This window comes from Lolium rigidum, chromosome 4, assembly GCF_022539505.1.
Source record: "Lolium rigidum isolate FL_2022 chromosome 4, APGP_CSIRO_Lrig_0.1, whole genome shotgun sequence".
NCBI classification, from domain to species: domain Eukaryota; kingdom Viridiplantae; phylum Streptophyta; class Magnoliopsida; order Poales; family Poaceae; genus Lolium; species Lolium rigidum.
Window position 1 is genome coordinate 145,343,167 of NC_061511.1, and position 72,089 is coordinate 145,415,255.

At 45.9% G+C, this 72,089-nt stretch overlaps 1 protein-coding gene, 1 long non-coding RNA gene and 1 other non-coding gene across 4 annotated transcripts; all 3 read right to left on the bottom strand.

Annotated features, from left to right (window-relative positions):
- Positions 1-4,968: 4,968 nt before the first annotated feature.
- On the bottom strand, positions 4,969-10,701 carry LOC124708583 (aquaporin NIP3-1-like). Its single transcript, XM_047240262.1, has 4 exons — positions 10,478-10,701; positions 5,772-6,197; positions 5,629-5,690; positions 4,969-5,547 (listed from the first exon to the last, which is right to left on the bottom strand). The coding sequence occupies exons 1-4, from the start codon at positions 10,691-10,693 to the stop codon at positions 5,352-5,354; spliced, it is 900 nt and encodes a 299-aa protein (XP_047096218.1). The 5' UTR covers positions 10,694-10,701; the 3' UTR covers positions 4,969-5,351.
- Positions 6,392-6,610, bottom strand: LOC124650794. The gene has a single exon (XR_006987208.1). It is a non-coding gene; the product is annotated as a small nucleolar RNA U3 (small nucleolar RNA).
- A 28,725-nt stretch (positions 10,702-39,426) lies between the features above and the next one.
- Positions 39,427-43,235, bottom strand: LOC124705897. Of its 2 annotated transcripts, none has more exons than XR_007004189.1 (3): positions 42,977-43,235; positions 41,182-42,319; positions 39,427-40,258 (listed from the first exon to the last, which is right to left on the bottom strand). It is a non-coding gene; the product is annotated as an uncharacterized LOC124705897 (long non-coding RNA). The 2 variants fall into 2 exon arrangements; XR_007004190.1 differs by lacking the exon at positions 42,977-43,235 and having other exon boundaries at positions 41,182-41,668; positions 42,110-42,474.
- Between the last annotated feature and the right edge of the window lie 28,854 nt (positions 43,236-72,089).

Below are 72,089 nucleotides of genomic sequence, written 5' to 3' on the forward strand. Positions count from 1 at the left end.
TGTTCTGCTCCCGGGAGATCTAGCGCCTCACGAGCCGGGCGGGGGCCCGGGCCCCTTCTGAGCCTAGATCCAGCCCTGATTTGGACGGGGTCTCCGATTCGGTGGGCATGTACATGGGTCGGGTGCTGTGCGCTGCCTTGGAGGCAAGCTTGGCCGGCGGCGGGTTGCCTGCCGGTGTTCGTGTGCTGGCTTGCTTACGGGCAGGGGCCTGGTGCCATGTGAATCCATTGCCTTCCGTCCCACGATCTGGTGTTGTTGGTAGCCATGGGGGCTGTTGGTCAACGATCCTCGGGAGGTGCTCTCTCCAGTCAGGTTTGATGCTTCCAGGCCCGGGGTACTCGATGCGAAGGTTCTACTCGTTCCCATCATCTTCTCCGTTGAGCACTGACTTGGGACGCCGGCCCTGGAAGGTGGGAGTCATGTTGGTCGGCAGGCGAGCTAGTGACTCTGGTGCTGGCCGGTGACCACGGCCGTGAGGGCGGCGTGGTGGTCGGCGAGTTGAGTGTTGTGGGGTGTAGATGGCGGTGATTTTGCCAAAGGGAAACCTTTGCCCCTTGGGCCACGGTGGCGACGTCCGCGGACGGTGTTCCCTTGTTGAAGGCGTCGTGAGGCTAATCTTCGTCCCTCTACTTCCTTCGGGTGAAATCCCAAGATCCTCGGATCGGGCGGTGGCGGCACTCCGGTGTCGTGCTCTTCTTGAAGACATCATCTTGGGAGCCCACAGCACGAGGCTCTCCGATGGTTGTGGCGGAGGTCATTCTTCAGCGACCTTCGGCAAGACTTGCTCCGTGCCATTCCCTTGTCGAGCTACCTTGGTGCTGCATTTTGGTATGTGCGCAACGTGGGTTGGTCCCCGGTGGTGGTCGGCTTCCGGTGGTGTTTCTGTGATGGAGGGGTTCTGTCGCGGCTCGCGTGTTCGATGGCTCGCTCTTGAGTGAGCTCCGGCCTGACACTGTAGCTTCCAGCTCTGCTCCGAGTCCTCGTAGGCGTTTTTGCTGAGTCTGTTGGTCGCGCTTCCGATTGTAGCTTCTTTGGTAGTTCGTGTGGGTGTGTGGTTCGATCTGTAAGCTAGGTTCAACACTTTGTTCGTTTTCGTTATTGGTGGCTTTATTAATCCAAAGTTGGGCACTTACGTGCCTTTTATCTAAAAAAGTAGGCATCCACCAACATTCAGTGTAGGCATCGACCAACATCGACCTGATCATATCGTCGTAGGTAGTACGAACCTAGTACTAGTTGCTACTCGCCGGTGAGTAGGCATCGACCACCATTCAGCAGCCAACCGGCCACGCGGATCAGAGTTGTGTGTGCGCATCGATCAACGTCGGAAGCTGCGCTGCGGGCGCGGGGTCTCGCCGTTGGCGTCCCTGAACTTGACCGCCGTATACACGCCGGCGCCGGCCACCACGCCCAGCGTCGGCGCCACCAGGTATATCCACAGCTGGCCCCAGCGTCCTCACCGGGTTCATGGACCCTCCCGTTGTCGGCCTGCAAGACAAGCACACACGCGTCAGGATGGGGGCTACCTCGGAAACTCAGTTCTCTTTTTTGTTTATCTATTTGGCCAACCAAAAACGCTGATAATGTCTATTTTAGTATATTCACAATTATCCTAAAATCAAACAGTACAATCAAGAATTCTAGAATGTATCTCTTTTAACATTAGAGATCTAGGTGCCATGATATTTAAAGATACCATAAATAGACGTAAACACATGCGTATTCTTCGAATTTAACTAGATGACGTAACAAAGAACTATGTATAAATGTTTCGAAAAAAAGATTTATGTCATAAATACACCCCCAAGATAGCATAAACAACACCTTAACAATAGCATGAACAACACCTTAACAATAACATTGCCAACAAATTCATGTTCACAATAGAATAAACAACACCTTCATAGTAAGCTGCAACAAACTAATGCAACACAAATCTCTACATAAACAGCACATTCGCAATAACATGAACAAAGCAATGACAATAATCTAATCGGGACAATGAGGCAAACTTAAGCAGAATATATAAATTGGTACAATAGCTCTAACCATGAAGACTTTGTTTGTCGGCATGACGGTTGTTCACACAAAGATTTATACCTTCGATTCGCTGGGAGTTACTATATAGAGGCATGTACATCAAGTTGCGTCAATATACACATAATCATGTACTCTACTATGAAAATTTTATCTACATAGCAAGTAAACATGATTTTGGATTGTTGCAATAACACTTAATCATAATATAATATCCTATCCATCTCATTAAAGCCACAAATATTTTTTATTGTTCATATTTTCAACATTTTTTTGTTAACAACTAAATATGTGTTTGTAGACCGAACGCATTTGTGTTCAACAATAAGAGCTCTATGTTTGTTAGTTTATTTACATTTTTTGTTCAAATTACATTATAAAAATACATATATTTTTATTAGACATGTGTCTTAGAATTCAGAAAATTATTCCCAAGCATTTTCTACAAAATCAAAATTGCTCGGTGATGTCTTCAAAAATTTCCGCAGAGACACGGGGGATGATTTTCTAGTATATAGTAGAAACCTAGTAGATCACGATCATGATTTATCCATGTTCGCTGAGGATTCCTTAACTTGCTAAGAATTATGGGCAAGTAATTGGTGGATATGAAGAGGAGGTGCCATCTATGAGAGGGACTCAGACAAAAATAACCTATTCCAAATGATTCACGGATCCACCCAAAAAATAAAACTAGATCTACCAACCCCCTTTGATATCTTCACCCTCCAAGATCAAACATAATGATTCCCCTCACTCTTCTCTTCACCGATGACATAAATATCAACACCGGGGCCAACAATTTAACAAATACGATATAGTTTAGTACATTGATAATTATCCAAAACCAAGAACTCTAGAAATCTCTTTTTAACGGTTAGAGATCTATGTGCCATGATATTTGAAGATACTACAAATACACATAAATGCAAACATATTTACTAAATTTATCTAAATGACACAAATTAAATTGTAGACTTTTTTAATTCTTCTACTTTTTCCGGTACCACCAACGCTAATGTTTATGGAAATGGTTTTCCCAAAATGAGCATTACAATTATATAAAAAATATTATATATTAATACTTAATTAAATTTTATGTGGTTTATTTTGGAACATAATGCATTATAATACCCCTCCATACAGAAAGGGTGTCGCAACTTTCTCTAGATACGTATGTATCTAGATGTGTTTTAATGTGTAGATACAAGTGATGTTAGATAAAATTAAGGCATTATTTTTCAAACAAAGGGAGTAATTAAATCTGTATGACAAGAGAGAGATTTATTAAAAATAAAAATGTTTAGTATAAATAATGAAAACTTAGAGAATATGGTGCTACAAGTGAGGCGGTGTTGCTGCACGGGTAGAGACAATGGGTGCTACAAGTGAGTAATTAAATTTGTATGTCAAGAATCCTGGATGCTTAAAACGATGTGTGGCGGTGTTGGTGCAATGGTGAACAATAGAGGTTCATCGATGGCCGTGGTCATAGAACAAAGGAGCTCATGCCAGGAAAACTTATCCCCTGCACCTGGAAAATATATGGACCTGGCAAATATATGGACCGGCTGCCCCTATGATTCCTAGACCATCAGATGTAGAAGGTATAGTCAAGATTAGTTCAACGGTATCATAGTTATAAGAAGTACCTTGTTGTTCATTAGAATCAATAAGTGCTCCAGCTTATTGGGATTTGACTACAAAACATGTTTTGTATACAAAACTAAGTTCCACAAATTATGGTTGCAAAGTCATCCTGTTTCAACAAGATCCGTACGAGGTGAACTGGGTTGATATTCTAAAATTTAACGAAACCAGAACTAAACAGAACTATCAAAAACTTGACAAAATAATGTGAATCTCAAAAGAGAAGGAACGCGGATTTATAACAACAAACCTATAGGGCTGTTTTGGAAACATTGCAAGACACAAAAGTCCATAAAACCTGACTGAAGGTTGATTTAGAGCAGAAACAAGGTTGTGCTTGCAAATAGAACTACTATCTTGATTCTGATGGTATTTTAGTCGTTGTTTTTTCATCCAATAGTCAAGGAATCACAGGTGCAACCGGTGCATATATTTGCCTGGTGCAGGAGATACGTTCTCCTCTGGCCAACACCCAGAGCATGCGCCGCGAGCCATGTGCGGGATCTCAGTGTGGGAAGCGATGTTTTGTTTTTGCAGTCAAGCTTTGCATGGAGGAGATGCGGGAAAATGATTGGACAACCTTTTCGGATTGATCTGGAAACATGTCAAGCGCTCCATGCGGGCGCGCTCCCGAGCCCCCGGAGGATGCTCAGAACAACCTCTATCCAAATCAGTAGTAAAATGTATGTTAAAATACTTTGAATTTGGAGTTAGACTACTAGTGTAACTAGTAGCTCGCCACGTGAAAAAACTGAAATTTTTTCACAGATTGGCGGAATTAACTGCAAACAAACACCATGTAAAGTAACAAAAGAGAAACCGTAGATGTAGATGAATATAGACATATACACACGAGCTACGTGCAGAGTCTAAGAATTCACTTATGCCGTTTGGTCGCTCAAAAGTGCATTTAACATTCATGTGCCAATTACATCACAAAATATCTACGCTTTTCCACATAAAATTAATCACTGCTCATGCGGGTTGTATGCTAAATATGCGATGAAGTATATGAATACAACCTCGGATGGCTTCCACATGATTGAGCTGATGTAAACGCTGGGCTAACATGGCCACAAATCGCCACGTAAGCACCACAGTGTGAATTCCGCTTGTCAAGTAGGCTGTCAAACTAGCTAAATTTAATGCTTAGGTGCAGTGGAACGGTTTATCCAGAAGTTATGGTTCTACGAAAAAAAAACGTACTAGTAGATGTTGTTCCAAGAATTGATGTTTTGTGCAATTCACTCCGTAAAGAAAGTGAAACTGTAGATGGATACAGAGACATACAATATACGACTTAATCAAAGGAGTCTTTGGTACAGTACATTCACGCGGCCTGATGCCCGTCAGCCGGCGCATCGGCGTTTATTTTGACACTGAAACTGACACGACACGGACCGAGCGGCGAACACCGCAGATGGTTCACAAATTAACTGAAACACAAAGTCCACGCCGTTCTGAACGAAGCAGAGCGACTCTCGGTTTATTACATCACGGGACACATATGAAAGCAGTCTCACGGGAAACGTGGAAATCGTAGTAATCGACCGATCATACCTGATCGTATACCGTCAGTGGTACTGTATGTAGTAATTGCAGCTCGCCAGAGGGATCGTAATAAGTAGGTGTTGATCAGCATTCAGCTTCTGGGCGCGCATCGATCAGCGTCGGAAGCTGCGCTGCGGGCGCGGGGTCTCGCCGTTGACGTCCCTGAGCTTGACCGCCGTGTACACGCCGGCGCCGGCCACCGCGCCCAGCGTCGGCGCCACCAGGTATATCCACAGCTGGCTGTAGTTCCCCGCCGCCACCGCCGGCCCCAGCGTCCTCACCGGATTCATCGACCCTCCCGTCGTCGGCCTGCAAGACAAGCACGCACGCGTCAGGATGGGCTATCTCGGAAACTCAGTTCACATTGCAGGTTGCGTTGGCACAGCTTACCCGGCCACAAGGATGTTGAGCGTCACGGCTGCTCCAACGGCGATCCCTGCGAGCTCGCCCACCTGCATGCCACAACGGGAAGAAATTGCAGATGAATCCTTGAAGAGAGTGGAGAAGAGGATGTGGGTCGGTCAGTGACGCACGGCTCGGGTGTCGGTGGCCACGGCGGTGACGACGAAGAGGAGGTTGAAGGTGATGATGAACTCGGTGAAGAAGGCCTGGGCGGTGGAGATGGTGACGTCGGGGACGGTGACGCCGCCGGAGAGGAAGGGGTGGAAGACGCCCTTGAGCGCGAAGCTGGCGCAGATGGAGCCCAGCACCTGGACGGCCACGTAGGCGGGGACCTGGAGCCAGGGGAAGTGGCGCAGCGCCGCGAACGCGATGGTCAGCGACGGGTTCAGGTGCGCGCCGGAGATGTGGCCCGTCGACAGGATGATGGTCGTCACAGCGAGGCCCGCGCACGCCGCGTTGCCGAACGGCGAGATCGCGCCGCCGTACTTCTGGTTCACGATCGGCGCCGCCGTCGCGAAGAAGATGAGGATGAACGTGCCCACGAACTCAGCGCCCAGCTGCAACCATGATCAGTTAACGCATTGCTCATGTCTCATTAGCCAAGTATAATTACTTTGTGAATGCTAGGCAACAAACGAGTACCCCACAGAAGCTGGCAACGCAGACATCTACAAAGTTTAGGCTCCTGCTGCTCCATGTGCCATTGGTAACATTCGTAAAAAGAGAGCAAAAAACAGGAAAAAAAAAAAGGAGTCTGTCAGACAACCTCTAGGCCATACTGCACAAGCCAGAGCCAGGCAAGAACGATCATCTACAGCCATCGGATGACTCTACCAAGAGCATCCAATCCGTTAATCAGGCTCAAGCCTAGAGGTCAGAATGCATCAACCAGACTTTTGTGCTTGCCTCCTTAATGGTAAGGATGCAACGGTACGACACTATAGAATAGATCCTGTCTAAGTAAGGTCGTGTTGGATATGTGGAATCCTCGCCTTATAAACTGGTTCTTCGGCTTGTAAAACGGCGGGGTGGTACTAAACAAACAGCCAACACTTCGTGCTACGCAACGCAGTGCTCAGTTTTAAGGACGTCCCCATGGTTCATGGCCTATGTACTGTGACAAAGAACGAGCAAGGCCCAGCCCATCTGGAAAATATTTCTGTACTGGAGTATTTTGACAACACAACGTTTTTTTTTTTTGCGGGTAACACAACGTTGCAACGGAAAGAAAAAGTTTTCCCTAGGCACTATATAAAGTTGCGTCTATATTTTTGGATTTAGCAGGCATGATCATCCAGCACTAACTAAAGTTCAAACGATAATTTGTTTTCAACAACCACATGTCAATAGCCCGTTGAATTTTATCTATGTTGCATTGCTGCCTTGTGATTCAGAAAACCAATGTTTTCCAATAATTTTACGCTCTGACACGTTCAGATTGGACATGCCACCGTCGCCTAGAGACGTCCACAGGGAAAGCAACCACTCTCGTCGCTCACGGGTAGCTTCGAGTCAAACCATGAGCTTTGGGCATATAGTCCTACTGCTATGTCACGTCCGAGAACCTTGTCGCGGAAATAATTGTACTTCAACTTCAGTACATGCATGTGTGGGAAATATTATCGCGTCTTATCAATTGTGTCATTGCCAGTACATGTGTGGGAATTAGTTTGCACCGTGTCTCAGTATACTAGAAAAAATATTAATTTTATCTACTATCTCCATTCTTGGAAAAAAATCCTATAAGTTTTTTGAAAAGTTAAACTATATGAAGTTGATCATGATTTTGGAAACGACCTCCATTTTGAAAAGATAGTTCTATAAGTTTTTTGAAATGTTAAACTATAAAGTTGACCAAGATTTTGGAAAAAAATTACATATACAATATAAAATAATATTTCTTAATAAATCCAGAAATATATTTTATGCGATATTGATATACCATTATGGTTGTTGATAGTTAGTTTCTATAATTGTTGGTAAAATTTCGCATTATTTGACTTTTGAAAATAGTTATACTCCTTATTTTCGGTAACAGAAGAAATAGTTCGTACATGTTTTTCACAATGGAATCTAGTTTTGTAAATGTGCGACAGAACTTACATTACCGATGCCTAGCCCCACACTGCCTGTCACATCAAAATTAAGCGCATTCACACGATTTACTCAACACACAAACAGCCGGTACACTAAAGAAAATAAAATGTTAATATTTCACAACTCTTTTTTTTATCAAAGGCAATGCATTCGTAATTTATCCTTAAATTGAATATAAGAGACGGCATGCCAAGGGGGAGCATTGGGAAGATGCCTCCTATACGTTAGACCTCTTCTTCATGAATAGGTAAGAGCATCTCCAGTCGCGTCGGCGGACAAGAAATGGGGAAAATCGCGTCCCAGTCGCGTCCCCCAAAGCTAAATAGCGCCTCATTTTGTGTCCGGCGTCCCCGGTAGAGACTCCAGTATGGAGTCTCTACCGGGGACGCCGGACACAAAATGAGCGTCCACATGCATGCATGCAGCCCCTTGTCCCCACATGCTAGTCTCTTTCCCCACACTTTCTCTCACCTACTTTTCCCACATGGGATGGTCCCCTCTATTAAAATGCATGCATCCGGACGCTGTTTGAGGGACGCGGCTGGAAAGGGCCTCTTTTTTGTACAGATTTTTTGTCTCTTTTTGTCCGGCGCGGTCCCAAACGTCCCCCAAATCATTTGTGCCGGACGCTTTTTGAGGGACGCGACTGGAGATGCTCTAATGCTTCTGTCAGTTTTCACGAGCGAATTTCTAGAATATTTAGCATCCCATTTAGAGCCATGATTCAAAATTTGCATGTACACAAGGATTTATAAAACTAAAATACATTTATAATGATAAACTTAATTTAAAGGTTACACATGGGAGTGATCGAAATAATGGAGAAGTGGAGGCGGAAATTTATTGAATTAAAAAGTTTAGTGTAATGCACATGTTGTCAAATGTATATAACCTTCGTATTCAAATATAATGTCATCACATTGGAACTCTTTTTGGATGCTTTGTTCAAATTTTAGCAAGCTATCACAATTTTATGATATTACAAAAAATAATATACTACAACCATCCGGAAATCATCATTGTAGACTGAGCTACATGTAGCTCGGGTTTTGAAAATTCAAAGTTAGCAATTTATAGTTTCAAAAAAATCTAAAAATAAATTTAGATGTCAACAATGTTGTGTTATACCATTATGTAAAATTTCAATTCGAAATACCTTATATTGTGGGATGCACAAAAATGACAAAATCTGACATCTATAGTAATGAACAGTGCAAGATTTTAAAATCTCAAAATCTGTTACGTTTTTTTATTTTTGTGTAGCCCACAATACACAGTATTTTGAGCTAAAATTCTGCACGTACATTAACATCAAGATTTTTGTGCAGCCCACAATAGTGCACGATCACAACATTGTTTACATCAAGATTTTTTAAAGACTTTTTTGAAACCTTAAAATATTGTTTTCGAATGTTAAAAAAATGAGCTATGTGTATCTCGAGCTACAAAAATCCACACTCTACAGCCATCATATTTTGTAACAAAATATTGCATGGAGCAGCAAATATTGTCGTTAGTTAGTGTAGTGGCCAAGGAATGACAAATAAGTTTTGTAATACCTTATGGAGAGTCTTCACTAGTTAAATTCTCATAATACAGGAATTCCGGTTCAAGTTTATTATGTCGATATTTCCTTTTAATTTTCTTAAAAAGAATACTAGTAAGAGAAAAGTGGTTTTGGATCCCGAGCTCCGGTGAGCTCTCTTTTAAAAAACTTCATTTTTATCTACAAAAATTCTGAAAATTAATAGGCAAGTACATACACATGTCTAGTATGTACAACCAAATTTGAATCAAAATATCTTTTCATATGGTGTCTTCACAAAGAAGACAAATATTTGAAGCAAAATAGAGTGATTTTTTGCCTCTCGACGCCACGATTTGTGATTTTTGCGTAGCCATACAATGTAGTACTATTTATCAATATAGTATGCAAACATGTAGAGAACATATGTGCATGTATCCACCTTAATTTTAATTTAGATTTTTTTATTGAAACTTTAGAATATTATTATTTTCGAATTTTGAAATACCAAGTTCATTTAAGCTTAGGAGCACAAACAATGCACTCACTAGTAAGGTGCTAATAAGAGATTAGCCAGTCTATTAAGACATAATCTTGAGATATTCAATTTCTTTACAGAGACCATAGGGGGGTGGTTGGTAATTGCAGAATCACGAAAATCAGAAGGGAGCCAGAGAGAGCAGCATGTGAGTTTGAAAAGCATTTCAGGACAGTTCAAAATCAGGCAATCTAGTAGTTTAACTTCCTGATTCTATCTTTCATATAATTGAAGAAGATTGTATTCCCCTTGACCTTATACATGAAAAAAGAAACCTTCTTCTTGATCTTTAAAAAATCAAGCTGTATTTTTATCTATTGTTTGTATAAACCCTTCCCAATATATTCCCACATAAACCTAGTATGCCTAGAGAAGTGTTTTATTAACAAAATTCCAGAAGAACCAAATTATAAAAGTGGAGTTGGTTAGTATTATTTGCTGACGTAAATCAGGTGACTTCGAGTCACACACATGTGGGGCTGCATCGGACGGCTCCATATGTGAGTGAGGTCACTACACACTATGCGGTACCTACTTGAAAGAAAAGGTCTCCTGCACAATTTCGGAAAGAAGAAAAATCCAGTTCCAGAAACGAAACCACGCAGGATGGAAGAAGAGGGGAAACCCATCCATGGCGGCGATCGAGCAACGCGCAATGTGCACAGTGCATGGCATACCTTGCGGGTGAGCGAGACGTCCGGCGCGGGGATCTCCAGGACGCAGGCGTTGGGCGCCATCCACGCGTCCACCGGCAGGCACTTGCACCGCGGCATCGACTTGCGGTCGTACGACAGCGAGTCCACCCTCGGCCCCGCGAACAGCGGCGCCGGCGTGCCCGGCGTCGCCGGCGTCGACAGGTTCGGCGTCTCCGCCCCCGTGGTGGCCGCCTCCATCACAGCACCTCGCGGTTTAAGCAGCCAACTCTCTCTTCTATTTTTTTGGTTTTTTCTTGGCGAATGTGGTGGAATGGAAATAGGGGGATGCGCTGCACTAATTACATGATTTGATGGTTTTTGCAGGGGTAATGCTACGGCAGTGGAAGGATTGGCTCCAGGATCACGAGACCGCGACTGACGGCTACTGCTAGAGATACATGATTGGATTTCCTGTCAACTTTTTTTTGGTGTTTTTTGGTCTGGGTGGCAAACAAAGATGCTGGACAAATTTACATGATCTGGAGGCTTTTCTAGATTTTGTGCTAAGGACTCAGTGGGGATAAATCCAGCCTAGCTAGGTATGCAACTCTGCTACTTCTGTGGGACTACGAAATAAGTGATTTTTTTGTGGGTTTTTTGGTGGATCTGGATCGATGCTTGAGACGGTGTGTTCTACATGCTTCACAGGTTTTTTCTCAAGGTTCGGCTAAGGGATCGGAAGGGGAATGGTGCCCAGCTCTATCTCAAGAACAACTCTGATCTCTCTAGGATTGGAGCAGAGGGAGGCGGTGCATGTCAATGGCAAGAACACAAGAGCAGAGAGAGAACAGAGTGCTGGATGCAATGCAGGATGGATGTGATCAGCTGGAAGGCAAGGATGAGGAAGGAGCAGTGGGATGAGAGAGATGGAGTTGGTGTGGGTGGAGCTGTGTATATAGCCGAGAGCTAGCATATGAATCGATGGATCGAGGTCAATGCCTTCCTCCACTTCTCGAGGCATCTCTCTTCCAACTGCTCTGCTACAATAATGCACGCCGACTAATGGAAAGCCAGGCAGGGAATCGATCACGTCATCACCAGCTCCTGAATTAAACGAGGGATGATAGTAGTAGCATTATTTTGAAGAGAAGCAAACAAACTGTGAAGTGGAGCAAGCGATTCAGATAACATAAACGATATAAACGCCAAACTAAGAGATGTATGCACTCAGAACCAGAACATCCTCGCTAATTTTCCCAAGCCGTCGTTTTCAGTCGATTAAGCCATGCGTGCATGACACCCTGCATCAAAGAATCGTTTGAACATACATGCTGATGCTGGCCGTTTGCTACGTTATTTTAGTGATGCGATATTTATCATTGCCCTTTGATTAATTAGAACCCCAGTCAAACGGAGTTCCTGTTAGAATATTGCATGATATCACGCAGTGTTCGAGCTGTGCATGTGCAGTCTGATCGAAGCGATACAAGATGGGAGTATTACCCGGTGTCGGACATGCATGTTAGGACGCCAGATCAAGCGACCTCCCACTCTTCTGAATCCGAAGATTCCTAATCTTACTCTATACTGTACAAGGGAGCACTATAAAATACTACTACCTCCATCCCAAAAATTAAGGCTTATTTTTTTAAAAAATAGTCAAACCAAGTAAAATTTGACAAAACTTTTAGAACAATCTATCAATACATATTTTATAGATACCATACGAAAATATATTTCATTATATATTTAATAATATTAATTATATATTTTGCATGTTAATAGTTTTTTGTAAAAGCTTAATCAAACTTGACATAACTTAACTTTTTAAAAATAATATAAGCCTTAAGTTTTGGGATGGAGGTAGTATGTAGTTAGCACATGGAGCCACTGTCTTTGACTCAGAGATGCTTTGAGAGCTGATGCACTTAGCACTGAAGTCGCGCCAAGGATTGTCAGGGCTGTCATTTCCTCCTCCTGGTGAGAGTGAAGACCTCAATCTGCAGAATATAAAATACTAAAGGAAAATAGAATTCAATGTGCAAAAAGGAAAATAAAAGAGTTAAGACCTTATTACAAAGAATCTTGTTCCAGGACCTCCGATATCTAGATCGCGTTCCACCCTTCAAAAGCAATCCTTGATTGCATCTGTCGTGAAATCCCGAAGACACTGACTTAGAACAACCAGCACGAAATGCATGGATAAATGATCGATCATGCACACTGCTGACAGTGGCTCTATGTCTTAGTTTGGCTAGCCAGCTAAGACGGTTAATATGATTACACCGTGAATTAAAAAATCCAGTGATGGGAGCTTGTTGGCTATCTATCACAATTGATTGGCGAACACTGAAGTCTGAACAGATAGCAGCCGAGCGTGCTGCACATTGAAAACCAAGTGTTTCCATTTCGACCAGACAGTTTGTATGTGTGTGCTACCACCAACCATTATTTCGTTCGCGATGATACCATCAATCATTCCGTGGCTAACTAATATAGCAAAAGCCTCTTAATTCCTTAAATGCTTTGCGGTCCATGATGAAGAATCATCCACCTAAAGCGATCGATGCCCGGATTGCTACCGCAGCCTTTCCCCGAGCGCAAGCCCTTTTAGCCGCTAACACCACCACAAGTAAGATTAGGACCTTTCCAAGAACTAAAGAAGATTGTTCGCATGAAAAAAAATATAAAGAGAATTGTGCTCGAAACGTGAGCCAACAGATGAGTTAGAAGCCATTGTAGAAGTACGGCCGTTGTCTATGCAAGAGATTGAGCTAAAAAGTCGATACAATATAATGCGCATATTGCTTGCCTTCTGTGTTAAGATAAACTTAAACGGTACCAACTTTAAAAGCACAATTTATTTTAGAAGAAGATTCAAATACAAGATACTTTTATAGTAGTGCAAATGGTATACACTGGAAGAAATTGGTTCAAGAAAAAGGCATGGTCGAAATACATGAGAAACTCAAATCATACATAACAAATTGTTATAAAAATCTATTTTGGGAACCTGAAGAAACAAAATTCTCATTGGACGAGTCCCAAAAAGATGACATACCCCAAGTTTCCGAGGACAGGGTAAAAGAAGACAGTTTTTCAAATGAAACACAACAAAGCCCCATGACAGGATGGCTTTCCACCTGAGTTTTATCAAATTTTGGGAGATCATTAAATCAGACTTGCTACAATTGTTCACCATTCTTCATGTTGGATAGTTAAACCAATTTCTCATAAATTTTGGTGAGATAATTTCGTTGCCAAAGCTTAATGAAGAAGAATGGATCCAACAATACACCTATCTATCTTCTTAACGCGAGCTTCCAATTTTACTAAGATTTTTGTTATGCAAGGAAGGAATATTCTAGATGAGGTAGTAACCTTTGATGAACCAGTTAAGCTTCATCCAAAAAAATTAAATGGGTTGATTAAGATTGTTGTCAAAAAAGCTTATGATAAATTTAAGTGGTCTTTTCTCAAGTAGACTCTCAGAATGAAAGAGTTTTCCTATGCGTGACGCACTCTAATCCATAGTTTTGTTTTCGGAGTAATTGTAGCCATCAAAGTCGGTAATGACGTTGACACATACTTCGAGATGAAAAGGGTTAAGCCAAGATGATCAATTAACACCAATGCTATTTAGTATAGTGTTAGCTGTAATTATACAAAGTGTAAAAAATGATGGCCAAATTGAAGTAGTAATACCACACCTTGTGAAGGATTTTCTGTCCATCCTCCAATATGCCGACCATGTGATTCTCTTTATGGAACATGATCTTGAAAAAGCGGGAAATCTAAAATTAATATTATCAGCTTTCAACAGCATTTGGGTCTTAAAATTAATTTCCACGGAAGTGAATTGTTTAGTTTTTGTGTAACTCGGGACTAGGTGGCTCTTTATTCCGAGCTACTCCGTACTTGGCTGCGTGCAAAGCCAGTTTCCTATCAACTATTTAGGCATTCCTATACACTATCATAGAATCAGTAATTCTGAATGAAACACGTAAAGGAAATACTACAAAAAAAATTAAGTAGCTGGAAAGGAAAATTAGTATCTCTAGAGGGGAAGATTGACTCTCATTAATTCAGTACTGAGTAACATGGTACTCTATATGATTTTGTTCTGCAATTTATCCAAAGGAGTTTTGAAATGGTTATATTTTTTTTCTGGTCAAGAGTCTTCAAGTTATCTGAATGGAATGTTGTTTGTCGCCTTAAAGATCAAGGAGGCCTTCGAGTTCATGATCTCGAGGTCAAGAGTAGAGCCCTTGTAGGTAGATGTCTTTTCAATCTTATTACCAAAGAATAAAGATGTGTGTGTCAAACTGTTCTAAAAAAGGAAACACATAGGCTCACGCCTGTTTTCTTAGGTTTGTTGGGAACGTGGGGACTCGCACATATTGGTTTGCCTAATGGAAATGATGATTTTTTCCCATATATTTTGTTTTTAATTAAAATTTGCTTGAAAATAAGATTCTTGGAAGATAAATGGCTCGGTAATTCCACCCTCCGGGAACAATATCTAGCTATGTACAATATAGTCCGTCACAAAGGTGCACAATCGCCAAGGGTTGGAGTCTTCGCCACAAAATGTAATGTTCAGAAGAATATTTTTGTCCCAAACAATCATCCTAGAATGCCTTTCTAGAGTGTCTCGCTTTGGTCCATTTGACGCAAGGGACTAAAGAATTTTGACGCAGCAGCCTACGTAAGAGTGGTAAATAATCTGTGGCATCCAAGGTATAGTGTTCTAATTCAGTAGTGTTTTAATTTACTCAGACATGCTAGTTGATAATAATAGAAGTTTTTGGAAAATGAAAATTTTGCTAAAGACTTTTGTTGTTTTTTTGAATTATATCTTCGCAAAAAATATATCTTCACATAGGTGTAAACCTCACCAAAGCAGACCTTGTGAAACGTAATTGACACGGAAGTACAAACTATGTAATCTGTCATCATGACGAGAACATCAAACACTTATTTTTCTGGTGTAATTTTGCTCGATCTATATGGTTAGTCACCCAAGTAGATTCTACCTTATCCATGCGAAAAATATTTAGGAATTGGCTAAATGGTGTAGATTGTAGGTTTAAAATACTTATTAAGGTGGGAGTGCTTGCAGTTATTTGGTCTTTACAACAATATAGAAATTATAAGGTTTTTAATAATAATTAAAAAAATCTCATGCATATTATCTTTTGTCTATTCATAATCGTCTCTTCAGGGGGAAATAGCGACCTATTTAGGCGCTTTTACAGTTTATTAGTAAATTTCTTGTAGTGGGCCTTTACTACTTAATTTATCTTTTTTGTTACGTGCGTATTTGAGTAGTTGTGTGTATCTCCCTACTAGGAAAAGAGCATACCCGTGGCACCAAAACATGGTGCGCCATGCCTTTTGAAATACCCGTGCACACGCCAAAAAGTGGTGCGCCACACCTATCCTTCAGCCGAGCTAGCAAGGGTGGGCAGACTTACTGGCGGTGCACCCCAATATAGTACGCCACTGGTATCGTTGGTACCCATGGCGCACCTTCATTTGGTGCGCCACAGCTAAGTAAAAAATTGGAAATTTTAAATTTGGGGTGATCATACCCGTGGCGCACGGGGTTTTGGTGCGCCACACCTAACTTCCCACGGGTTGGTCCCTCGCCCCCCACCGCCCATGTGGATTGCCTTTTCAGTTTTCAAGAAAATAAAATATATTGATAGAAACTTCAAACTTTAAAATACTTTGAGACATAGTTTTTGTTAGGAAAAGTAACAAACATAAATTTCGACAAATTTTGCAAAAACACATCATGTTTCGGTAAAACTACTCTGGATTTTGCATTCGACGTTAGGTGAAAAAGTTTTTATATCAAAATATCTACATGAAAATTTCGTTTACCGATTATTTCAGAGGTTTAGATTTCGATGCAAAAAAAAATTCAAAAACAAACCTAGGCGCACCAAAATGGTAGTGCACCACCGCTAAGTCTGAAACGCTCATCTACCCCCACTAACTCCACAATATCCTCACCCATCTAGACCTTATCCACCACACCTTCCTCTCTCATTCCTTACGCTTCTTCCTCCCTCCCTCCCTCCCTCTCTCTCTCTCTCTCTCTCTCTCTCTCTCTCTCTCTCTCTCCCTCTCTCACACACACACATACACACAAACGCACAGACACACACACATACACACAAACGCACAGACACACACACACACACACGCACGCACGCACGCACACACACACACACACACACACACACACACACACATACGCACATGGAGATATGGTGGCCTTCCTCCCAACGTCGACTGCCTCGGCCATCGGCTCCCACCCTCCTCTGCTCCTGGTCCCCTCCCTCCTCTACTCTCAGTCGTCGGTGCCACCCCCTCTTCTTCTCGCGGTCGCCACCTCCTCTGCTTCTGGTCCCCCGACCTCCTCTGCCCGTGGTCGCCGCCTGCCTCGGCCCTCGACCATGTTGCGCCCCTCCCGACCTCTTCTCCGACAGCCGACGTGGCTGCCTCCGCAGCGATCTAAGGTTCATCAACAAGAACAACACATCATCGGACAAATAATTAAAAAAATATTCCAAAAAATTCAAAAAATGCAAAATTGAAAATTTCAAAAACATACATGTGGCGCACCAAACCGTGCGCCACGGCTATTTATTACCAGTGGCGCATTAGCCGTGGCGCACGCCACGGGTAGCAAAAATCAGTGCGCCGTGGGTAGCCTTTTTCCTAGTAATATCTCAGTTATGTAAAGGCCATTATAATACTTAAAACTTTTAATTAATAAAGCCTAGTTAGATGCTAGGGTGAAATTAGTTCTCGGTCTATCGAGAACTAACTTCGGTCTCAATAGAATGGCATCGTTGCATTTCATTTTCAACTCATGTTACAACTCAACATTAGCAAGGATCACAGAGCACTCTAATGGTTTGGGAGGATTTTTCGTAGTTGCAATCTTACTTGCAACTTAATTGCTAGTTCTCAGTGGACTGAGAACAAAGCTCAAGCTCAACAGATTCCTCCAACGTTGGATTTGCATCGTGGTTCGTGCACTTGAGTTACAAGTTAGATTGCAGCTCAGATTTTTTTTTTTCAGTTCCAAATTGAGTTGCAACTGATCTTGCTAATACCGCAAGCCTGGTTTGCCGCTAACATCGCCACAAGTTAGAATATGGAATTTCCAAAAACTAAAGAGGATTCTGCTGGAAACGTCGTGAGCCAGCAATTGTTGCGAAAAGAAGGCAGGGAAGTTCCGGCATAGCTGCCTGGTTAGATCCTAACACACTAGGTGTTTGAAAATATTGTTTATGATAGATCACACGATCCTTGGAATAGTTGCCCCACTAATCCACGCTTTACACTTTACGTTCCCATCGAACAACTGCAATAGTTTACGGAGTAGAAGCATCTGACGCAAAAGCTTGGTACGATGTAGCATTAGTATTTAGTAAACGACTACCTTAGTACGATGTAAACACAAGCCTCTTAAACTAAACAGGTGCTTGATTCCTCTGAAGTTGCGCCAGCGGCTACACAAACACACGACCGGGCCGGGGGTGATCGCATCAGTACCACGACAGCATACGTTTCAGACGATGCCTTCCTTGAGCTCTGCCTGAGTGAATGTTAGCTATATACCTACACTTGGAGAAACCGTAGCTAGGGAGAATACCGTGCGCCCGGCGAGGAATTGCCCGGGCGGCAGGCGATCCCGACTCTTCACCGCACCACGAAGGTGTAGATAAGACGGATTCGCGTGTCATCTCTGTGGGAGAGAGGCCAGGGACAAGCAAGACCTCACGCACGCTGCTGCTTTCCCGTCGCTTCGTGCTCCAGTTCGTCCAGGAGCTAGCTAGCCTGCGTAGCGCCAGCAGCTAGCTTAGCTCTTAGCACTTTTGTGACCTGCAATACACGGATCGATCAATCCATGGGTGGGCAGGCAATCAGGCATAACAGTGGATCAAAGCAGCAACCACTGCTACTGCACTTTTGTTCAGCGCCACCGGTTGGCTTCGTCTGAATACCTTTAGCCACGGCATGGTAGAGCTCACCCGCGCTAGTCTAGTCATTCGTCCGATGCCTGACGGAGCGCTGCTCGATAGACAGTACGCGCTTGGTTCGGCTCGCGTCCAAGTTTGTCGGCATACATTGATCGGGAATGCCTCTCCAGATGCGATCCTTCATCCTCATCGATCGATACATCCATGTAGCCATGTAGGATATCTACCTGGCACTGGCGGAGGCGGACCTTGATCGCCGGCGTCTGATGAAAAAGCGAAAGCAATTATAGGCGCTGCTTTTGCTTTTCCCCTGAAAAATGAGTGATCCGTCAGGCGTCAGACATGAGATTGAGCTCGAGTGGCACGCGAAGAAATAGCTGCTCCCATGTCCACCGCTATTTAGGAGTAGGAGATAGCTGCATCATCATTTCCGCTGCTGACCTTCTCCTGCCCTGGACCCTGTGCGGAAGTACCGGCGCCAGAGTCCACTTGAAAGAGCCTGGATTGCGGCACGAAGGGACCCCTCGGTGGCGCCGGCCACTGCAGGCTGAGAACGAAGTGTGCGGCGAGGAGGCGCTCGCTTCAGGTTCAGGTTATCGAAGTTGTTGATCATGCCCGCGTGCATGGAGCGCGGTGGAATGATTCCTCTGGAATTTGATCGCTGCGCCACTTCTCGCTGCGCACCCTCATCATGTCAGGCTATCTCATCCCCGAGGTGTAGTGAACTAGTGACCTAAACAAACATGCAAATGAACACTCCGAATGAACTGTTCGGATCGACGGATTGGCCACTGGTCATGCGACTGCTTGGCTCCGTCGGTTCTCACTGTGAGCCTGTGATCATATGAGGTTCAGATTTTGGAACTCTTCCGCCCCGGTGCTCAAATCATTGAGCTGGGCGCGCAGGTGCAAGGTAGGATCTAGGATGGAAACGCACATGCCGTGGATGGATGGATGGGTAAGACGACCTAGGTATATACATGTATCCTGTCGTCTCGTGGTGATGGCATAGGCTCGAGGTTGCGATGGTCTCGTAGACATATAATGGTGACGTGACAGGTGACGCCGATATAATTGTTCAGTCTGTCGAGTGCTTCTTCTTTAGTGCAGAATTTGTCAGTTCAGCAGGGCGACTCGCTCGGAAATCACTTGGCCCGGCCCCTACTAACTACTACGCCTAATGTTGCATGCCGTTGGAGCAAAACGGTGGATTGGTAACTTCTTTATGGCGGTACACACGTATTTACTCCCTCCCTTCCACAATTCTCATCAGGCACTAGAGTTTTAGTGGGAATTAGCGGGGATAATCCGCTCCAAATTTTAAATTCCCACTTATCCCCAATGCATGTTTGGTGCTAGAGTATGAGAGAGTTTAATCCCCACTTATCCTCACTTTTCCTCACTTTTTCCCAAGTTTTTAGTGTAATTTTTTCAATCCCCAATACTCTACCGCTACCTAGTGGATTGGGGATGGGATTTTGTGGGGATTGGGTGACAGCAGTGATTCACCCAATACTCTAGAGTATTATCCCCACTAATCCCCACTGAAACACTAGTACCAAACAAGGCCTAATGGTTTTAGTTTAAATAAATTGCAAATACTAAACAACACGGGAATCAATCAACATCCCACACAAGTGATGATACTGTTGTTTTTCGACCACATTCTATAGGTGACTGTGGGTTTGAGATGCATAGATCAAATATAATTCCCCCGTGCCGCAAATATAAGGTTAATTCAAGCGTAAATGATTCTTGTTTGGGTTTTGCTTCAGTGTCCCCCTCTCTCCAAACTTTGACATCTGTGGACGGTTAGAATCATGAAAAGGTATTGGAATGCTTTGGCCCCGGTGCCCAAATCATTGAGCCGGGCAGGGAAAGTCATGGTGCCTGTCATTCGTGTTGTTTGTTTCCAGCAGCAAAAATGGGCTGACATATGTGCGAGTTAGCCCGAGCAGAGCAGGAGAAATGTATGATCTAGGATGGAAACGTAGATCGTCGACGGATGGGCCAGACGACCTATATGTAGTCTGTCTTCTCGAGGCAATAGAATAGGCTCGAGGTTGCGATGATCCCGTAGACATATAATGGTGACGTGACACCGATCTAATTGTTCAGTCTGTCGAGTGCTTCTTCGCTGCCGCGCCAACATAAGGTAAGGTTCACTCAAGTGCAAACGATTCCTGTTTTGCTAGCTGGCTGGGTTCAGCTCGAGTTTGGACCATACATGGCTCCTTTCTGTAACCGAAGATCTGACGGCTACAAATACGCCTTCAGTATCTTGTTCTATACTGACTACTACACTCACTGAACCACCAAAGATCTGAGAGCTACAAATACGCGTTCAGTATCTTGTTCTATACTTATTTGTACACTCACTGAACCAACAAAGATCCGACAGCTACATATTTTTCTATATTCTGACTAGTATACTCACTGAACTATGAATTCAGTATCTACTTGTATACGGCGGGCGGCGACGTCTGATGCGACCAGATTAATTGCTCAAAATCTGCCGGAGATGCCAATCGACAGCCACCGAAAAGTCTCTCATAAAGCAAGCAAAACTACAAAGGTGCGTCTCAGTTGTCATCAGCAATCTTCCTCCGGGCAATGATGCCCGTGGGAGAAAGAGAGAAAGAAAGGTGGGGAGAATTTGTGCTCACGGGAGGCGCCACATGTTGGTGATTAGACTGATGCATGCCAAATTGCCAATGTCTAGGGCGCAGTCAGGGCCATTGTGCATCACATGGAATGTATTGGCATGCATGGACGATGGATTGTGCAGCAACTTGCAAGAAGGGGGTATATATTGTCGTGTTGAGGACGTTAGGGAGTTAGACAAAAAAGAGTTGTGCACTCTTATCTGTTTGTTGATGCACTTCCAATGGCTGTCGATGATGCATCCACTGTGCAAGACTGCAAGGGGCCAGAGATCGCTGGAGCGGTAATATTTTCGCGGCCGAAGCCTGCAGAAATAGAGAGCCCAGCAGGTCGGGTACATGCTGACATGCAGATGAGATGCATCGATTACACCATTCTTTTTCTTTCGGAAAGGCATGCTTCACCACATGAACTGGACGCTGTTTCATCTGTAGGGTCGTCTAGGTGTAGATCTAATGCCGGGTGTTCACTATCTCTGTAAAGAATGCACTGGTAGTGTGAGGTTTACCTTCTCCTGCGAGGAGGACGAATCCATCGAAGTAGACATGGTGGCGATGGTGACGACGACGGCGTGAGGTCGAACGAGAGGGGTGGCGGCGGAGCTTCCCGTCGGTACTGTGCGAACCCTAATCGGTGGGTGTTGGTGGGTGATGTCTACGGGTGCTTCTATTCTTGTAGACAGTGTTCGGCCTCCAAGAGCAGAGGTTTGTAGAACAGCAGCAAGTTTTCCCTTAAGTGGATCACCCAAGGTTTATCGAACTTAGGGAGGAAGAGGTCAAAGATATCCCTCTCAAGCAACCCTGCAATCACGATACAAGAAGTCTCTTGTGTCCCCAACACACCTAATACACTTGTCAGATGTATAGGTGCACTAGTTCGGCGAAGAGATAGTAAAACACAGGTGGTATAGATGGTGGTAATATTGCGTAAAGTAAAGATGCAAGTAAAACAGTAAACAAGCGGCGCCAGAAAATAGCTTGCTGACGTGGGAAGCAATTCTTTGTGGTGGAAACAAGGCCTAGGGATCATACTTTCACTAGTGGACACTCTCAACATTGATCACATAATAAATAAGTTCTCTTCTTTTTGTGCTACATATGCTCTTGTTGGATGATGAACACCACTAATTGTGTAGGGCTACAAGAGCTCCCTCAAGCCGGAGTTAACAAGCGCCACAACATTCGATATTCATGTTTAAGTAACCTTAGAGTATAATAGATCTTTGCAAAATAGATCAAGTACTAACATAGCATGCACACTGTCACCATCACACTATGAAGGAGGCATAGATCACATCAATACTATCATAGCGATAATCAACTCCATAACCTACAAGAGATTATGATCATAATCTACGACAAGAACTACACGATGCACACACTCGTCACCATTACACCATGCAGGAGGAATAGACTACTTTAATAACATCACATGAGTAGCACATAGATAAATAGTGATACAAGACACATTGCAATCATAAAGGGATATAAATAAGCACTTCACTATGCCATTCATAACGTTGAATAAGTATTCTGTGAAATATAGCCTAAAAGACCCACACGGTGCACACACTCGTCACCTTTACACACGTGGGACAAGGAGTCTCCGGAGATCACATAAGTAAAACCCACTTGACTAGCATAATGACATCTAGATTACAAGCATCATCATATGAATCTCAATCATGTAAGGCAGCACATGAGATTATTGTTGGAGATATGCCCAAGAGGCAATAATAAAATGGTTATTATATATCTTTGTGTTTATGATAAATGTTTACATATCATGCTATAATTGTATTAACCGAAACATTGATACATGTGTGTTGTGTAAACAACAAGGAGTCCCTAGTAAGCCTCTTGAGTAACTAGCTTGTTGATTAATAGATGATCAAGGTTTCATGATCATGAACATTGGATGTTATTAATAACAAGGTTATGTCATTATGTGAATGATGTAATGGACACACCCAAATAAGCGTAGCATAAGATCACGTCATTAAGTTCATTTGCTATAAGCTTTCAATACATAGTTACCTAGTCCTTTCGACCATGAGATCATGTAAATCACTTATGCCGGAAGAGTACTTTGATTACATCAAACGCCACTGCGTAAATGGGTGGTTATAAAGGTGGGATTAGGTATCCGGAAAGTATGAGTTGAGGCATATGGATCAACAAGTGGGATTTGTCCATCCCAATGACGGATAGATATACTCTGGGCCCTCTCGGTGGAATGTCGTCTAATTAGCTTGCAAGCATATGAATGGTTCATAAGAGACCACATACCACGGTACGAGTAAAGAGTACTTGTCAGAGACGAGGTTGAACAAGGTATCGTGATACCGATGATCAAACCTCGGACAAGTAATATATCGCGAGACAAAGGGAATCGGTATTTTATGTAAATGGTTCAATCGATCACTAAATTCATCGTTGAATATGTGGGAGCCATTATGGATCTCCAGGTCCCGCTATTGGTTATTGGTCGGAGAGAAGTCTCAACCATGTCTGCATAGTTCACGAACCGTAGGATGCCACACTTAAGGTTTGATGTCGTTTTAAGTAGATATGGAATATGGAATGGAGCTCGAATGTTGTTCGCAGTCTCGGATGGGATCCGAGACATCACGAGGAGGTTCGGAATGGTCCGGAGAATAAGATTCATATATGGGAAGTCATTTTTCGGGGTTCGGAAAAAGTTCGGTGTTTTGACCGGAGCTTCTAGAAGGTTCTGGAAGGACCGGAATAGTCTGGAATATTATGGAAGGTTCCGGAAGTGTCCGGGACGACCCGGAATGTCTAAGAAAGTCCGGAGGGTTCCATAATAGGTGCAACCACGTTGCCTTAAGGGAAAAGGAGTCTTTCCTTAATGCAATTTCGGAATTGGCAAAAGAGTCCGAGTAGGACTAGGTTTTCGGAACCGGAAACCTATCGGAACTCAGTCAAACTTGGGGGCAGGTTTTTGGACGATCCAAGGGGCTTGGCCACCTATTTAAAGAGTCCAAGGGGCACCCCAAGGGCACCACAAGTCGCAGCACCACCCTGCGCCCAAACCCTAGCTATTCCCTCCTCCTTCTCCCGCAGCGCTTGCGGCGAAGCCCTGCCGGAGATCTCCACCACCACCGTCACCATGCCGTCGTGCTGGCGGGATTCCGAGGAGGATCTACTACATCCGCTGCCCGCTGAAACGGGGAGGAGGACGTCATCTTCATCAACACTGTACGTGTGACCGAGTACGGAGGTGCTGCCCGATTGTGGCACCGTCAAGTTCTTCTACGCGCTTTTGCAAGCGGTCAAGATCTTCTACGCGCTTTTGCAAGCGGCAAGTGATCGACTACATCCACCACGAGATCTAATCTCGTTAGGCTTTGGAAATCTTCGAGGGTTAGTCTCATGATCTTCTCGTTGCTACCATCTACTAGATTAGATCTTGGCTTGTGTTTTCGTTCTTGCGGTAGGAAAATTTTTGTTTTCTATGCTACGAATCCCATCGGTGGTATCGAGCCGTGTCTATGCATAGATTGGTTGCACGAGTAGAACACAATTGTTTTGTGGGCGTTGATGCTTTTGTTGTCTTTAGTTCATGTACTTTGCATCTTGCGGCATAGTGGGATGAAGCGGCCCGGGCTAACTTTACATGACCGCGTTCATGAGACTTGCTCCACGTTCGACATGCAACTTGTATTGCATAAGTGGCTTTGCGGGTGTCTGTCTCTCCCACTATAGTGAAGATCCAATTTACTCTTTCTATTGACAACACTAGTATCACCGTTGTGGTTCATATTCGTAGGTAGATTCGATCTTACTCGAAAACCCTAAACCACGTAAAATATGCAAACCAAATAAGAGGCGTCTAACTTGTTTTTGCAGGGTTTGGTGATGTGATATGGCCATGATGTGATGATGAATATGTATGAGATGATCATTATTGTATTGTGGCAACCGGCAGGAGCCTTATGGTTGTCTTTATATTTCATGTTGTAGTATTGTTTCAAAGTAGTTGTAATAGTTGCTACACACGGTGAACAACCATGAAGATGACGCCATGGACCTTGACGCTACGCCGATGATGATGGAGATCATGTCCGTGCTTTGGAGATGAAGATCAAAGGCGCAAAGACAAAAGGGCCATATCATATCACATATGAATTGCATGTGATGTTAATCCTTTATGCATCTTATTTTGCTTAGATCGCGACGGTAGCATTATAAGATGATCCCTCACATTGATATCAAGATAATAAAGTGTTCTCCCTCGTATGCACCGTTGCTACAAGTTCGTCGTTTCGAAGCATCTCGTGATGATCGGATGTGATAGACTCAACGTTCACATACAACGGGTGTAAGCCATGTTTGCACACGCGGAATACTTGGGTTTGCTTGACGAGCCTAGCATGTACGAGACATGGCCTCGGGACAACGGAAACCGAAAGGTTGAACACGAGTCATATGGATGATATGATCAACATGTTGATGTTCACCATTGAAGCTACATCATCTCACGTGATGATCGGTTTTGGTGTAGTGGATGTGGATCGTGTACCACTTAACAACTATGAGGGATGTTGTATTAAGTGGGAGTTCATTTGTAATTAGATTAAAACTTGAACTAATTATCATGAACATAGTCTGAATAGTATTTTGAATTGAATTTGTAGAATTGGCATCCGTTTTTCTACCATGCGTTAGTCTTGTAATTGAGATTGAAATACTGTTAAGTCTGACAATTAACTTTACGGACTGGTACCGTATTGTTAAAGAATCAAGAAATAATTAAGTCCTATTGCAAACTTTTAGTAAACCTCACATTGTTGATTCAAAGAGCTATGGTTTCAATTAGTACCTAAAATTATCTTGTCTCCGTGAAACTTGATATTCAAATTTGTTTGACAAGTAAGGAGCTGAAAAGTTTTGTTTTCAGAAAGAAGCGAGGTATGAGATATATGTGATATCTAAAGACCTTACTGCAAGATGATAGAATATAATCTAGTGAGACTACATAAACTCATAAGTTTTATGGGAATGTACGAAGGTTGAAGACGCCAGGCGTCCCAATCCTCCAACTATTGGGGCACTAACAATATTCGCATATCCATGAAGTGATCGTCCTTAGTATGCACCGTTGCTAAGACTCGTCGTTTCGAAGCATCTCATGATGATTGGGTGTTATAGATTCCACGAGTGCATACAACGGGTGCAAGCCAGATTTGCACATGCGAATACTAAGGTTAAACTTTACGAGCCTAGCATGTACAGACATGGTCTCGGAAAGTCGTCATGATGGATAAAATTATGAGTGATATTGTTCATCATATTACAAACGTACTAATAGTGAAATCTGGAACACTTGTCATATGATGATCAACTTCAAAGTAAGAACCTCAAGGTTATTGGAATTTGACCAACAAACCTAGAATGTTTTTGAAGGTGAAGTGTTTTCTGAGAATGAGGAAAACTAAAAGAGAAACTACAAAAGATATTTTGGCAGAAATAAAGAAAAGACTAGAAAGTCTAGCTCAGGTGTATATACATGATATACATGTTATGGATGTATTCCTTGTTTTGTCACACAATGAAATTCTTGGGTATTTGTACCAGATTGGTTGGTATGAGATGGCATACAATACAATGCAATACAAGAATACAATGGCCTAAGTGATTGATAAGGAATATGGTAATAATGCACGTCTGGAACATAATAAAGTGTTATTATGTTTGTCGTTGGCATTATACCTAGTCCTTAGAATTTATAATAAAGAACTTAATAATTGTTATTTTGTTCTAGTCAAATGAAAACAATGAGTTGTTCAAATTATGACATTACTCCATGTACGATGGATAAGTTATTATAAATCTTAATGGTGAAACACACATACATAACACTGACGCTAAAATGCCATAAGGCAAATGATTTGAATTCCACTTATTTGTGGAACCGCCATTTAGGTCATGTTAGAAAGGAACGCATGAAGAAACTCCATGCAGATGGATTTTTTGGAGTCACATGATTTTTGAATCATTTGGCGCTTGCAAATCTCTTCTAAAGAGAATGACTGAAATACCGTTCATAAGCCAAGAGTTGAACGGGCAACTGACTTAGTGGAAACATACATGATGATGTATGTGGTTCACTGGGCATAGTTGTGTGCGGGAGATTCTTCTACTTCATGAAAACTTCCAACAATGAATTGAGTATATATATGTGGATATATTCGATAAGAAAGAAGTTTGAAACATTTGAATGGCTTCAAATAAATTTCAGCATGAAGTGGAAATCATCGTAATAGAAAAGTCAAATATCTATGATTGGATCATAGTGGAAATATTTGAATTACGAGTTTTTAGTGAACATCTGAGAGAGTTATGAAATTGTTCTATAACTCACGTTTCTTGGAGTATCATAGTGATGATGGAGTATCCGAGAGATGTATCCAAACCTTGTTGGGTCAATGATGATATAAAATATTGATGCCATTATATTTTTGTGGATTATGCTTTAGTGACTACCGCTTTTACACTGAATAGAGCGTCATCATGATCCGTTGAAATGACACCATACGAGTTATGGCATAGGTATGAACCCTAATAGTCCTTTCTTAAACTTTGGTATGCATAGCATAAGTAAATAAGTTTACAACCAAAATCGGATGAATGTCTTTGTTGGTTATCCCAAAGGATTAATTGGGAATTCTTTCCACTATGAAGTAAAAGACAAAAGTGTTTGTTAATGTTACTTGCTTACTTCCAAGAAATTGTTTTCTAGCGAAGTTTTTGAGTGGGAGGACAATACAACTTGATAAGGTTTATGAACCTGAGCATAATGATCAGAGTAGCGCAGCATCGGAATTGGTTCCGGAAGCGGCCACGACGATCATGGCTGCCATGACTACAAAGTGTTTTAGCCATGGAGATCGAAGTACATATTGAACCTTGTAGGTATGGTTTACTTTGTGATCAAATAAATGATTTGTGAACAAAGGATTGATTTTGAACAATAATAAACCAACTACAAACAAAGAAGTTATGATGGGCCCTGACTCCGTTAAAATGGCTATACGCCATGAAATCCAAGATAGATGAATACTTTTTGAAAGTAAAAGGATCTATAAAATTGATGGACTTGGATGTAATATCCTTGAAGAAGCTCGACTTTTCAAAAAATTGTTTACGACAAAGTTCAAGGAGTTGACTGCGATAAGATTTGATCTTCCGTAGCAATGCTTATAGTCCATGTGGATTATTCTAGTAATCACTACATATTTCTTTTATGAGATATGCTAGTAGGATGGCAAAATATATTAATTAACATAAGTGTGTATTAAAGGTGTATACAAGATACAACCAAGAGTTTTGCTAGTTCGTAGAATACTAGATAGGAATACGAACTTCAATTGGATGAAGTGAGTATTGCGGAGTTGGAATCTTCACCGGATGAAATAGTCAAAGAGTTTTGATTTCATCGTAAACGATGAAGGTGCTTGCATTTGCAAGAAATTAAGTGGGAGCGCTGAGACATATTTGTAATACTTTATGTAGCTGACATATCGTTGATTATAAATAGTGTAATTATATAATTGATTAAAAAGGTTTCATTGAGAATTACCTTCAATGAAAAGATATGGACTGAAACATATTTAGTGTCAAGATCTATGAAGATAGATTAAAACACATAATAAGTTTAAGTCAAAGTACATAGAATGGATATTGAAGTAGTTCAATATATAAATATTAAGAAGGTGTTCTTTACATACAAAGGTTTAACAAGACTTGAGTGTATTTGACACTCGATGAGTAAAAACACATGAGTAATTTTGGATCACAAATAATATGTACAAAATCAGATGTCCTGTGCTCTAAAAGGTTAGGAGCATATACCAGAATGATTGATGTGATAATCATTGGATAAACAGTAAGAATATCCCTGTGTGCTTCAGAAGAACCAAGGATATATATATAGTATTATATGGGGTAATGACAAACAAATCGTTGTAAGGTGTTGCACCGATATTAGTTTGGTCACATATAAGAATTAATTTCAAATCTCAATTAGGCTAAGTGTTGTTTAAAAGGTAGCACAATGCTAGATTTAGAAGAGTTCTAAATGTTGTGATGGATTCTACAAACGAAGGTAGAATATGTCATTGTTTTGACAATGACTAAAGATGTTAAGTCAAAAAGTTCTTTGAGAACTTGGTGTAGTTCCGATAGTGTCAGAACTTTGAAGCTATATTGTGTGTGACAATATTAGTGACATATTTCAGACCGCGGAATTAAGGTTCCACCAGAGGACTAAGCATATATGCCGACTTATTTGGAAAATGAGTGATGCGTTGAGACGCAAAAGAATTGCAAAATACATACGTTTCTGAGCATGTCAGAACCGTACACTAAAACCTCTCCCGTAAGCAAAACATGATAAAGCACCGGAAGGCCGAGGTGTTATATCTTTACAAATGTAAACTATATTATTGACTCTAGTGCAAGTGGGAGACTGTTGGAGATATGCCCAAGAGGCAATAATAAAATGGTTATTATATATCTTTGTGTTTATGATAAATGTTTACATATCATGCTATAATTGTATTAACCGAAACATTGATACATGTGTGTTGTGTAAACAACAAGGAGTCCCTAGTAAGCCTCTTGAGTAACTAGCTTGTTGATTAATAGATGATCAAGGTTTCATAATCATGAACATTGGATGTTATTAATAACAAGGTTATGTCATTATGTGAATGATGTAATGGACACACCCAAATAAGCGTAGCATAAGATCACGTCATTAAGTTCATTTGCTATAAGCTTTCAATACATAGTTACCTAGTCCTTTCGACCATGAGATCATGTAAATCACTTATGCCGGAAGGGTACTTTGATTACATCAAACGCCACTGCGTAAATGGGTGGTTATAAAGGTGGGATTAGGTATCCGGAAAGTATGAGTTGAGGCATATGGATCAACAAGTGGGATTTGTCCATCCCAATGACGGATAGATATACTCTGGGCCCTCTCGGTGGAATGTCGTCTAATTAGCTTGCAAGCATATGAATGGTTCATAAGAGACCACATACCACGGTACGAGTAAAGAGTACTTGTCAGAGACGAGGTTGAACAAGGTATCGTGATACCGATGATCAAACCTCGGACAAGTAATATATCGCGAGACAAAGGGAATCAGTATTTTATGTAAATGGTTCAATCGATCACTAAAGTCATCGTTGAATATGTGGGAGCCATTATGGATCTCCAGGTCCCGCTATTGGTTATTGGTCGGAGAGAAGTCTCAACCATGTCTGCATAGTTCACGAACCGTAGGGTGACACACTTAAGGTTTGATGTCGTTTTAAGTAGATATGGAATATGGAATGGAGCTCGAATGTTGTTCGGAGTCTCGGATGGGATCCGAGACATCACGAGGAGGTTCGGAATGGTCCGGAGAATAAGATTCATATATGGGAAGTCATTTTCCGGGGTTCGGAAAAAGTCCGGTGTTTTGACCGGAGCTTCTAGAAGGTTCTGGAAGGACCGGAATAGTCCGGAATATTATGGAAGGTTCCGGAAGTGTCCGGGACGACCCGGAATGTCTAAGAAAGTCCGGAGGGTTCCATAATAGGTGCAACCACGTTGCCTTAAGGGAAAAGGAGTCTTTCCTTAATGCAATTTCGGAATTGGCAAAAGAGTCCGAGTAGGACTAGGTTTTTGGAACCGGAAACCTATCGGAACTCAGTCAAACTTGGGGGCAGGTTTTTGGAGGACCCAAGGGGCTTGGCCACCTATTTAAAGAGTCCAAGGGGCACCCCAAGGGCACCACAAGTCGCAGCACCACCCTGCGCCCAAACCCTAGCTATTCCCTCCTCCTTCTTCTCCTGCAGCGCTTGCGGCGAAGCCCTGCCAGAGATCTCCACCACCACCGTCACCACGCCGTCGTGCTGGCGGGATTCCGAGGAGGATCTACTACATCCGCTGCCCGCTGGAACAGGGAGGAGGACGTCGTCTTCATCAACACCGTACGTGTGACCGAGTACGGAGGTGCTGCCCGATTGTGGCACCGTCAAGTTCTTCTACGCGCTTTTGCAAGCGGTCAAGATCTTCTACGCGCTTTGCAAGCGGCAAGTGATCGACTACATCCACCACGAGATCTAATCTCGTTAGGCTTTGGAAATCTTCGAGGGTTAGTCTCATGATCTTCTCGTTGCTACCATCTACTAGATTAGATCTTGGCTTGTGTTTTCGCTCTTGCGGTAGGAAATTTTTTGTTTTCTATGCTACGAATCCCATCAATTATTGTATTGAAGTACATAGGAGAGAGATGAACCACATAGCTACCGGTACAGCCCTTAGCCTCGATGGAGAACTACTCCCTCCTCATGGGAGACAGCAGCGTTGATGGAGATGGCGGTGGTGTCGATGGAGGAGCCTTCCGGGGGCACTTCCCCGTCCCGGCGGCATGCCGGAACAGAGACTCCTGTCCCCCAGATCTTGGCTTCGCGATGGCGGCGGCTCTGGAAGGTTTCGCGTACCGTGGCTTATTCGTCTCGGGGTTTTAGGTCAGGGAGACTTTATAGGCGAAAGGGGAGCCTCGGAGGGGCCCCGTGGGGCCGGACAACGAGTCGGCGCCCCCTCGGGCCGCGCCGCCTTAGTGTGTGGGGCCCCTGTGGCCCCCTCCGGTCCCTCTCGGGTGTCTCGGAAGCTTCCGGTGAAAATAGGATGTCGGGCGTTGATTTCGTCCGATTCCGAGAATATTTCCTTACTAGGATTTCGAAACCAAAAATAGCGTAAAACGAGAACCGGCACTTCGGCATCTCGTCAATAGGTTAGTTCCGGAAAACGCATCAAAACGATATAAAGTGTGAAAAAAACATGTAGGTATTGTCATAAAACAAGCATGGAACATCAGAAATTATAGATACGTTTGAGACGTATCAGTGGGGCGAGTGGCACTCCGGTCAACCTCGTGATCTGTGCCACCGCCCCCACCACTGTATATATAGCACATGCGACAGGGGCCCACCAACCAGCGAACGGTTGGGCGCCCCCGATCAGGGCGCGAACGAGGTTAAGGGGTCGTGCCAGAGCCGTTGGGCTCTGGTGCGGTGGAGATCAATCCTAACATTCTCCCCCTTGATCTCAACTTTTCTTTTAACTTTATACTTTCACTTTATTTGTTTCATTTGGGATCAGTCCATAGGGCATGTTTCATCGTCACAACTCTATTGCCGATAGAATCAGACAACCACAATACACTTCTCTGTTTTGAAACAATTTTTTTTACTTTTGGGCCTCTTATGATCCAGGATAGGTAAGACTTTCCCTTAAACCCATGCCGGCTACGTGCTCCTTGAACACGTTGGGTGGTAAGCCTTTCGTTAGCGGATCCGCAAGCATATATTTTGTCCTTATATGCTCGAGACTTATTGTTTGATCCTGGACCTTGTGTTTCACAACATAATACTTAACCTCAATCGGTTTCGTAGCATTACTCGACTTGTTGTTGTGAGCATAAAATACTGCAGACTCATTGTCGCAGTACATCTTTAGTGGTTTGTCAATACAATCTACCACTTTCAAGTCGGGTATAAATTTATTTAACCATAATGCCTGCCTCGTGGCTTCATAACATGCTATAAATTCTGCATACATCGTGGATGATGCAACTATCGTCTGTTTGGAACTTCTCCACGAAATAGCTCTCCCTGCAAGGGTGAATACATATCCAGACACTACGGGAAAAATAGGCGTCGCCGTGCAGCCATTCTTTGCCGTGTGTCCCCGCATGGCAAAGATTTCTTTGCCGTGCGCACAGATAAAAACGCACGGCAAAGATCTTGGTCACGGGAAAGATAGACACGAGCACACGGCAAATATACGATTCACGGCAACGATGGAAGAGGCCCCACGGCAAAGAAATATGCACGGCAATGGTCCAACACACCGCACAGCAAAGATTCGGTGCACGGCAAAAGCGTTAGGCATTGCCGTGCAACGTTGGCGCACGGCAAAGCAGCCTTTGCCTAGTGTTTTTAACAAACGCACGGTAAAGAATGCTTTGCCTAGTGTAAGCGCACGGCGAAGATGTAAAACTGGATTTCTTCTCGTCTCAAAAGGTGTGGCGTGGTATAGTTATCAACAAACGAACACTTAGCCCAGTGGCAAGGTCACATGCTTTCCCTACTTCGCGTGCTAGGTTCGATTCCCAGACCAGCGCCTTTTTTAGATAAAACATGTTTGGCACACGGCAAAGAAGCAATGCGGCGTCACACGGCAAAGCCTTTGCCATGCAACATTGGCGAGTCACACGACAAAGAAGCCTTTGCCGTCAATGGCATTGCCGTGCGACCTTTGCCGTGTGTCCCCGCACGGCAAAGCCTTTGCCGTGCAAATAGGGCCCTTTGCCGTGCAAATAGTTGCACGGCAAAGACATATTTTCCTGTAGTGAGAAGTGGATTTTCTATCATCTTTATCCCCCGCAAAATCTGCATCTGAATACCCTCTTATTTCTAGGGAATCAGATCTACTGTATGTTAGCATGTAGTTCTTTGTTGTTGTTAGCATGTAGTTTAAACTTTGCATAACGCAATTGTTCTCAATATTTTCTTTAAATCCAAATCTCTTAATTGTCTCATTGAACTTTAGATACCACTGTCTGGAGGCTTGCTTTAATCCATAAATGGATTTCTTTAGGCGGCATCCCATTTCTTCCTTGCCTTCCATGATAAAACCCTTGGGTTGTTTCATGTAGACATTTTCTTCTAAATCCCCGTTTAGAAATATCGTCTTTACATCAATTTGATGCAACTCTAAATCAAAATGTGCAACTAGTGCCATGATGATTCTGAAGGAATCCTTACATGAGACCGGAGAAAATGTCTCATTGCAATCTATCCCTTCTCTTTGTGTAAATCCTTTCGCCTCTAGAGGTGGTTGTTGTTGCTCCCTTTCATGCTCAACAAATGGTTCATTCGGCTCCTGACGGACAGGTTCCGAATTTTCACTCATCATTGTCATGGGTGGAGTTACAACAGGCGCTTGCACCACAATCGTAGGGATCGTCGGTACAGGTGCACATGGTAGCGCAAAAAATGGCTCCTGAGTCATCGGATTAGGTGCATGCACCCTCTTCTCCTCAAGATCAATTTTCCGAGCTACCATGCTCCCCCTCATCATTTCATCCTCTAAGAAGACAACATGTCTCGTTTCCACAAACTTTGTGTATTTCTCTGGGCAGTAGAAATGATAACCTTTTGACTTTTCAGGATAGCCAATAAAATAGCAATGTGACTGTTTTGGTATCTAACTTTGCGATATTTGGATTGAATACTTTGGCCTCAGCAGGGCTCCCCCACACTTTCAGGTGGTTTAGAGAAGACACTCTCCATGTCCATAGCTCATACGGCGTTTTGGGCACCGATTTGCTTGGTACTCTGTTTAGAATGTGAATAGCGGTTTTTAACGCCTCAATCCACAATCCCAATGGTAGGGTGGAATAGCTCATCATACTGCGCACCATATCCATAAGGGTACGGTTGCGCCTTTCAGCTACCCCATTCTGCTGAGGTTCGCCCGGCATCGAGTACTGGGCGACTATTCCAGTCTCCTGTGGAAACCTTGCAAAGGTCCAGGGACTTGGCCATATGGAGTATGTCGACCGTAGTACTCCCCTCCACGATCAGACCTGGCTATCTTTATTATTTTATCATGCTGATTTTCAACTTCAACTTTGAATATTTTGAATTTATCCAACGCTTCTGTTCTTTCTTTTTATTGGATAAATATAACCATATCGGGAGTAATCATTCGTGAATGTTATGAATGAATCATAGCCATCCACACTTTTCACAGGAAATGATCCACATATCTCGGTGTGAATTATTTCTAGTGTTGATGTGCATCGATTTGCACCCTTTTTAATTTGCTTTACAAATTTTTCTTTAATGCAATCGATGCGCTGTTCTATGTCTGAGAATTCTAATGGAGGAAGAATACCATTTTTAACAAGTCTTTCTATTCTCCCCCTCGAAATATGGCCTAAGCAACAATGCCATATTTCGACGATTCATCAGTTCTTTTCTTTTCTTTTGTTCTTTGTATAACGCGGACAACACCTTTTCACTCACATTACACACAGACAACACCCACATAAGCATTATTACACCATATGGCACACTTGCCATGTCCTTCCTGTCCATGTGTACTTTTCTGTCACCAGTTGCTACAGCAGCTGGGTCGCACATATCTTTGAAGAACCAGTGAACTGGCTCTTTATTCTTTCAAGATACTTCCCTACGGAAGCACACTCTGCAATTGAGCCCACAATAGCGATCTCAATTGTATTCTTTATAAATGGCACTTAGCCACCTTTTATTCTGCCATGCAGCATCATTATCCTTGTCATTTCTGACTGATCTTTTGGTCAGACCGGCTGTGGGAACCCAGTCCACCTCAGCACATATCGACCTTCTTTCTCCATTCAGTGTAGTTGTCACCTCTGAGGGTTGGAACATCCTTAATGCAGCTCATCAAGTAGTACCCTCCTTTAAACCACAATGAAATGAGATCATAACAACAATTGCATGCAATAATCCAACGTTGGTCAAAATTAGAACATACAACTGTTTGTGCAATTATATCTATATCACCGTTGGGCAGAAATAGAGATAAATGCGCCTCTTATTGCAACAAATCATGATCATGTCATTAATAACGTTGGTTAAAAAATAACATAACCATAATTGTCACAATGATCACTTTAATCATCTCTTTAAAATTTTAACTGTCACTTTTGCCCATATAATTACAACAAAACATGATCATGCCATTAATAACGTTGGTAATAAAATGACATGATCATAATTGTTTCAACCATCACTTTTAATCAACCCTTTTATCATCACTTTTGCATTTTTCAAATATAAAATGCATCTTTAACTATTTGCAGCGGAAACTTTGAATTTAAACTTTCAACTTTTCAGAAGCATTTCCTTCACTTTTTAATTTCTGAACAAATATTTCGTTGGTCCTATTTATTCAGAAAAAACTAGATAAAAATTTGGCCAAAAAATGACCCAAAACTGCCTAAAAGTGCCTCTGTAATTAATAAAACTATAAAAAACTGTAAAAACTGATGTTACTGTCCACGCGGCCCGCGGCCCGCTCGCACCGAGCGGCACGCAGCCGACGCGGCGCCCACGCGGCCGAGCGGCGCACAGGGACGCTGACGTGGGCATTACCCTTCGGGTAACCGGTATTACCCTATCCTGTGCGGCCCAACTGGAGGCCCATGAAGATACCCGACGGCAAGGTGGGCCACCAGGGTGGTGCTGAAGGAGATTCCTTGGAGTACAAGACGAAGAGTCGAACAAGGAAAGTTTAGTACTAGATCTTTCGTAAACCTAGTCGTACCCGGACAGATCTCTTGAGACTTGGCCTCCTATATAAAGGCCAGGAGAGGGGCTGCCGAGGAACACACAATCAATCTTAGCAACGTTAGCCATCAAAAGTCTAGAGCTAGGTCGCCGTAGCACTTAGCCTCTCGGCGAGATCACAGCCGAAACCTTCGGCACCCCATTGTAACCCGATATCTTCATAATCAAGATCAGATAGGCATGACGTAGGGGTGTTACCTCATCAAGGGCCCTGGACCTGGGTAAATCGCTTTCCCCGCTTGTCTGATAACCGATGTCTCGTGTCAGCCTACAGGATTCCATCAACCCTAAACCCCAAACGGAGGGCATTGTCGAGGAGCACCCTCGTCGGACGCGGCGCCCACGCGGCCTGCCAACGCGGCCCAAAACGCGGCGCCCACGCGGCCTTCCTTCGGCCCGCCCGCGGCCTGGCCGAAACGCGGCCTGGCCACGCTGCTGACGCGGCCCACGCGGCCCAGCCGCGGAGACCACACTGCCAGCCAGCGCCGCTCGTTCCTGGCCGTCGGATTAGATCCGACGGTCGGCCATCACTTTCGGGCGGTATAAAACGAACGGCTGAGCCGCCGGCCCCCCAGTAACCCTAACCCTAAAACCACTGGCCCCTCTCTGTCTCTATTGCGGCGGCGCCGCCCGATTGCTGCTCGCGCTCGCGCGGCCAAGGTCGCCGGCGACGAGCGGAGAGCGGGGCGCTTCACCCCCTTACCACTTCTTTGACTCTCTGCAAGGTCTCGGCGGCGCGGCGGAGACGACGCCTCACGCGCACGCCCCGGCCAGCGTCTTGTCGGCGACGAGACGCCCTTCTCTTTTGCCTCCCTCTAGCCACCACAGAACCGGCGGCCTCACCACGGTGGAGACAAGCGGCGGCGCCCCCTGCTCCTCTTGCCGGTGTGTTCGTCCACCCGAGCGGTGGGCGCACCGCCGTCAAGCGGTGCAGAGGCGGTGCTTATCTTTGCCAGCGGCCGCTCAGCTACAGTAGCAGCAGCCGGTGAGGAGTTTTTTGCCCCCGGGAGGGGTTCTTTGATTAGGGTTAGGGGTTACTGTGTGTGATAGCTAGGGTTTCTGGTTTGGGGGCGAACTAGAGTTTGCTTTTCTTTTCTTTGCCCGATCAAACGATCTACAACTAGGAACTAGCTCTGATACCAATGTTTCATCTGTAGGATCGTCTAGGTGTAGATGTAATGTCGGGTGCTCACTATCTCTGTAAAGAATGCACTGATACTATGAGGTTTACCTTCTCCTGCGAGGAGGACGAATCCGTCGAAGTAGACATGGTGGCGATGGCGACGACGACGGCGTGAGGTCGAACGAGAGGGGTGGCGGCGGAGCTTCCCGTCGGTACTGTGCGAACCCTAATCGGTGGGTGTTGGTAGGGCGAGTGGCACTCCGGTCAACCTCGTGATCTGTGCCACCGCCCCCACCACTGTATATATAGCACAGGCGACAGGGGCCCACCAACCAGCGAACGGTTGGGCGTCCCCGATCAGGACGCGGACGAGGTCAAGGGATCGTGCCAGAGCCGTTGGGCTCTGGTGCGGTGGAGATCAATCCTAACAGACGCCACTATATATCTGTATATATGACATATTGCCATTACGTGGGGCGAGAAGGAGTCGAAGAGGGCATCCATTGATTGGAGCATCGCTGGCCTCAAGATTTCCCTTTGATTAGTTTCCTTCCTCACGCCGAGATGAGAGATGAGATCTCCTCCAATGGCGAACAAGTCAGGGCCGTGCGTGCGTTACGTGCTGTGATTGCCACCGCCATGCCCTTTTCTCTTAGCAGCAGCAGCAGGCTACACCGGTAATCATTCAGCTAGTGGGGGGAAGCAGGGCAGGAGAGGACCGAGAGAACTCAACAGCCACTCTGCTGGTCCTCAGGTTCAGAGCACCCAGCAGAAAGGTGACTGATCGACCTCTAATCTCCCAAAGGGCAATCCGTTCAAAGATCGCATGGATCGCTCGCGGCTGGATATTCCGATCAGTGGCTATGCCAGTCGACTGAACTCGACGTACAGACGGTAGAGAGGAACAACGCGATGGAGGATGGGACGAAGCCTGAGAACGGCATCCTGATCTTTTCTACCGCCCCTGCCTAGCGAGCTAGCGGGCTACTCCTACTGATTTTGTTAGATCACGGTCGTCCACTGTTGCGCGTTTACTTCTGGCGATATGATACATTGATACGACGCGGGTCATTACACATGATCTAGGACATTGACCTGATATATTTCCGATCAATGGCCCCGCCTTGTATTTTTTCGACTTCGGAGATGATTATAATTGGAGTCTCTACACAAGTCTTCGACTTTTCTAGACACTCGTGATCTACTGTCATGGGCATACCCTTCGGGTACCCATTATTAGTATACCTGGCTCGGCCAATATGGAGAAGGCCCAAAAGAGCAACCCGAAGAAGTAGTTGACTATGACTCTTGTAAAACCTTAGACTGGTTGCATATATATGTTGTGAAATGTATATGTGGATTGCCTAGCCCTTTCCATCAGTTCGGACTTTTGGTTAGTGCATGAAGCCTAACAATATAAAGCCAGTCAAAGCACTCAATAGGAGGAGGACAGCGAGACAACATAGCTCCGCTACGGCGGCATCATGTAAACTTACATGTGATCATATACTAGATTGCTAGCTGGGTATATCGTGTGCCCAATCTCGCTCCTGAAATCTCCATCGCCGCTCTTTCTCGAAACCCAAGTCTACAATCTGTAGGCATTGGCGAGGTGATCCCTCGTCAGCCGGCGCGACCGCAGCGGCGCCCGGCGGTCAGCGGCAAGCCGACGGCAGCCAGTCCAGCGACATCCTGGCTCCAGGTTCATTTGTTTCAAGTTTACTTGCATGCCTAATTCATCACTAGATTGCGATGGCGCGGCGACACGCCGCGCCCGTTGCACGTAAAATATTAGTGGTAAAAACAATAAATAAATCAGATTACAACACAGTTTCACATATGTAAGTTGTTTGTGCTTCTTGTCCACCTGAGAGTGTCGACGGGGCTTGTTTTCGTGCACTTTGAAGGCGGAGCTCTCTAATCCATTGATATAAAAAAAATTCGGATTGCCTAGTATAGCTTGCAAGTATTAGTAATGACTTGGATTAGTAATTAGCGCAGTTAGTTGTATAGCTAAGTGGACTTATAGAGGAAATTAAAATGCAGTGTTTTTCTCAGTGTATCAGCAATGCAAAATATTGTCCTCAACGGGTAGCACAGTGTTTCAGAAAGGTTGTACATAGCAACATAGATACATCGATACATAGAGTAGCAAGAGAATATTTATCCATCCAAAAGCAATAGAGAATATTACCACTTAAAGCTTTCTTCCAGTGCACATGGAACTTTTGGAGCTGAGAAAAATACTGTTGTTGAGAAAGATGAGATACTGAAATTGGAAAGCATTGCACTGGCTAGTGTATAGATGTTTGAGATAGCACGGTCAAATGTACCAACAGTCCATGGTATCCAGCTGCACACTAAAATATTTTTCATTATGCTCGAATAAATAAGAAAATGGTGCACGATCTTGAGGAATTACTTGTGAATAAATTCAAAAATCATATGAAAGAATCAGCTATAAAGATGGCAGAGAGAATATGAGCTTGCACTTCAATACATACAGAGATGTATGGTGTTGTAGCACAAATATGAACTCCCAAGACCTGCAGCTTGATATTGAGAAAGAGATGCATCAGTGAAGAAAATCTCCAGAGGACAATGGTACCTGCAATATATTAGAATTATACATGATAAATTAGATAGTGTCTTTCCCGGGTCATTTCTATCTTTCTAGATGTGCCAGAGTAAGATAGAAAGAGTACTCAATTGCAGAATAGTCGTGAGATCGAGAAAACATAAAATGCATAATTCATCAATTAGGGAATTTATGTACCTAATCTCTCTCTCTCTCTCTCTCTCTCTCTCTCTCTCTCTCTCTCTTCTTCATGAGATACAATGAACTGATAATTAACTTTGTTCATCAGAAGAACCAAAGATTGAGTTACACACATGTTCAGTAAAGGAACTAAATTATTTAGAATAAAATGCTAACCCGTGAATTTTCAACTGGAAAAAAATGTACATAAGGGCTGCTGAGCAGTATAGTAGCAAGAAGTAGCAGTGAGTCTGAAAATTGTAAAAAAACAATGGAGAGACCTGCTCATAGTTTCTCTGAAGCTACGGAAATTGTACCAACCATGTTATATAGTAATTAAGGTTAGCAACCATAAATTCTTAAAGTGGTGTGCATATTTTGTATAGGACGGTACATTTAGTTAGAGCAATACAGCTCAAAACTTTGAGGGCGATATAGGAGGAAAATGAATATATCTTTGTACAATGAAGACACGCGCCTTTGTAACACCGCTACAACTTGGGTGTTCCCAGAACATGAAAAGGATTTAAAAACTAAGTTGAAAACAATTGCATACTGCTTTGCAACCACACACTAATGTTAAATAACCTGTGAGTAAAAGCTATACAACTAAATCACTCCAAGCAGCTAACTTGTTTTTTCATTATTAGGTCTAGAATCTGACTATCAGATAAAACAAAATAAAGATTATCTAACATATTAGGCATGATTTTCAGAAATATAAAGTCAAATGCCAAATGAATTGGAAGATATCTAGAGAAAATGCATCATACCTCCACTTGCCGATACACAAAATACTAACATATACAATGCAGACAAAAGAGTAGATGCAGCCTGTATTAAGAAGAACCAAGATAGAACATCCAAATCATCTGTGGGAGAGAGCAAGTAACTACACTGGCTAATGCATGACGTGAAAAAACATCTGTTTATTGAACCTCCTATTCACATAAAAGTTTTAATTGGGTGGACCTGTGTATGGAGGTCGCAGGCATACCGTAGAATACCTTGATGCCGTGGCTGTAGGGATGAACAACACCCATTCCGGGGCTCTACTCCATATAGGAATAGTTACGTCAAGAGCAGCCCACGTTATGGATTAGGAGCACTTTGGTAAATTCAATGAGTTCAGAAACAGAGCTAAAGATTGAAAAAATATTGTGATTTTTGTGGGTAGTTGATCAACTTGGCATCCTAACTCGCCAATGACGGTGGACGCCCAATTATCTCTGAGATGCGATTGGCACACCACCTCTTGCGCTGCACCAATAATTCTGAGATCAATTCGTTGATTTGCATACAAAAAGATGCTGTATTGGTAAGAATAACCTGGGAAGAATATTCTAGTTATGAAAGCATGGTAAAAATAAAAATCAGTCCAGAAACATAGATAAGAGCATTACTAATTTGTCAGAGAAACCACACATTTTCATTGATTTGCAGAAATAATGATTTAAATTCTGGAGACAAAATAGAAATTCAGAGAGCTAGAAACATATGAAGTGGTAAATAAATTCGTTACCTGCGGAAATCAAGCTGGTAAAAATAAAAATCAGTCCAGAAACATAGGTAAGAGCATTATTCATTTGTCAGAGAAACCACACATTTTCATTGATTTGCAGAAATAATGATTTAAATTTTGGAGACGAAATAGAAATTCAGAGAGCTAGAAACATATGAAGTGGTGAATAAATTCGTTACCTGCAGAAGTCAAGCCAAAGTCTTGATCCTCCAATAACATATAAGCAGTTTCAGTGCGATCAATAATGTGACCAGAAGACCATGGAACCTAACCTCGATATTATAATCAAATATTTTCGTCAATTCCTCATTGACACAATTTGCTCCTCTCGTCTAGAATAACATTGCCTGATACACGTACACATTTTACTCCCTTCTCCTAGGAGGACACTGCATGATACACATACACAGTAATGCAAGGCTGATTTGACAGTACTCAAAGTAGCTGATCATTTAATGTAAAATGTTCATCAAGAAACCAATTGCAACAGTGAAACATATTCTAGCCTTGCTGTACACCCATGCTGTATAAACTTGTAAAGCCTTCTAGCTCCTATCCGAATATTACAGAGACCCCTCTTATACTTTTCCTCCTGTCAATAATTGTGGTAAAACTGACCATCGCAAGTTACCTTTGTCCTTTTAAGAAATGGATCTACCCTAGGAAATGACCTAAGCAAATCAACTTCTAGTTCATCCCCACTGGTTAAGTTCAGAACCCCTGCTTGGAATGTTACCATGAAATTAACAAAAGGCCTGCAATACTATATTTATATCATCATTTACCATATAACATAATGATATAGCTTGATTGACCTTTCAAATGGTACAATAGATAAAAGAATGGTGATGTGTATGATTAAGAAACCTGTTTTATAGCAATGCCTCTATGCTCGTAAAGTTATTGTGCAAAATGTTATCAATCCATGATTTCACTTACTACTTGTTAGACAAAGATAATCAACTCGTCTTTTTTTATCATAGAATCAATTCCTTTAACTACGGGCACATAATAAATAATTAGTTATTAGTGAACAGAGGAAGTACCTTTTTTGTTTTCAGATGCTGGGTAGACCTGATATGCACTTGTGCACCATTTCGACGCTGTTATTTGCAGTTGCTCAATGAACCTTATTAATTGAGCACTTAAAAAAAGGAAGACCTGAAGAAATATGTCAGCTATCTGATAACAGCCAGAAACAGCAAGATTTGTACAGAAATTGTCAGAGATAAGCACTTTGGCACATTTACAGTCAGAAGATACACTGACTGAAGAAATAATAAGCTTTTCATGATTTTAGGAACCCCTAGAACGCCTGAGATGTCACCTAAAAATGTGTTTGAACTAACAATAAGAGGAAGTGTTTTGTCTGGTCAGAAGATTGGACAAATACAAAACAGAATAAAAATGGATTTAGCAAGTTACCCTATATCAGTCCGTGTTTACACATGAATATTGGACTGAAAACATACTGTTAATGTGATTATCATAAAGCTTTCTTGCATTTTAGATTGGAGGAGCATACTGCTCCAACATGGTGTGAATTCCCGTTTATGATGTGACCTGGACTATATTAGTTTACTCTACCAATCTGTACCCAGCAACTGAACCCACGTATTTCTAAGCCAATAGCCATAATTCCTAGATCTTCAGAACTAAGCATTCCAAGGAAAATCATAAACAAACAACATGTATAAACCATATACTACCATACGTTATGTATAGACCGCATAGCACCATTCTAATACTGCAATACTTATCAAAACTAAAACATTCACCTAGTTCCTAGAACTTGAGAACACATATTAGAAATTTGTTCTAACTCACATGCCATTAAAAGTCGGAGTTCAGGTTAAAAAAAAATTCACTTCTTCTGGCACAAAATACTGAGAAACAACGGACTGAACTCCCTTTTTATATGCGTAGTTTGGAGTATCAGAAAATCAATCACTGCCCAATTATTGTGAACTAACATACAGAAAAATTATAATACATTCCATGACAGGTTGCAGCACCAATGGTAAGATAACCCTATTTATATACACTGTTTGGAGTATCACAAAACCAACCACTGCCCATTTGAGCTGATTAAACTGAATGACGCACCTTACTCATCGAGATCAGTTCAGATCACCAAATCAGCACATGTACTTTGCATCCAACAAAATACCACAAGGCGCAGATCCCACAAAGAATTCCCAATTCTATTTGTGATTCAAATAAATCCAGATTCGAACGAAAACAACACAAAGATAAATGAAGCCAGGAAGATTATCATCGTACCATGAGGACAGTGACAGGCCGGAACAGGCCGAGGTTATGAGCGCCGGCAGCACAGGATCGAGCAAGCAAGGAAGGTGTTTTGCAGGTGGTCTGTCTGTCGCCGCGTATTCTTCTTCCCCAACACACCTGAACAAACAAAAAAACAGAGAAAAAGGCCAATATTGTACCATTAGATATACTGGAGATTTCTTCGCCCTAATCGACGGGGATTGGGAAGGAACTCGCCGTCGCTGAGCGACTGAGCCGTAGCCGCTGTCCTCCGGCCGAGGTCGCCATCCCCGTCGCAGCCTGCGCCTGGCCCGTCCCGCGCTCGCCGCCACCGGTGCGTGGCCGCCGGCCCCTGCGTAGGCCGCCGCGCCGCCAGCTCACGGCCGCAGCCCTCCCGGCCGATCATCGGAGTGCCACGCCGCCGTCCCGCCTTCTGTCCGGCCGACCACCGCCCCTGCCGCCCGTGGATGCCTGCCGTCCGCTCGTGGCCGGGCCTGCCCCACCGCCCGCCGCCTCGCAGGAAGGACGCCGGCAGTCCGCCGCGCCCTACGCGACGTGTGAACCAGCGATTGGTGGAAATTCACGGATCTTGCAAAGGTTGCCCATATCTGGAGATGTGGAGAACGTGGGGCAAATAGAATTTTCTGGATTCCGTCAAAGCGGTGTTATTGGGATGTGGGCGTATCTGCCGGTTGCCGGTCACCAAAATCTTCAAATAGAAAAGAAAAAAAAGGAAGGCCATCACCAGCACGAGAGGAGGAGGCCAACAAACAGAAGACGTGGCATCGTCCGTATGGACACGGAGAAGGAAAATTAGACCATGAACAGTGCCACGGTTAATCTGCGAGCGTGAATCCATCCAACTTTTATATAGTGTATAATGTGGGCCAAGATGTTTATAATATTATCAATGACTTTGCGTCAACAAATTTTAGAAGAAAATGCTTCACATAGTTAGTGCACTTGTTTATTTTGCATGTCAATACAAGATCTGCGTACAAGCTAGAGAGCGGGCTTGAGACCTGGAATGCAAGATGTGGAGAGCAAACACAAGTTTGAGCTGAAATGTAATAAAATCACGAGTAGATGTTTTGTGAGTTGAACACCGGCACTGATAAGATCATGAGTATTTCCTTGAGAACTTAGAAAGAATTATGTTAAATGATTATTTTTATTAAATTAAATAAAAAATCATATCTACTGCTTCTGCACCGGGAGAAAAATATTTACGCATATGTTTAATTGTCCAAACATAGTTTCAGTAGGAAACCTATTTTTTGCACGGTATAAATGTATATTTTACATCTCAAAAAACAGTATTATGCATTTGATCGCAATTACATATTTCCGTGGCAACGCATGGGCAAACTTACTAGTTCACTAAAAAGAAATATACACACCAAGAAAAGCTCGTCCTCATTACACTTTCCACAGAAATAAATAAATTCCACAATCACCAACTCTTAGACTATGGTAATTTCCATCAATTGGTCAGCTTCACCTTGTGACTGGGAAGTCAATTCTTCTTCTTCTAGTTGTTCCAAGTTATGATGCCTCTCAGCCCAGGTTTGCATCCCCATGAATGACAAGATGAGCCAGACATTAGAGAGGTACTCTCCACCTTGACCGAGGCTTTTAGCGTGCAGGTAGCCCCTGCATCTGTTAGCAGAATAGCATAACATCTCCAACCACACGCCTAGGATGAGCTGCCACCTACCATTCTCGTGTACTTCCATCAGTGCCTCGGTAAGGTTGCATATAAGAAGAATCAGTCTATCTTCGGTCTTGGTTGTTTTCATAGTGCAAATATAATCATGCACAAGATCCCCTCCTTTGTCTAGCGATGCCTTGCCATCCTTCAAGAATAACTGAATACTGTCACTGGCGATGTGGAAGAGACCCGGTCTGGTCCCAGGCATTAGCATCTCAGGGCGAATGACAAGTAGGTATATCATGTAATTAGATATGTTCCTACTCCACCCAATCTCTTCTGTAATTACTTGAGAGGATGCGATGAGGTGGTGAAAGCAGAGGTCTGTCGCAATGTGCCAGAGAAGGACGCTCTGGTCGAATGGCATGTCCAAGCTCCATCCTATCCTTTCCATCTGATGGTACCTCCGTAGGGTCAGTTGCCCCCTGAGATTGTTGAATCTTTTGTACCTTGTAGTGTCGCCACGTATGTACTCCTTCCACCCTTCTTCTACATGCCGATGAACTACAAACGTAATATGGCTGGCTGACTGTGCCCTGCCAATATACCAATTTTTGTTAATGTGCTCCCTTAGAAAGCCGAAGGTAGCAAGCTTCATCAAAATGGTGGGCTTCCTCTTGCGAGCACAGTAGGATAACAGGTTGTACTGAGGAAGCGTGTCACTATTGACCGACACCCATCTGCCAATATAGGCTATAATGTGAATTTGGCAAGTTTGAACCAAGGCTCGAAGCAAGATGCCCAGGAGATGCTTGGCCCATATATATAACTCCTGCGCAGCAGTGCAGCCGAGCAAAATGTATGTCACCCTGATGTCGTTCACACTATAGCCATCCTTGTGGCTCCCGGCGAAGAGCACCACGGAAGCTAAGGCCAAGGAGGGAAGGACATAATAATGCAAGAACACGCCAAGAGGACTGAACACCGTCGTCATTTTGGTGTACATGACTGAAAATCTGACATCGAGGTACGTCATCACTCTAAGGTATCCTCGCAGGTAGCCGAGCTTCATAAAATGTTGTAGTTCGCTAAGCCGAACAGAGTATGGAGAAATCACGTCAGCGAAGTAATCGGTGTGGCCGAACAAATCGGAATGTTGAGCAATTACTCTGGTTCCTTCTTCATAATCTACCTCCGTGGTCAGCACACACTTGCTTGCTTCTTCGACATACATTTGAAGTGATTTGCTTTCTTGTAACTCCCACCATCTATCCCCCCTCTCGTATGCTAGGTCATAAGGTTCTGAAATACACCACCTGCCAATTGTAGCAATGATGCCTCCAGCTCCCGTAGAAGAGCTCTTTCTTCGAGGGGACAGAGAACTGGAGGCCTGCATGCTGTTATAGCTTGCTCTTTTGAGGGCCCATGGCTTCTCCAGGGATTTGATGATGCCAACGACAAAGAGCAAGATCGCCGTCTGCAGCAGCTTGTCCTCGCCGGACCACCACTTGTAGAAGACGTACAAGGCGACCATGATCTGAGTCACTGAGGTCATGACATGTCGCAGCCATAGCTCGTTGTCTTCCAGGCTGTAGGCGGATATCCCATACGGACCGCCAAGGTGGATGAGGAGGACAGGCGCCCATACGACCTCTAGGGCGCTGGTCCCCGCATCCCCAATCCGTTGCTTCTGCCGACTGAAAAGTGTAGCGAGGGCGTAGATCGCCAAAGCGTCGCCGCCTACATATGCCACCCACACGAGCACTCTCAAACGGGGCACGGTTCTGCGCAAGGTGATAGAGAAGAGGAGGATGAACTGGAGGAGCAGACTGCCGAGAACAAGGATGCGCAGCTGCCACTCCTCCAACCAGTGCATAGAACTTGAGAGACCCATCGATGTGGCTCTAACACAGACACGGTGGCTCACTAAGATGTAATCGCGCACAAAGGGACTTCATCACAACCTCGCCCGTGAGTCCTATCTATAGACATGATTAGAGCCAACTACGGTGCTGTTCCATCCTAAAGGCATCTCCAACGGAGCGACGCAAACAGACGCTGAGCGACCATTTGCGTCTGTCTGCTACACGCTCCAGCAGGGCGACGCATAGTGACCGGGACATCTGTGGCGACGGAAATCTGGCCTAAATATGCGCTTCGGATCCGTCGCGGCGGACGCGCAAAGTGTCCGCTCGCGTCTGGCGGATGTTTTGTTGGGCCCGCCTAGCAGTGATCCAGCCTCGATGCGTCTTCTCAGAGGCACCAGTACTGACGCCGATGCGTCGCTTCGGCAGTCTGCGGCCGCATAATGGCGATGCCTCGCGTGGCGCGCGACCGTCGCCTACCTCTGCACACGAAGTAATGGCGATGCCACGCGTCCCGCGGCCGTCGCCTGCCTCCGACCTATATAAACAGGAGCGCGCACATCTCATATCCACCCACACTAAACCCTAGCCGCCGCACAACCTCCAGCGTAGCACCGCTGCCGCTCAACCTTCATCTTTGCCACCATGAGCAGCGCCAGCCGCGGCCAGGCTGCTGCGCCTCCACCTCCCCCAGCCTCGAGCTCCGACGAGGAGACGACCTCCTCGACCCGATCAGGGACGCCAAGGCCCTGGCTGAGGTGGAGAAGGAAGCAGAGGAGGAGCGGGCGGCCCACGCGGCGTTCGACGCCGAGATGGAACGCCGCAGGGTGGCGGCCGCCGCAGCCGTAGAGGACGACGACTCCGACATCTCATGGTCTTCCGATGATCCTGATGCGCCTACCCCGGAGGAGAAGGCGGCGGAGCAGAGGGTGTTAGTCGAGCCCTTTGAGGCGCTCAAGGACGATGCCGCAAACACGAGGTTGCGGCTGTGCCGGCTAGAGGATGCGGCGGCGCACCGAGCCCTAGCGGCCGCACGGCAGGCGGTGGTGAAGCAGACGAGGGAGGGACGCAACGACGGGGCCGGGCCGTCGGGCAGCAAGTAGTCTAGGTTTCTACAAGTACTTTGTATAAATTCTATGTAGTAGTTTTTATGCTTTTTATATATGTTGCAAATCTAAAAATAGGTCGTTTCATTGGAAGCACACCCAGAAACAAACGGACTCGCGGATAAAATATATCCGCGAGACGATGAAAACGGACGCCCGCGACCATTTTTAGACGTCTGAAATACGTCGCCCCGTTGTAGATGCCCTAATGAGTTTAGACAGACGTGTGTCTTAGTGTTTTATTTGTTTATCGTGCTAGGTAGCCAAACCACCCCGTACGTTGACATGTATTAAAAAATATATTAGTTAGCGTATTAGATCACTGGTAACTAAAGAATCCATTGGCATCTAGTGGCCTAGCTGTTTTATATGCATGCAAGTCACCAACTGTCGGTTGGTGGCCTGAGGCCAAACTTTTATTAAGATAGAAAGGAAGGTGTACATGGTCGTGGCAGGGTTAACGGCTGAGGTAGCCGCAGAAAGAAAAGGTTGCCACAAAGAACAAAAACACAACTCCCAAATGCGCGTCACGTACGTCCCCAGACTTGGTCTAATGTTTTCTTCTCTGAGAGAATCGCCGTGTTGCCCTTTTGTTAGTCAACGCCGGTAACTCTCAATTTATATTTAAAAATTCGTTTCCTTTTTAAATAGGAGTCCAGCTCGGTCGACGTACGGTTGCCCTGTGTAAACACTCTATATACTATATACGATCGTGTTCGCCCCGACGTGTGCTCACGATCGGCTCGATCGGCAAGGATTCCAAGATCTCGAATCGGGGGGAGACAGAAGGGGAAGCTCTTCCGTCAACACCCCACCCGGCTCAACGACATGGCGCGGGAGGTGGACGCGAGGCCGGTGTTGGTGTAGGGAGGCGAGAAAATCACCACCACTCACTAGGAGAAAAGAGGGCATGAGCACCGGTTTGAAATGGCCATATCTACCGGATGGGCAACCGGTGCAACTCATTCGGTGCTAAAGGGCCCCTTTAGCACCGGTTCGCAACTTAACCAGTGCTAAAGGGGCACCACGTGGCTCGCAGAGGAGAGCCCAGGCGGAGGACCTTTATCACCGTACGTAACACGAACCGGTGCTAAAGGTTTCGGCGCGGCAGCGTTTTGGGTATTTCTCTGCCGCGGGAGGGAATTGCACTAAAACGCCGTCGCGGCAGACTCTGCCGCGGTAGGGAATTACACTAAAATGCTGCCGCGGCATATAATTTCACCAGAACGATGCCGCGGTAGAGTCTGCCTCCATTTGTAACACGTTATAATGCACACATCTATACCAATATAAAAAGGCACAGAGGGGGCAGAACCAACCAAACACGGCCATTAGATGGACATCTAACGCTCCAAATCATCACCACAATTAGTGCTAAAACAGCCCAGGCTGACAACTCCCAGATGCTAATCACCCGTCCCTAATCCGTGGACAACGCTGCCCCGTCGCCCGCCGCGCACGCTGCCCCGTCGCCCGCCGCCCGCCGCGCACGCTGCCCCGCCGCCCGCCGCGCACCGACGCCCGCCGCCCGCCGCACGCCGCCCTGACGCCCGACGCCCCCGCCCGGTCGCGCGTCGCCCGCCGCCCGTCGCCCGACGCCCGCCGCCCCGACGCCCGACGCCCGCCGGTTTGAGTTTGAGTTCCTTTTTTTCATTTTCCTTGAAAGTTTGGGTCAATTTCATTGCAATTTAAATAGAAATATGCCCGCACGTCTATCTCAATGCAATTTAACAGCTGAATGTGTTTGCGCTATCTTCCTTTCACCCGTCATCTAACAGCTGAATTAAGCAGTGGCACAGAAGCTTGATTGCCATCAAAACCTAATAAATATTGCAACTGTAAATGGCGCCAGGAATAGCGAAAGATACACATACAGCAGGTAAGATGCTCTAATTGCTAGACAGATATGCTTTCGCTCAACCACAGATTTGTTGTTTATACATAGTATGTAAATACTGATCTGGGTTGCCATGCTTGTCAAACTGCTTCTGTTATGTCTACTCTCAAGTGTCGACACAAATATGGACCAAACGCTGCGAGTCATCCACAGTTTTGCATGTCTGAAAATGTTAACAGTACGTTTATTGTACCATTACATGGGCTTGGGGTAATTTAGTTTGGCCAAAAGTGCATGCAATCCAATCCATTTATTTCCTCAGGTTGATACAACTTGCTCAATAGTCTGCAGATTAAAAGAAAAGAACCGCTCTGAACCTTCAAGAGGAAAATAATGATGATGATGATGATGATATTAAATCAATCAGAAGAAGGAAAAAATCTCACTTTGTAGCAATTACTCAATTCTCCCCAGATTACACTACAATTATTAGAATACAAAAGTGTAGTTTTGCCGATAGGAGATTGTTGCTTAAAAGCGTATGTTTGTGATATTCTCTTACAGATGTTCATTGCACATTTGTAGTCTGTTGCTGTTTATTTCCAACTAAACAGCTGATACTTCAAATAGCAAGAACCAAGCCGTGAAGCTTGTTGATAAATGAAAAACACATATATCCAAATAATAGCTGTCCTCATTTAGGTCGCTTATAGTGCCAAAAGGTTATCATGGGCGATTATATGGATCTAATATTAATTGAGCATATTCCGATTGATTTTCTTTTGTGATGAAAATGGATGATATCCCGCCCTTCCTTTAGTAGCATTTTTTGTCGGGTGCGCTATCAATCACATTTAATGACCACTGTGTATTCGTTTCCTTCTAGGGATCATCCCATTACGTTTTTTTCTCCATATCAAATAGAGTGCCCTTCCATGATTATATGGATCTAATACTAATTGAGCATATTCTGATTGATTTTCTGTTGTGATGAAAATGGATGATATCCCACCCTTCCATTTTTAGTTGCATTTTCTGTTGGGTGTGATATCAATCACCTTTTATGATTGTGTATTTGTTTTCTTCTAGAAATCATCCCATTCCATATTGCTCCATATTAATTAGAGTGATCCTCACGTTGACTCAATCAGAGTGATTTAATTTGCCATGCTGACTATATAATCCCCTCCATATGCAGCCAGAGCCAACTCACAAGTCCTTTCCCTTACCTCATGGACCACTTGGCCGGTGTCTAGGTTTCCGATGCTGCTAAGACACCTCTTCGACAACCCCGTTGGACGGCACACTCGCCAGGTTTGCTATCACTTGGTTTTGAACAACAAAGTATTAATAAGTAGTCCGAATTGGTAGATGGAATTACGTAGGTTTGCTAATCAGTATTTTGTTTTCATCTACGTTGTTAGTATTGTATATATCTTTTTATAGATCAAAACATGATTTACTTAGTGGGAATATTGTCTTTTCAAGCCGTTACAAATCATTACATCTATATAGCAATGGTCCTCATGCCCCCCTCTGGTGGTTCACTTTTTTTTTCAAACTACGTCTTTAATTTTCTGCCACGCCACGATAAGGTACATGTGTTTCCTAATAACCATATGTACTTCTGTTTACAGGAACAATATGTCCGAAGTGTTCGATCTCCCAAACGGAACTATCATTGGTATTCTTGTTTAATATATAATTTATACATGATTACATATATTGATTGGGTGTCAAGTTTCATGTCTTCCACAAATCTTTACTATTGAGGCTTACTAATTGCAAATTATTCTTAGATGTTTCCGGCGTCGTGACGTATGTCGGCCCAACCGAGGCTGATTTTTGTGCCCCTAGCGGCATGAGGGAGATCGCTATAGTTGATAGCGGACACAACACAATCTTCCTGCGTTTTTTTGGTGAGTCTGCTTATCTACTTGGCGATCGGCTGTTATTTGCAGAACAGAACAATGCAGTTGTTGTGGCCTCCAACATGGAGGTTGTTCATCAATCAAGTAAGCTAATTACTTATGTACTCAAATTTAAATATTAAATCCAGATATGTTGACTTTATTGATTATTTTTTCAGAGTCTCTTGATAACACCAGTGCCACCACTGTCACATTTGAGCCATGCGCAAAATGCTCTCAGTTTAATATTCTCGAAGGCAAGGATTACAAACACACCAAGTTTTTATTGATATGTTTTCTATAGTGTCTAAATATTTCTTTTGTTATGTTTTAGGTGTTAGGCAACACGTCCGTGCTGAGACATCAATCCGGGAGCACGTGAAAAAATTGGTCTTATATAGAAGGGACATATATGAGGGTCAGATCGATGTCACTGAAGAACCTCCATCCAAGACATCAAAGCTTAATAATGGTGGATCTAATCGTTCCTCTGTGAAGGATCTATTTGGTTACATGACCCAGGGCGTAAAGAGATCGACTATGATGGATGAGCTAGATTAGCTCGAGAGTTCAAAATAATAATAAATAAAAAGTAGAATGCTCTATCTTCGTTTAGGGATGACCTGTTTAATACAGGCTTCAAGTATCATGTGTGCTGAAACAATGTTTATTTTCTGTGGTTTCATGATTTTGTTACTTTGAAGTTACAATTTTTTAATGATATTATACTTCCCTGAATTGTTGATATATCTCCTATATTACACGTACGTGGCTGTACTGAATTTTTCTTATATTTATCGGACAACCTACTCAGTTGCGTACTAAACTTTCTGAAGTTTTGCATCTATGGACACATGTACTCAGTCCGTTGAAACTTCCGCCTGCTTCATGTTCAGAACTTCACATAGCACGGGCTAATCTTGCCTTCAAGTTTGCATGTATAAGACTAAATTTTGTTGTTTGATAGTTGTTGTGAGAATGGGCTGCATCTGGTACTTTGATGGATTTCCTTCCAATAAGGCATTAACACGTGATGATATTTATCACCTAAGATTACACGTGCATTGCACGTGCACAATTACTAGTATATATAGGAAACCATTATATTACATAAAAAACGTTATTAAAATATACCGATCGAAGTGACACACGTTAATGCATATATGTCTACATCAACTTTCAAAATAATTTCTAAAAATCCCGCCAATTTTTCTTGAATTGCTCTCGTACACGCTCGGTTGCTAGAAGACCGTCCCACAACCATTGAATCTAATAATTTCAAAAAGGTGGTCAGAATATCAACAGGAGAGAGAATGCACTTTCCAATTATCAGAAATAAAGACAAATCACTTCCCAGTTTGCTGTGCAGGTTTCCTTTTATGATTCATGGTGCACCAGTTAGTTTACCTATATATATCTATATCTATATCTATACCTAATAATAAAGGAGCTAACGTTTCCTTGGTTTCGTCCGTCGAAGTGCGCTTTGGTCCAACCCACTATACGTTTTCCTATCTCCCCATCCTACTCCTTTTCGCTGGTTCGCGTTCCTAAAGGAAATCTATCGGTGCGATCAGACGGTATCTCTACAGTTTCCTTATACGACCCGCAAGCAATCTCTTGATGGCCGATCTCCTTGTCACGTACGACTCGCAACTCGCAAGGAATTTTTTGGTTGCCCGATATATATATTCTCCACTTTGGCCCATTGGCAATAAAAGGAACTCTCGATTCCTAGCTTCGTCGGCTGCTTCCGCGGCTATGCGGCTCGACCGAGCCTCCAAGAATCGATCGATATTGACGATGGGGCGGCGGCGCGACTCGCATTTTTTTTTTCGATAAGGGGCGCTTTATTACTCAAAAAGTTTTAAGTATTACACCCAGTCTCTGCATAACCAGGATGCACACAGCCGTTCCGAAGTCTAGGATCCATCATAAAGGGATACAAAAATAATAAAAGATAAAAGCCAACTATTAAGACACGTCGTTGGCTTCGATTCGCCTACTATGCAGCCACCCATGTTGGGAAATAAACTCCGTGGCCGTATTCTCCAATCGTGTAGACACCTCCATAAAGAGGTCGCGATCCTCCAAACGCTGAAGTGGTGACCATGAACGGAGCAAAGCCGTACATCGGTAGATGACCTGCATAAGAGAAGAATTTTTGTCATTAAAAACCTTGTCATTCCTACATAGCCACAGCGACCATGCAATCGCAATCGCTCCCACTCTGATAATCGTTTTGTACCTAGAATCCACCCCATTAAGCCAATTGCCAAAAATGTTTGCAATGCTACGGGGAGGATATAAGGTAGAACCTATCTGAATGATTGACCATATAGACCTAGCAACACGACAGTCGAAGAAAAGGTGTTTTATTGTCTCTTCCTCGTGACAGAACACACATTTCGTACAGCCTTGCCAGTTGCGCTTAACAAGGTTATCTTTAGTAAGAATCACACCTCTCCGAAGATACCATGCAAAGACCTTTGTTTTGAGAGGTATCTTCATCTTCCAGATGGATTTATTGTTTAAAACCGGTTGTGTAGATAGGCAAAGTGCTTTGTACATGGAGCTAACCGAAAATATGCCATTTTTGGTTAGACTCCAGCGGAATTCATCCATCCCCGGAACTAGCTGGATAGAACCTAACCGCTGAAGCAGTTCATTCCAGGAATCTAGCCGAGGACCGATAAGATCACGCCTGAACGTCATAGAGGGGGGAGAAGATTCCATCACATTCTGCAAAGTATCCCCTTTGTGACGAACAATAGTGTACAAGGCCGGATACTGTTCACGAAGAGTGGTTGTTCCCAACCATATATCCTCCCAGAACCGTATCTCCGCCCCATTCTTAATGGAGAATGACCCAAATGGGAAAAAGTGCTTTTTTGTTGCCATGATGCCGGCCCAAAAGTGTGAATCTCCAGGTTTCCACGGAACCCGGGAAATCGCCTTTGAGCCTACATACTTTTTCCGTAGTAGTTGTTGCCAAACCCCATCCTCCGTTAATAACCTGCCTAGCCATTTACCTAGCAAGGTCGTGTTCTTAACTTGAAGATCATGCACACCAAGTTCCCCTTGATCTTTTGGACAGAAGACAACACTCTATTTAGTCAACCGGTATTTTTCTTCTCACTATCCCCTTGCCAAAAGAATCTTGATCGGAAATAGTCCAATCTATGCAAGACTCCTTTTGGTAACTGGAAGAAAGAAATCATATACAGTACCATGTTTGTGAGTACTGAATTAATGAGAACTAATCTTCCACCAAGGGATAGTAATTTTCCTTTCCAACTAGTAAGACGTTTTTGAAGCCTTTCTTCAACAATTTTCCATTCAGCCAAAGTAAGTCTCCGATAGTGTATCGGAATACCCAGATAGCTAATTGGAAACGAACCAATCCCACAGCCAAATAATTCAGCATATGAGTTGGCCTCATCGATGGCTTCACCGAAACAAAACAATTCACTCTTATGGAAATTAATCTTAAGACCGGACAACTGCTCGAATGCTGAAAGAATTAATTTCAGATTTCGTGCCTTTTCCAAGTCATGATCCATAAAAAGAATTGTGTCATCGGCGTACTGAAGGATGGATAAGCCGCCATCAACCAAGTGGGGGACTACACCTTCAATTTGACCATCAATTTTAGCGTGCTCTATAATAATTGCAAGCATATCCGCCACAATGTTAAATAGCATTGGTGATAGTGGATCACCTTGCCTCAACCCTTTCCTGGTTTGAAAGTATTTACCAATGTCATCATTGACCTTAATGGCAACACTCCCACCAAAAACAAAGTTATTAATTAGAGCACGCCATTCCTCAGAAAAACCTTTCATTCTAAGGGTCTGTTGAAGAAAGGACCACTTGACTTTATCATAGGCTTTTTCAAAGTCGATCTTGAGAATTACCCCATTCAACTTTTTACGGTGCATCTCATGAATTGTCTCGTGTAAGGTTATCACCCCATCTAGGATGTTTCTACCTTGCATGAAAGCAGTTTGAGAGGGACGCACCACTTTATCTGCCACAGAATTTAGTCGAATGGTAGCAACTTTTGTGAAAATCTTGAAACAAACATTTAAAAGGCATATTGGTCTGTATTGCTGAATCCTTTCCGCATCAGTAACCTTTGGTAGAAGGATAATTTCACCAAAATTGATACGGAAGAGATCCAGTTGTCCCTTGTGTAGTTCGGCAAACAGGTCCAATAGATCAAATTTAATAATATCCCAAAAACTTTGATAGAATTCAGCCGGGAAGCCATCAGGCCCTGGCGCCTTGTTGTGTTCCATTTGAAATACCGCTTTTCTTATTTCCTCCTCAGAATAGGGAGAAGTAAGAATAGTGTTTTCTTCAGGAGACACTTGGGGGATATCATCTATCCTGGATTCATCCATGGATACATCAGAATCCTCCGGGGCACCAAAAAGGCCTTTATAATACGAAGTAATATAGGACTTTAATTGCTCATGACCTTCGATCAGACCCTCATCTTGAACCAGCGAGTGAATGAGTTTCTTTCTATGGCGACCATTGGCCACGCTATGAAAGTATCTCGTATTCGAATCTCCTTCTAGCAAGAACTGGGATTTAGATCTTTGGTACCATTTGAGTTCCTCCTCTCGAAGTAGTCCGACCAGCTTTGCATTGTATTGACTTTTAAGTTCAATCTCATGCGTTGTCAGTGGACGTACTTCAGCAAGAGCTTCTAAAGCATCAATACATGATGATAGATTGAGTTTCTCTTTTTTGAGCTGTCCCGACATCTGCCTAGCCCACCCTCCAAGGTATCTACGCATGGAGCGTAATTTATTATTCCACCTTTGGATTGGAGTGCTTCCAGCAATCGGTTTGTCCCAAATACATTTAATCATATCCGAAAAGCCGTCCCTATTAAGCCATCCAAGTTCAAATTTGAACGGACGCCTACGGGGCAGCAAGGGTGTACCAGTAGATAACAGAATTGGGGCGTGATCTGACAAAGCTTCAATCCGAGGGAGAACCCGTACTGAGACTAGAGGGAATTTAGATTCCCAGTCTGAGTCCATCAATACGCGATCCAACTTCTCGTAGGTAGGCTCAGGGAGATTATTCGCCCAAGTGAATTGTCTCCCCCCCATTGAAACCTCTCTCAAATCCAAACTGTCAATGACAGCGTTGAATAAAAAAGGCCAGTGGGTGTCAAATCTGCCCCTGCTCTTCTCATGAGGGTATCTAAGCAAATTAAAATCCCCGCCTATGATGATAGGGTGCGGATTATCCTTCGCTAGATTAACCAACTCCCGAAGAAAAGCAGGCTTATGAACATCCTGGGCAGCACCATATACAGACACCAAACTCCATATGAAATTATCAGACTTATTCCGGATGTGCAACTTAATATGAAAGTCGCCTCCAGAATTATCCAAAATTTCCATGGTTGTAGTTCGAATGCCAACTAATAGGCCCCCAGAACGTCCCCGAGGCGGGCGGGATACCCAAGCAAAGTCTTCCCCGCCTGACAGGCGATTTAGAAAACTTGTTGAGTAATTCCGTTTGCCCGTCTCGGAGATAGCAACAAAATCTAACACATGTTCCCTAATGCTTTCAGCGATGTGTAAATGTTTAGCCAAGTCTTTCAGACCTCTGCTATTCTTAAACATGCCATTCATTTAGAAACAATTGGAGATTTAGTCACTTTTGCCTTTTTATTAGGCCATGCATTACGCTTAATGGATGATAGTCTTGATTTACGCTCAGCAGCTTGTAATTCAATACAAGAGCCCAGAGCGGTGTCATCTAGACCGACCTCCGACACCTCTCCAACAAGGTGTGAAAGAAGCTGTCCGTCTGAGACGGCGTACACTTCCTCCTCATCCTCGTCAGAAAAAGAGGTATCCGACTTACTCGAGATCGTAGGAGAAAATTTGAGTCTATCAAACTCCATACGTCTCAGAGCATTAGCCGAAACAGAAATAGAAGTAATAGAAGAACCCAACGAAAGCCCCACATTATGCAACTTAGAAGCCATAAGCGGTGTTGGGAACGATAAAAAAGACTTTGAACTATTAACCGTACCTGAGAAATCAAGGTTTGACTCCGCCTTGCGACGCATGGCCTTTGCCATGGAGTCCTCATCCGTCGCCATCGCCCCATCTAGGCCGACCCCATGGCGAGCACTTCGGCGAATGGGGGCGACCACGGAGACGCCCGAGACCCGCGAAGTGGTGGCAGCCCTAGGGGAGGAGGCAGACGAAGTAGACCCTCCCCTAGCAGGCTCCTCGCGAGGGGGTCTAGCCGCGCCCCCAGCTGAAGTAGGCGACGCCGCGTCGACGTCCAAGCCCAAGGCCGCACTAGGCGGCATCCGCTGACTCACCAGGCTGGGCGGCGAAGAGGACAACTCCCCCTCAACCGCAGCAACAGCGGGAGGGGGGCTGGCCGAAAGAACCCCACCGGGCCCAAGCGGCGAGGGCGACGTCTGTGGGGGCGGTGTCGGTGAAGAGCCCCCACGAGCGGCGGAGGGAGGAGCAGCCGGCACCTCTGCCACCCCTCGGCTAGGTGCAGGTGAAGGTGCCTGTGGGGGTAAGGGCGGAGAAGACCCCCCAAACGGCAACACCTCTCCCGCACCCGACCGACCGACAGGCTGCAAGAGACCCTCTCCACCACGATCTCCCTCGCAAGCAACCTTGGCAGCCATAGCCCGCCTGGCCGCCGCAGGAGTAGTACGGGCGAGTGTACACACCCGACCTCTAGCTGGTCTATCCGAGCGGTGACCAGAAGAAAGGGCAGAACCAGAAGATGCAGCATCAAGAGCCAAACGCAAATCATCCGCTGACACACGAGGAGTAGCCGCTGCGGAAGGTGAAGCCTCCAAAGAAGGACTAATTGCCCTCAACTTGGTCACTGCCTCAATAGCATGCGGTGTCTGCGGATTAGGATTAAACGGCGTGACAGCAAACACAGGGGCCATAGCATGAGTAACCCCAGGCGCTGAAGAACTAGATGCTCCCTGCTGAACCTGAGAAGTCCCAGAAGCTGAAGGCCCCGCTCTCGGCTCTGAAGTGTCCATAGCATCCTCCCCACCATCTGGAGCACTGTCACCTCCCTCGTCAGGGTCATCCTTCTTAACCCAAACCAAAGGAACAAAATCCGGCTCAGGAATATAATCTGCGAGCTCCCTGCGGAAGCGGAACTCAAAGGCCTTAAACTTAACCACCGCATCAGCTTTAGCAATCGGGCGAGCCTCATCAGACGGATCCCCAAGAACCCCAGCCTGGAGCATGGCCACCTGAATACGCACCACCGCCCTGCGTCTCAGACTAACAAGGTCCACATCAACAGTCTTACCAACAAGAGAACCAACAGCCCACAAACCCAGGAAGTGTCGCAGCGTATGAGGCACTCCATCGACGTGCAGCCACACCTTCTCGAGTTCAGCTTTGTGAGGAACCTCTGCTGACTGCCAAGCAGATATGGAGATAGACGAGCTGAAAGAAGGCACCCCCACCTGAATACCATCAAGTCTATCGAGATCATCAAAGGAAGGAACTGAAACCAAGAACTGCATATCACTATGAGGAACCGCTTCCCACTTCCAATTGGGATGGTCAGAACACCGACGAGCCACCTGTTTAGCAATCACATCAGCAGGCACCAAATCACCACTGACCACTACAAGAGCAACAGGCGACTGAGTCGGGGCAAGATCATCATTAACCACTGAGTCCGGGAAAGCGGTAAAATAAGTCTCCAGAAGGCCAGACCCAGAAACAAAAACAGACGGTCTCGGTAACTTAAGCACAGGACAACGAGCTGTGGGGTGTGCTTTCTTATCACAAATATAACAGTAATGATCAACCTTGCAATCCTTCACAGCATGAGAATTATCCGCACATTTCCAGCACCTAACACTTTTCTTGGACTTACCAGCTGGTTTGGTCACCTCCGCCGCCGGAACCACCGTACCCGCCTGGGGTGTCACAGACTGAGGCTGCTGCACCAAAGGTAGCTGAGGCCCTGACTGCTGCTGCGGCTGTCCAAACGCACCCTGTCCTAGCTGAGACTGAATAGGTACCTGCTGAAACTGTGGTGGATATTGCCCGTGCTGCTCATACCCTGACGGGATATAGGGAAACTGATACATGTGCTGGTGCCCTTGCATCGGAGCCATCGAACCCTGAGAGACATAGCCCTGTGACTGTAAGGAGGGCTGGCCGAGAGACTGAGCTCCAGCGGTGAGTACCGGCCCTCCCTGGACCGTCGCAGGCGGCACCGTCTTCTTCTTCTTACTCTTGTGCTTCCTGGCGGCAACCTGAGGCTGAGGTGTAGGCATGACCGGAGGCTGAGGCATCGTCGGTCCCTGTGGCATGACCGCTCCCCCTTGGATGAGACCCGTAGGTTGGGGGAAATACGGCCGCGATGGGAGCTGCGACCCAACAAACGACACAGTCGCAAGGTGTGGCTGAGCGGCCCCGGCAGCTGGACGGAACGGAGCAGCAGCCGGTCTCGGAGCGCCTTGAGCTGCTTGACCGATGAATGGTGGACGTACGGACTGTATCCCTCCAGGAACCGGCATACGGGCCACCCCTCCATGGCCGGCCAAACCTGGGTTGGAGCCCCGAGGCGTGGGAAAGCCTCCAGGTTGTTGCTGCCCCGCCATACCGGCCGGCGGGCGGGCAGCGATCTCGGCGAACGACGGCGGCCTCAGAGGCGCCCACCCCCGACGAAGAACAGAAGAAGCCCCCTGGAACCGAAGACCTTGAGACGGCGACGCCCACTGGAGACGTGTCGAGGCGGGAGAAGCAGGCTTGGGCGCAGCAGAACTTGACGCAGACAGGACCGACGAAGACCTCGGCACCCACGGCGAGGGCCTTGTCGACGAGGACTCAGACGTCTGCGCACTCGACGATGAAGTGGGCGAGGCCGGTGAGGACCCAGACGGAGTCGCAGAAGGAGCCGAGGGTGTTGGCACTGGAGGCGACGACGGCGGCGAAGCAGCCCGGGGCGGCGACGATCCCTGAGGCGGCGGCGATGGTGTCGGGGACGAGGACGAAGGAGACGCGGACGCAGGGTGTGACGGCTGCGGGCGATCGTGAATCGTTGACCGGACACTCGAGTCCATCCACAGGTAACGCAACACGCTGCCCAGCCCGGCCCATGAGAACGAACTCCCGGCCCCACCTCCATGCACGGGCGAGGGAAACTGCCCCCCAGACGACGCGCCGTCGGAAACGGCCGTAACGGCACCCACCTGCGGAGAACTGCCGTCGTCCGCCGCCGCGAAGAAATGGCCAAGGACTGCCGGCGGCGAGACACGGCGAGGCGGGACAGGACCACGCCACGTCCCCGCCCTCACCTTCCGCTGCAGCCGAATGCCATGGGCCGACTGCACTTGGCGGCGTTCACGAACCGCCGGCACCCCTTCTAGAGCCTCAGAAGCCGCCGGCGCCCCTCCACAAAGGACCTCATCAGCCCTGCAAGACCGAGAAAACAACGTACCTGCGCTCGCCGCCCGCGAGGGAGACTCCCAGACCCTCGACGCCGGAGTGGGGTAGCCTATCTCCGACCAGAAGTCAGCCACCATCTCCTCGTCCGATCTGTTCCCACGCCGCACTAACGTCGACCATTCCGGCGCCCTCGGCGATCCGACTACGTCCATGGCCACGTTGAAAGGGACGTCGGAGTCGCACGACTCATCGGAAGAACTCCCAACGTCCTCCACGAGACCGTCGAGACAACCCGCGCCCCCCACCGCAGAGCTCTCCTCTAGACCACGTAGCTCACCAGGGGCGAGAGTCTTGCGGCGGCGCCGCCCAGCGCCTAGGTCCGGCGGGATTCCGGCCTCCGCCGTCGAGGAGCTGCTCATCGTCTCCACTCCTCTCCAGCGCCTAGCTTAGTTGTATCATACCGGCAGCCTGCAAATGCGACTCGCATGAACAAGGCGGATCGGGAAAACAAGGAGGCGCTAGAATCGTGGGGCACCGCTGCCAAGATCGATCGCTAGAGCGTCGACTCCCGGAGAAGTTTCTCAGTTCCTCAAGCTGTGGCCTGGCGCGTTGCTTCCACGCGCATGACTGGTAGAACCGCCTCCGACGCGTCGTCTCCATGTGCCGCAACCACGGGAAGTGGCCGACCTTGCCCGGCGTGTCACCTCCGCGCGCAGCAGCTGCTTGTGGGTGCTGGCAGAACATGCATGGAGTAGCCTTCTTTTTTAGGAGAAACTAGCTCGTGAGTGCTAGCGTGTTACGTTGCTAGCTGCGTTGCATACGATGTTTGTATCTTGATGCTGTTGGATATAAAGGCACTACAATATTGCTCTACGTAAGTCGTCGCCCACTCACCCTGATCGGCAAATCGCTGTCAACTCTCGATCGCCGGATACTTGCAGTAAGAAAGTTACAAAAAGGGAAATCAGCAATCTCCTTGGACGCCGCCTGCGTCGCAGCTCGTGGAGAGCTTGAACAAGATCGCGTTGCTGGGAGGCAAGTGCGCGCCATCGATCGTTCGGAAGTGGCTCGACAGACGACCATGGCAGAGAGACGAGCGACCAGCGCGCGGGCGGCGGAAGGGCAGAAAAGCCACCGCGCACGCGCGACGTGGCAAGGAGGGCAATACCATGGCCGGTGGGGACGACGCGGGTTTTTGCGGTGGCCGGCGGTGTTGAGATACATATCTCTGAATATCTGGATGTGTATCCCCTGTAATTATGTATAGCGATACATATCTTTGTATTTAGTATCGGGCCCGCCTCCTTCCTTGTATAGTCGAGGACGTGGCCTATATATATGTACCGCCTATGACTCCGATGAATACATTGAGCATTGCATCTCTCTTCATGGTATCAGACACCTCCTAGATCCTAGCCGCGCGCCGCCTCTCTCCCCGTGCGCCGCCCCCCCACCATGTCTACCCCCAGCTCCAACCCCTTCGCCGACTCCTCCATCCCCGACCCCGGCCAGCTCCGCGCCGTCGCCATCGCCGACCATGTCCCCGTCAAGCTGTCCACTACCGCCGCCAACTACCTCGCCTGGAAGACGTACTTCTACCTCCTCTTCCGCGAGTACAACCTGCGCGACCACATCGACGGCACCGTCGACCTCCTCGCCCGCGACTCCGACTGGCTGGCCATCGACGCCACCATCATCCGCTGGCTCTTTCTCACCGTCTCGCCGGACATCTTCAAGACCGTCGTTCGGGAGGGCGATGACGCCCGCACGGTGTGGGGAAAGATCAACGGCCTCTTCACCAATAACAAGCTCCAACGTGTTGTCTTTTTGCAGCAGGAATTCTTCGGTACACCCCAGGGCGATCAAACCTTGGACGCCTACTGCCTGCGCCTCAAGGCCATCTCCGACGAGCTCCAGGACCTTGGGTTCCGGATTGGCGACGAGCTCCTCCTCTCCACCCTCACCGCCGGCCTCAACGAGGACCTCGGCAACGCCGCCTCCAACCTCACCCTCATGACCAACCCTACGTTCGAGCGGGCGGTTGACTACCTCCGGCTGGAGGAACGGCGGCTGAAGGGTGTGCGCACCGGGCGGTTCACACCGCTCTATGGGCCAGCGGCAACAGCATCCTTCCTCATGGCGGAGGAGCTCCACCAGCGCCCACCCCCGCCCCTCCACACCCCGCGCCTCAACCGCCACAACACCAAGGAGGAGGGGGCGGTGGCCGTGGCCGTCGCCGTGGCCGTGGTGGTGGCCGCGGCGGTGGCAACACTGGCGGCCCCGGCATCGTCGGTCCGCGCCCCGGGTACTCACATCCCACTCCGCCGTGGGCGGGCGGACACAACCCTTGGACGGGGGTCGTACACGCCTACACCATGCCCGTTCCGCGCCCCCCCGTCCCCGGCACCGTCGGCCCTCGTCCGGCGACGCACCAGGCCTTCCTCGCCGCGGCACCGCAGGCTCCCGCCGGCCCGCCCTACGCCCCCGTCTACGGCGGCATGATGCCGCAGGCCCCGCCGGCCCACTGGGACCCCGCGCTGTACACCGCCCTTCAGTACGCTCCCTCGCCGGGCGCTTATTCTGGCGGTGGCGACTGGTTCATGGACACCGGAGCCTCCGCACACATGGCTGCTCACCCGGGTAACCTTTCCACTTCATCTCCGACATCCACTTCCTCTCGCATCATCGTCGGTAACGGTGCTGGTCTTCCCATCTCTCATATTGGCTCCACTCATTTTCCTTCTAATTCCACACCATTGTCTCTTAATAATGTCTTAGTTTCACCACATCTTGTTCAGAATTTAGTTTCCGTCAAAACTCTTTCTCGTGATAACTCTGTAACTGTGGAATTTGACGAATTTGGTTTTTCTGTAAAGGACGCCCGTACCCGGATGGTTTTGCACCGCTGTGAGAGTCCCGGCGACCTCTACCCCGTTCAGCCGTCTCCCTCCACTCACGCTGCACCTCGGGCGCTCTGCCGGCGTCGACCTTTGGCACGCTCGTCTTGGCCATCCCAGCTCCACCTCGCTCCGCCAAATAATGAGAGGCTTTTCTTTTTCATGTAATAAAATGGCGGCTCACTCATGTGACGCTTGCCGACTAGGCAAACATGTTCGACTTCCTTTCAGTAGTTCATCCACAGTTGCATCATTTCCTTTTCAATTACTTCATAGTGATGTATGGACGTCCCCTGTACCGAGTCATTCTGGTTTTATTTATTATCTTGTTATTCTCGATGATTTTTCTCACTTTGTCTGGACTTTCCCTCTTCGTAAGAAATCTACGTCGCCTTGACACTCACCGCCTTTTATTCTTATGTCTCTACGCAGTTCGGTCGCCCAATCCTCGCCCTCCAAACTGACAACGGCAAGGAGTTCGACAACACCACCATCCGCACCCTCCTCTCCACCCATGGCACCATCTTCCGCCTCACTTGCCCATACACCTCCCAGCAGAACGGCCGCGCTGAGCGCATCCTACGCACCCTTAATGACTGCGTCCGTACCCTCCTGTTCCACGCCCATATGCCCCCCCAGTTCTGGCCGGACGCTCTCTCCACCGCCACCCTCCTAGTCAACCTGCGCCCGTGTCGCCCACGCTGGAATTACACACCACATAACCTCCTGTTCGGCTCACCCCCCTCATACGACGGTCTCCGTATTTTCGGTTGTCGCTGTTTCCCTAGCATCGCCGCCACCACCCCTCATAAACTCGCACCTCGCTCCATTCCGTGCGTCTTTCTCGGTTACCCGGCTAACACCAAAGGCTACCGTTGCTATGATCCGGTCTCTCACCGCGTCATCACGTCCCGGCACGTGTACTTTGATGAGCACTGTTTTCCCTTTGCACGAGGAACAGGTGATGACTTCTCCTCCCGTGGACCGACGGTCCGCGGCGTCGCGGCCCTACCTTGGTAGAGGTTCCTGGCTCGGCTGCACCCCCGCGCGCCCCCTCTACTCCGACTGCGACGCCCCCCGTGACGCCCTCGAGCACTGCCTCGGGCTCACACACGGCGCCCTCGAGCTCCGCCTCGGGCGCTGTCGCCTCGCCTTCGACACCGCCCTCATCGCCCTCGAGTACTACCTCGGGCGCTGCCGTGTCATCCGCGCCCTCGACCGCGTCGCCCTCGAGCCCCAGCTCGGGCGACGCCACCGCCGTGTCATCTGCGCCCTCGACCGCGTCGCCCTCGAGCCCCAGCTCGGGCGATGCCTCGTCTCCGGCCCCGCCTCCGCCTCCTCCGCCGCCGGCCACGGGGCCCCTCACGCGCGCCCGTGCGGGGATTCGCGTCCCGAGTACGCGATACCCCTCGGATGAGTACGTCTGCACCGCGTCGACTTCCGCGCCTTCACCAGCCCACGCCATCGCCCTGCCCGCCTCTCGCCGGGCTGCTCTCCGCGACCCGCAGTGGCTTGCGGCCATGCAGGACGAGTTCGACGCACTGCAGCGAAACCAGACATGGACGCTTGTTCCCCGCCCTCCCCACGCCAACATCATCACCGGGAAGTGGGTCTTCAAGCACAAGTTCCATCCGGACGGTACTCTCGACCGCCACAAGGCACGGTGGGTGGTTCGTGGTTTTCGCCAGCGCGCCGGCGTCGACTTCACCGACACCTTCGCCCCGGTTGTCAAGCCTGGGACGATCCGCACCGTTCTTCAGCTCGCGGTCTCCCGTGCATGGCCCGTGCACCAGATGGACGTCTCCAACGCCTTCCTTCACGGCCATCTAGAGGAGCAGGTCTTCTGCCAGCAGCCCACGGGTTTCGTCGACAGCGCCCACCCCGACCATGTGTGCCTGCTCTCGCGCTCGCTATACGGGCTCAAGCAGGCCCCACGCGCCTGGTACCAGCGCATCGCAGCATTTCTTCACCAACTCGGCTTCCGCTCCACCCGCTCCGATGCCTCGCTGTTTGTGTACAACAACGGTGCCGCCACCGCGTACCTGCTGCTCTATGTCGACGACATCATCCTAACGGCTAGCTCCATGGACCTACTCGCGACAGCTCACCGAGCGTCTTCGCGCCGAGTTTGCCCTCAAGGACTTGGGGCCCCTGCACTACTTCCTCGGCATCGAGGTCGTTCGTCGCACCGACGGCTTCTTCCTTCATCGGCGCAAGTACGCCCACGAGCTCCTGGACCGCGCCGGTATGCTTAATTGCAAATCCGCGGCCACGCCTGTCGACACGAAGTCCAAGCTCTCCGCCACGGATGGTTCCTTGGCCACGGACGCGTCATCTTATCGCTCCATCGTCGGTGCCTTGCAGTACCTCACCTTGACTCGCCCCGAGCTACAGTATGCTGTTCAGCAGGTGTGCCTTCACATGCACGCTCCGCGGGATCCTCATTGGGCTGCGGTCAAGCGGATCCTCCGCTACATTCGTGGCACCATGGACTTCGGCCTCTCCCTCCACGCCTCCACCGCCACGGACATCGTCGCATATTCGGACGCCGATTGGGCCGGCTGCCCCGACACGCGCCGCTCCACGTCTGGCTACTGCGTCTACTTCGGACCTTCGCTCATCTCGTGGTCGTCTAAGCGACAACCCACGGTCTCTCGCTCCAGTGCCGAAGCGGAGTACCGGGCAGTTGCTAACGCAGTTGCTCGAGGTTTCCGGCTACGACAACTCCTCGTTGAGCTCTCATGTCCCGTCGCCAAAGCCACCGTGGTCTACTGCGACAACGTTTCCGCCGTCTACCTCTCCGCCAACCCGGTCCACCATCGCCGCACCAAGCATATTGAGCTGGACATTCATTTTGTTCGGGAACAGGTGGCCCTTGGACACATTCGAGTCCTTCATGTGCCCACCTCTCAACAGTTTGCGGATATCATGACTAAGGGTCTCCCTACGGCATCATTTGAGGAGTTTCGGTCCGGTCTATGCGTTCGACCAGGCGACGCTTCGATCGCGGCGGTGTTGAGATACATATCTCTGAATATCTGGATGTGTATCCCCTGTAATTATGTATAGCGATACATATCTTTGTATTTAGTATCGGGCCCGCCTCCTTCCTTGTATAGTCGAGGACGTGGCCTATATATATGTACCGCCTATGACTCCGATGAATACATTGAGCATTGCATCTCTCTTCAGGCGGCAAGCTGGAGCAGCACATGCAATGCTTTAGGCGAGCGTCGGGCCGTGCTCGACAGACCACGATCAAATTGGTGCACAACTCCGAGGCTCATGAGTCCTAACAACGTCCGAAATCTGTGAGCCATCGTGAGGCGTCTGATGGCTTGCGCGCGTGAAAGTGGCCAGGTAGCGGACGTTGCCGACACACCGTGTGATGATGACGAGGACGAGCGTAGCCAGTGCGAAGCGTGCGTCGAAAACAAGTTCATATAGAACTCTTCGCGGTCAGCTCGGTGCCGCTGATAACGCGGAGATTGCAGCGGATAGCAGTGAGCAGCTCGACATATCACCTCGTGATGGTTGCAATCAACCCACTGTCCAAAGAAGGCACCGGCCTAGGCCGCGGCTGCCGGGATTGAGGCGAGCACAGAGCGGATCGAGGCCATGAGCGCCACGGAAACTGTGATTTGCGTCCGCTGCCGATATGCTGCCTCTGAGGGTCCAGTGAAGATGAAAACTATTCCCGTCTTCTTGTTCAGATCGGGACACACCCTCCTATTGGTTAGGTGGAATCTGCTGCCACATTATAGGTCGGGTTCAATTGATGATCGGATTTTTTGGAGCACGACCCCCACTTGCTTTGTTTCTAAAGCTCAATTTTTCATATTATCCCAAGTTACTAGCTTCCATGGATTTTACGCTTCAAGATTGATGCATTAAAAAATGAGCATATTTGACTATCTCCATGGCCTATGAAAAAAAAGCTCGGTGAAGGTTTTTATCGGTGTGGAAAATAAGAATTTGAAAATTTCACAGCAATGAATTTCGTATAGTGTGGAACAGTGTTGTGCCAGAAATGATCCCATGTGTCTTCTTTTAACATCTATAATTCTTCCTTTGTTGTGTTGATATGTTGCATTGAATATCGCCGCTGGTCTGTTGGCAATACTATCAAGCCTGCATGGTCGCGCTGGGGCATATTAACTTATTACAAATTTAATACAGTTACTTGAGTTTGGCACCTGTCACCAACGTACCATAAGTTGGAATTAAGGGTGTGTCTATGTCTAAGTTGACTGAGATTTTCTTAAGTCTCAGTCAACTCAGAAAAGTGCAACTGCAGTTTAAAAAAAGTGCAACTCGGCTTAGTTGCACATTTCTGGCAGAAAAGTGCAATTGCACTTTTTTAACAGAAAAGTGCAACTCAAGCACTTTTTTGTAATTGACTTAGACTTAAGAAAATCTCAGTTGACTGAGACATAGCAAAACCGTGGAATTAAACTAAGGTGTCTCCAAAGCAAACTTCTCGGTATTATTCCCGTTGCAACGCACGGGCAATTGTCCTAGTCTATACCTAATAATAAAAGCAAAAGGGCACCCTTGGTTGTCAACCACTTTTTTCTTTGGTCCGATTTGCCCTTCCACCAAAATAGTATTACCACTGCTGACACCAGTAAGTTAACAAAAACGTTTCAATTAAAAAACGCTTCGTATGTCTGTCTCCCCGCCGATTGGTGGTGCCTGATTCGTATGTCCGTATCCCCATCGATTGGTGGTGCGTGGTTTGGTTCTTCTGTTGCCATGATGGGCCTTCGCCTGGATTTCTACCGCCCGTCCTTGCCGGACCATCAACCTATACGAAGTTACGAACTAAGCCATGGATGGTGGCCACATGAGGAGCCGAAAGCCTTTCACAGCCGATGCTTTCTTTAGTCATGACCTATGCGAAGCTTCACTTGAGCGTATCGAGGGTGCGATGATTGATCAGGGAGCAGCGGTGAAGTGACGGAGTTTTTTTTTTTTTTGTGAAAACACGCTCACGCCGGAGTGAAACCGAAGGAATGGAATGGTGCGCTTTTTGACATGTCCAGCCCAACTGCGTATCCCAAGTTGGAGTTTAGGCCCTTGGGATGGGCCTCTCTCGGTAGCACATCACTCAACTAGGACACTGTTTTCGGGAAGTGCTATATGTCGACCTAGTCACCTCGTGCGGGGTGCCGCACACCCAGCGACCAGGTCGAGTAGGCTAGGCCGCGGCCCATTAGCTCAGATACAATTTTTTTTTCTTTTTTCTGTTACTAATATTTTTCTTTTTCAAAATCTAACATTTTTTATGAAACTATTTTTCTAGATTTTTTTAAAATATAAACATTTTTAAATTGAACAGCTTTAAATTTTGAACAGTTTTATATTTTGAACATTTTTTAAAATTATTATTTTCCAAAATTTGAACAGTTTTATGTTTGAACAGTTTTAAATTTGAACATTTTTTGAGATTGAATATTTTTGAAATTTGAACATTTTTTAGATTGACCAATTTTTAAATTTGAACATTTTTTAATTGTGAACATCTTTTGAGATTGCACATTTTTTGAGATTTGAATAGTTTTTAAAAACTATTTGTTTAGAAATATGAACATTTTTAATATGAATACTTTTCAAAATCTCAACAATTTTTTAAAAATTCTTAATATTTTTGAATCTGAAAAAATAAAAAGAAACAGAAAAGGAAAAAGAAACAGAAAAGGAAAACAAAAAACAAAAAAGAAGCAGAAAATGAAGTACACCGCGAACTGGGCTGAGGTGTTGTGCGGCGCGTGGTAAGTGGTAACGGCCAACCTGGTCGGTGTATAGAAATTCCCAATATTTTCCCTCTAACGAAAACATCACTCTGAAAATACGCGTGGCCAAATCAAATAAGGCATTGTGTTCTTTTGTTAAATTTTTAGTAAGTAACTAGTCATTATTTAGTTTATTGTTTCTTTCAAAAAAATTAACCCCTTTTTATTTTGTTTTTTCAATTCATGGGAGTTTGCGGGAGGATATCCAAGATTCCAACCACAATGCAAGGGAGGATATCCAACCCCAATGCAACCTAGTCCAGCGCAACATGCGGGCACGTTAACACGAATTAAGGGCGTCCAAACATATTGCCACCTAAAGCTAGTGCAGAATATGCACTTGGGGCAAGGCAAAAGATAACCTTAGTGCAACCCTAAGATAGTACAACTACAAGTCTACAATCTATGCACTCAGAGCAATGCATTATTTTGTTTTCCATCAAAACATATCAACATGATATCTAGTTACAAAGACCTCGACGCATATTAGAAATGTGCCCTGGAGACAATCATGTGATGACTCTATTTCCAAATGTATTCGCATATTTTTTATATTTTTCTTGAAAATCATTAATGGTATGTAATATCAAGCACACGACTTGGTTTCGAAACTATATATTGTATGCAAAATGTTTTAATTATCTCTAGTTGATATGGTTACGTACTTTTTTTTAACAGATAAGGCCACAAAGGGCCTGGAGTTTTTATTTCATGGGCGGTGGGTGTACAATTACAATAAGGACCAAAGGAAACTGGAAAATTACAACAATGTTCTGCCATTTTACATAGCACACTCTAAAAGAGATTGCAGAAACACAATCAAGACATTTGAACTCGTCGGCGACGAACATCCTCTAGGCGCAGCCACCTCTGCTCGAACCGGGGACATTGCCACTTGGTCGAGTAGAAGTTGGAGAGGTTGCACCGATGCTGTAAAAGATCTTCCAGTAAAGAAAGAAGAAGCACATACAACTGCTGCTGCTGGTGGCGGTGGGGTCAGCTGATCATAGATAGCGATGGCAAAAGAACACGACTGCTTGGTATCCACCGCAAGGAGCAGAAACTCCAAGAGCTCCCAAAGCTAGAGCCAAGACTTGTCCTCCATCAAGCCAGCTCTGCCCTCTCCCGCGCCGCCACCGCTGGCCGAGAGAACGCGGAGAGCTCGAACATGACAAGAGAGGCGCATGCGGCGCTGTTGAGGAGTCTCGCCTCCAGCTTGAGCGACTGCTGCTTCCACCACTGGGGGGACAAAGTACAACTTTGGCAACCGCACGGTGTTGTGTTGTGCTAGTGCACCAAAGCAGGAGGAGAACTCCAACTAGCTCCAGACCCGCCCGTTACCGATTTGAACTTGTGTTCCCCTCGCATCCACGGTCGGCCAGAACAGAAGACA

Bases quoted from the DNA above. Each gene is read 5' to 3' on its own strand.
- LOC124708583 (XM_047240262.1), bottom strand. From the start codon at position 10,693: ATGGAGGCGGCCACCACGGGGGCGGAGACGCCGAACCTGTCGACGCCG. The intron at 6,198-10,477 runs GTATGCCATGCA...TCATGGTTGCAG, and splicing joins ACGTCTCGCTCACCCGCAAG to CTGGGCGCTGAGTTCGTGGG. The intron at 5,548-5,628 runs GTAAGCTGTGCC...CTTGTCTTGCAG, and splicing joins CTCAACATCCTTGTGGCCGG to GCCGACGACGGGAGGGTCGA.